General features: G+C 34.8%; 9 protein-coding genes and 1 non-coding gene across 18 annotated transcripts; 7 read left to right on the forward strand and 3 right to left on the reverse strand.

Moving 5' to 3' along the window:
* The first annotated feature begins 11448 nt into the window (after positions 1-11448).
* LOC132627969 (methyltransferase-like protein 2) lies at positions 11449-16921 on the forward strand. 2 transcript variants are annotated; one of them, XM_060343615.1, is made up of 11 exons: positions 11449-12011; positions 12765-12993; positions 13316-13455; positions 13716-13749; positions 13972-14047; positions 14412-14589; positions 14743-14832; positions 14913-15012; positions 15226-15449; positions 15682-15819; positions 16607-16921. In XM_060343615.1, the coding sequence occupies exons 1-9, from the start codon at positions 11742-11744 to the stop codon at positions 15375-15377; spliced, it is 1269 nt and encodes a 422-aa protein (XP_060199598.1). In that variant the 5' UTR covers positions 11449-11741; the 3' UTR covers positions 15378-15449; positions 15682-15819; positions 16607-16921. The 2 variants fall into 2 exon arrangements, with proteins under 2 accessions (XP_060199598.1, XP_060199597.1); XM_060343614.1 differs by lacking the exon at positions 15682-15819.
* Positions 16922-17842: 921 nt separating this feature from the next.
* TRNAD-GUC (transfer RNA aspartic acid (anticodon GUC)) lies at positions 17843-17914 on the forward strand. Its single transcript has one exon. It is a non-coding gene; the product is annotated as a tRNA-Asp (tRNA).
* Positions 17915-20091: 2177 nt separating this feature from the next.
* LOC132627971 (geranylgeranyl pyrophosphate synthase, chloroplastic-like) lies at positions 20092-22354 on the reverse strand. Its single transcript, XM_060343617.1, has 2 exons — positions 21591-22354; positions 20092-20587 (listed from the first exon to the last, which is right to left on the reverse strand). The coding sequence occupies exons 1-2, from the start codon at positions 22267-22269 to the stop codon at positions 20190-20192; spliced, it is 1077 nt and encodes a 358-aa protein (XP_060199600.1). The 5' UTR covers positions 22270-22354; the 3' UTR covers positions 20092-20189.
* A 703-nt stretch (positions 22355-23057) lies between these two features.
* LOC132627973 (B3 domain-containing protein Os07g0563300-like) lies at positions 23058-27972 on the forward strand. Of its 8 annotated transcripts, none has more exons than XM_060343619.1 (7): positions 23058-23211; positions 24597-24692; positions 25811-26024; positions 26197-26270; positions 26467-26580; positions 27119-27344; positions 27516-27972. In XM_060343619.1, the coding sequence occupies exons 2-7, from the start codon at positions 24602-24604 to the stop codon at positions 27670-27672; spliced, it is 876 nt and encodes a 291-aa protein (XP_060199602.1). In that variant the 5' UTR covers positions 23058-23211; positions 24597-24601; the 3' UTR covers positions 27673-27972. The 8 variants fall into 8 exon arrangements, with proteins under 8 accessions (XP_060199602.1, XP_060199608.1, XP_060199610.1 ...); XM_060343626.1 differs by having other exon boundaries at positions 23173-23211; positions 25818-26024; XM_060343621.1 differs by lacking the exon at positions 23058-23211 and adding an exon at positions 23317-23483.
* Positions 27973-33271: 5299 nt separating this feature from the next.
* Positions 33272-37554, forward strand: LOC132627970 (NEDD8-conjugating enzyme Ubc12). The gene is made up of 6 exons (XM_060343616.1): positions 33272-33430; positions 34326-34439; positions 36537-36645; positions 36754-36832; positions 36929-37045; positions 37132-37554. Exons 2-6 carry the CDS (start codon positions 34331-34333, stop codon positions 37267-37269), a joined length of 552 nt encoding a protein of 183 aa, XP_060199599.1. The 5' UTR covers positions 33272-33430; positions 34326-34330; the 3' UTR covers positions 37270-37554.
* A 3650-nt stretch (positions 37555-41204) lies between these two features.
* On the forward strand, positions 41205-43790 carry LOC132627972 (protein BRASSINAZOLE-RESISTANT 1-like). The gene is made up of 2 exons (XM_060343618.1): positions 41205-41884; positions 42691-43790. The coding sequence occupies exons 1-2, from the start codon at positions 41594-41596 to the stop codon at positions 43378-43380; spliced, it is 981 nt and encodes a 326-aa protein (XP_060199601.1). The 5' UTR covers positions 41205-41593; the 3' UTR covers positions 43381-43790.
* A 1963-nt stretch (positions 43791-45753) lies between these two features.
* LOC132627975 (uncharacterized) lies at positions 45754-51650 on the reverse strand. The gene is made up of 4 exons (XM_060343628.1): positions 51186-51650; positions 46900-47041; positions 46670-46811; positions 45754-46322 (listed from the first exon to the last, which is right to left on the reverse strand). The coding sequence occupies exons 1-4, from the start codon at positions 51517-51519 to the stop codon at positions 45963-45965; spliced, it is 978 nt and encodes a 325-aa protein (XP_060199611.1). The 5' UTR covers positions 51520-51650; the 3' UTR covers positions 45754-45962.
* A 3081-nt stretch (positions 51651-54731) lies between these two features.
* LOC132627976 (peroxisomal membrane protein 11A-like) lies at positions 54732-55931 on the forward strand. The gene has a single exon (XM_060343629.1). It carries the CDS (start codon positions 54926-54928, stop codon positions 55694-55696), a length of 771 nt encoding a protein of 256 aa, XP_060199612.1. The 5' UTR covers positions 54732-54925; the 3' UTR covers positions 55697-55931.
* Positions 55829-56475, forward strand: LOC132629133 (peroxisomal membrane protein 11A-like). Its single transcript, XM_060344865.1, has 3 exons — positions 55829-55874; positions 55956-55987; positions 56083-56475. Exons 1-3 carry the CDS (start codon positions 55829-55831, stop codon positions 56473-56475), a joined length of 471 nt encoding a protein of 156 aa, XP_060200848.1.
* Positions 56476-62652: 6177 nt separating this feature from the next.
* LOC132629134 (uncharacterized) lies at positions 62653-63171 on the reverse strand. The gene has a single exon (XM_060344866.1). It carries the CDS (start codon positions 63169-63171, stop codon positions 62653-62655), a length of 519 nt encoding a protein of 172 aa, XP_060200849.1.
* Positions 63172-69534: the final 6363 nt, after the last annotated feature.

Below are 69534 nucleotides of genomic sequence, written 5' to 3' on the forward strand. Positions count from 1 at the left end.
CTGTAACAGTAAATTCACTAAATTATGTGTCAGTTGCCTAAAAGATACAAATAACTAAAAAGTCAAATTATAAATTACCATGTATAAAGCCTAAAAGAAAAAAGGGGGAAATATCTATAACAGGAAAAAACTAACAAACTCATATACATTTTTTAAGCTTACCCTTTTCTAGAAACATTTAAATACTGCTAAAACAATAATTAACGGTGTCAAAGGCTTAGCAATTTTCGAAGTAAAACCAAAAAGGGGTCGGTGGGGTGGTGGGGGAGGAAGACAATAATTACTAAGAACGAAATAGTCACTCATAACAAAAAGACACAACATAAACAATTGAAAGTTCATTGCTTCTTGACATCAATAAACCTAAAAAAGACGATTATGAAAAAGTTGGTGATTGTTAATTTGTTATAAGTAAAAGATCCAATTTTTAAGTATGACAGTTGTTTTGAATTGACCATGTGTTCTTATCGCCTTCCTCAATCACTCAAAAAAAATGATATCAGCTTGTTGGGATGATTGTTACTTGCGTATCATGTTCTATTGCATTGATGAATACAATGCATAATAGATTATATCGTTTTCCATTGTTACATTACCGCACATCAATATAAAGAATAAACTTACAATATCATTTTAAAAAGAATAAACTTACAATATCATTTTAAAAGTAGAGCACAAAGTAGAATTATTAGAAAAAAGGGTAGAGTAAACTAGTAAAGAATAAATAGGATTATAAAATAATAAGCAAAAATAAATTGAGAAGAAAAAGGGCACGTGATCACATCAAATCGATCATTATATAAAATGAGATTTTTCGTCGTTACATAACAATGGACGTAGCGATAAGTAATTTAAGTAACAATCAAAACAGACATAGTATTTAAAGTAACAATACTATAAAATATACCTCTCCATCCTAATTTATGTGGAACCATTTGACTAGACACGAAGTATAAGGAAAAAAAAGACTTTTAAGGGCCCGTCTGGACATAATTTGAAATCAATGATTTGAAGTTGAAGTTTTATTTGAACATGCAATTTGAATTTTTTAAGTTGTATTTTTTCTTATAAACCTGAAAAACCCACAAGTTGTAAAAACTATCAAAACTTCTCCAACTCTTATACAATCTTACCAAATTAGCAAATCATAGTTCTTAACAAAGTTAATACGCAACCAAAAGGTCTTTCTAAATAATACAACATCTATTGATCGAACATTAGTTCAATAAAAAGAACAACTGAACATGATTGTAGTATAACTACTCTTTAATATACTTCTCTCACATGGTACAAACAATTTCTTCACGCCGAGCATGCATTTCCGATCAAATGACCGAGAAGATGAACCGACATTGTTACTTTGAGTCAAGTTTTACGTTTAAAAAATATATTTACCAACTTATGGATCTTTTTTTTTTTTTTACAAAATATAAACTCAAGGCTCAAGTTTTTACATTTAGGGCCTGTTTGGAAAGCCACCCATGTAATTGGGTGTAATCACACAGTTTGACATGTTTGTCAGGCCAAGTAATTACATGGTCAACATGTACAACAACAACCCAGTGAAATCCCACAACGTGGGGTCTGGGGAGGGTAAAGTGTACAGAGACCTTACTCCTACCAAGGTAGGACGGCTGTTTCCGAAAGACCATCGGCTCAATAAAAAACATAAAAAGAGGTTAGATAAGGCTAAGAAATTCAAAGCGATATGGAAATGCAAATTACGAAAGCGACACAGATAAAATAGGATAATTAAAGTACAGGAAATAACAGATAATAGTAGAAATCAGAGCACAAGAAATTATACTGCAATAATGCGACTACTAATAAGGAAGGATAACGAGACTATCTACTAGCCTTCTACTCTAATCTAGGTCCTCCAAACCCTCCTATCTAAGGTCATGTCCTCGGTAAGCTGTAACTGCTCCATGTCCTGTCTAATCACCTCTCCTCAATATTTCTTCGGCCTACCCCTATCCCTTCTGAAACCATCCATGGTCAACCTCTCACACCTCCGCACTGGGGCATCTGTGTCTCTCCTCTTCACATGCCCAAACCATCTCAGTCTCGCTTCCCGCATCTTGTCTTCCACCGAGGCCACTCCCACCTTGTCTCGGATAGCCTCATTCCTAATCCTGTCACTCCTAGTGTACCCACGTATCCGTCTCAACATTCTCATCTCGGAAACTTTCATCTTTTGAATGTGAGAAATCTTAACTGGCAGCCACTCTGCCCCATACAACATGGTCTAACCACCACTTTGTAGAACTTGCCCTTAAGTTGTGGTGGCACCTTCTTGTCACATAGCACTCCGGAAGCGAGCCTCCATTTCATCCACCCTGCCCCAATATGATGTGTGACATCATCGTCAATCTCCCCGCTGCCTTGCATAATAGAATCAAGATACTTGAAACTACTTTTCTTCTGGATGGTCAATGTGTAATTGGATGTGATTGGGAGAGAGTAATTACACTCTCCAATTCTCAAAGGGGTGGGGGGTGGGGAATTGGATGTAATTACACACTGTAATTATAGGTTTACTTTTTAATCTCTTCACTTTTTATTTTTATTTTTTTGCTATTTCTATTATTTAATTTCTTTTTATTTTTTTTTAAATAATTTTTTTATATTACTTATCTTTCATTTTCTTTCTTCTCATTTCCAACCTTTACTTCTTGTGATTTCATGTCATTGCTCACAATTTTTTTTGTAATTTCTCTTCCTTATTTTCTTCATTTAGTGTAACTATGTTATTATTCTAGTTCTTGTAACTACGCTTCATTGTTTGAAAGTTAAGATACTAAAGTTGATTTGCATTTCATAATAGCTTTTATTTCATTGTATTGTTTATACTTGTAAAATTATGTTACATATATTACAAGTTGTAAGTGGCGTATAATGGATTGCTTTATTAGTTTTTTTTTTAGGATCAAGCACACACGCACAATACACACACATATATATTATTTATTAACAGTTTTCTTATTTTTTTATGTAATTTTACCTATTTAAAAATATTTATTGTAATTATATTATTTTATTAAATACCAAAAAATAAATGCCTATGGGGCTTACGCGCCGTGCGTCGGGGCTTACGTCTCGCTGAGGCATATATAAAACGCATCCGCCTTTTAAAACACTGGTATTAAGTTATGCGAAATTTATATACCGACATTTTATGCTAAATAAAATGTGAAATAGGAATATGTGTATTTGTAATACGGGAATTAAACTAATTAAAGATAAAATGTCCTTTTGAAATATATAATTCATTTATACAATTATTTTATTATTAACTACCGCATAAATAATCTCAGCAGTATGACTCCCGCATAACAGGGAACCAAACGACTCCTTTCAAGTTCCATGTCTTGTAATTACGTTTTCTTTTATTGATTTAAGGGAGTCATTTCCATCACAGGATCAAAACAAAAGGTATAAATATTCAGATTACTTTTACATCTATGGTTGAAGAACTCTACTTGGATGCAGGTTTTTGACCATATTTAGTTGAAGTTGAAATTATAAGTATCTATAGTTGAAATTTAAAAAATATAATTTGGAAGATGAAATTGTTAGGATATAAACTTCGGTTGATTTTTTTTTTCTTTTTTGTGAAAATCATTATTTCACTCTAAATATTCCAAATACTAACATTTAAATTAATATTTTAATATTTCACTAATACTTCAAATATTAAAATTCACTAATACTCAAATAATATTTGATGCATAAATGGAAACTAAATAGATGTGTCTTCTACCCTTTTCAAGGAAGTGAGTGTCATGTGATTATGGGTCCACTCTTATTTTCAAGAAATTTAAGAAAATTATAGGAAGTAGATGAAGGAAAAAAGGGAACTAATGCCAAAATCATCTAATTTTGTTTGGTCGCTGATGATGCGTCTATTCAAGTATATAAACTAACCAGATAAAGCCAAAAAAGAAAATGGGAAATATCTATAACAGGCCAAAAAAGACTAGATTCTTTATAGTTACCGAATATTTTGGTAAATCCTGCTTAAGGAATAAATTTTTGACGGTGTCAAAAGGATTAGCATTTTTCAAAGTAAAGAGGGGTAGATGGTGGGGTTTGGGCGGGGGGGTGGGGGGTGGGTAAACTTTAACTTAGTCACACAACTTCTGAACAAAAGAATCGTAATAAAATGAGACAACACAACCAATGAAATCACTCGTGGCCCAAAGTAACTCTTGAATAATCAATGTCATGCATGATTATTGAAAGTTTGTTGCTTCTTGACCACCAATTCACCTAAAAAAGACAACAGATTGAGAAAAAGTTGGTGATTGATTACAAGTAAAAGATCCAATTTTTTAGTGGGTCATTTCGCTTTGAATTGACCATGTCTTCTTACGCTTTTCTCAATCACTCAAATTTTTGCTTTACTATCAGTATCAATTGTCAATTTTAGAATTTGCATTTTATGAATTTTTATAAGGACCTCTAATTAATAAATACTAATACTTGAGAAAATATTTACAAACATATAATATTTTTTTAATACATATATAAAGTTTGAACAAAAAGCTACTCCATTAATTCACGCGAACTTACCTGTTAAATTATGGATCCATCCACGTACCAAAAAATGACCTTTATATTGCTGTATCCGCCTTCTTATTATCCACTTGTCCCCCAAAAATTTTCATTCAACTAAACTAGACTTGGTCCATTATTATTTTACGGATTATTTTATGTACTTTGATGTTGACGTAACGGAGTCCAAATCGTCAAACAACAATATGATTACACTTTGGTATTACTTTACTAACTTCAAAAGACAAAAGCAATAAAGAAGGAAAAAGCTGTCATTCGGTTACGTATCATTTTCTTTCGTATAGCGTTCTTTGACCATTGGAATGAACTCTGAACCTCCAACGAAATAATAACAAAGTTCCAAAACAAATAAAGGCCAAAGAGAGTGTAGAGAAGATTTATCCCAATGTGGATTAAGGAATTGCCATCCTTTTATTTATATATTCTTCTCCTAGGTTTGAAAGTAAGAAATGCATCGATCGAAAAGGAGGTTGATTAGCGAAATCAATTGATAAACGACTAAGAAAGAAGTTGAAAATAATCTCTATCGACCAATAATGAAATTAATTAGCGATCATGAGTTGATAAACGATCAAAGAAGGGGTTGCTTATTGATAATATAGGGTGATGATTGACACAAAAGTAATTGATAATTGACCAAGAAGGAGGTGGAAAATGATTTTCATCGATCGAAAAGAAAGTTGATTAGTGATCATTGAATTGATAAACGACCAAGAATAAGGTTGATTATCGACAATCAGAAAGAAACAAAACAAAACAAAAAAAATCGACAATCTTTCTTTTTTTATTCTTTAATCTAGTTAAATGATTATCCCGCACCAAAAAATAATTTGAGATCATGTACCTAATTAAATACTTAGAATAGGTAATTTATTCAAAGCACCGGAGAGTGTGTCCAGTTGTGCCATTAGCCAAGCCAAATGTCTTTACTGGATGCCTAACAATGTTTAAATGAAAAATAATCCCAGTATATTTATGATATTAAGATAAAAGATTGGGAGTGCTATAATGGATCTAATTTGACGTGTACGGCTATCAAAGGGTGAAATGATTGAATTTCTACATTATTGAGTTCATTTGAAAATTATCTGAATTGTTTAAAGTTTTAAAAAGAGATTGAGATAGTTGATAAGCTATCGAGTCAAGTTTATAGAGAAATACTACTAGTTTACATTAGTTTGAATTAATAAAATGAAAAAAAATCTTTCAATTAAAGAAAATGCAAAAAAATAGTTGATCAATCAAAAAGAAAGATATGTCAGTCACTTCCATTTATTGGAATCAGATCTCGTCTTCCTCCATTTGTTTGTCCAAACATAGCTCATTTATAATAAATAAATAATAACATATTCTGTGAAATTCATAAATTGGGGTCTGAGGAGTGAAATTCACAAATTGGGGTCTAAAGAAGTAGAGTATACACATACTTTAATCCCATCTTAGGAGGTAGAAAAGTTATTTTCGATAGACATCCTTAGCCCTTTATAATTAAAATGCGAGAAATAATCTTATAACGTTGGACTTTGAGTTTTATAACCACATCTAATAGTAGTAGACTCTATCACGCGTTAAATATAATATTTTATGAAAATTGAAATCAAGAAGTACAATTTTTATTTTAATATAAGTATGATTCCGCAAAAGAAGTATTAACTTGAACAGATTATATGTACAAATATGTAATAAAAACCATAACAACATAAATAGGATCAATATGAATAAGAAATAAAATTCAGAAAAAAATATGTCTTTAAGTCCGCTCTTAATCGGCACCAGTGTTTTAAAAAGCAGTTATGGGACTCGCCTCGGGGCTTGTCTCGGGGCGGGGCACTAGCAAAATGCCCCAGGGCTCACGTGCGGGGCTTAATTCCTGCGAGGCTTACGCCCTAAGCGTCCGATTGTACGCCCTAAACACGCCTAACGCCCAACGCTCGGGGCTCGCCTAACAGTTCTTACACAATTATATGTTAAATTCCTTAATTAAAACCGTTGACCCTCATAATTTTTTAACAAATGATTGATACTTAATAATTTTTCATTTACCGAAATAAGAAGATTGGGTATAACTCAAATAACAAGTCGTAGTATTGCATATTTACTATATGAGAACATCGTGAGGGTGAATATCACTTAATATTTCTTTTAAGAATACATAACCGAATTGTGAATTTTCACTTGTCATTGGTCTTTTGTCCTATGTATCAAAATTATCATATTTTATTATTTCTCTATTTGAAAGTAATTTTATTTTTATTCATAAAGGAGTTACGTTTCAATTATAATACTAATAAAGTTGTTTATAGGGAGATACAATGAATAGTATGTTAGTAATATTGTTTTAACAAATTGTGATTTTTTCGTTGTTTGAAAGTTAAGATGTTAGAGTTGATTTGCATTTCATAATAACTTTTATTTCATTGTATTGTTTATACTTGTAAGGTTATATATATATATATATATACTTTTATTTTATTTTTTTTATGTAATTTTACTTATTTAAAAATATTTATTATAATTATATTATTTTATGAAATACAAAAAATTAAATACCCATGGGGCTTACGCCCCGTGCCTCGGGGCTTACGCCTCACCGAGACATATGTAAAATGCCCCGCCTTATGCCCCTGCCTTTTTAAACACTGATCGGCACGAAGTCTCAATCACAAACTCCACATATATCTTTCTTCACCTGCATAAGAATATTAAAGAATCAATCAATGATAACTTATATGGATGTATTCAGATATTGTTTGAAGAAGTTAAGAAGGTCTGACAACTTTACACAACAAACATATTGATGAGGAAAAGGTAGAAAAAGAATCGTATTATTCATGGAACATTAGATATCTAGAAGGATATAACTTTTCTTTCCACTTTGGACTCATGTTTACACGGAACTGAAAGTAGGAGGAGATATTCCTCACAACTCAAAATAGAAAAAAGAGAAAAGGAATTTAGCTCCTAAACTAAAATCTTATAACGGAATAAAAAAAATACTCCTTAACCTAAAGGGAGTTGAAATTAAAGTGCTCGAAAACTTGACCTAAAATATCTAGCACTTTGTGTTTAATTTATAAATATATACTCATAACACCATATTAACTTAAACATTAGTTTCAATTTTTTGATTTTACAAATATGGTATATTACATAGTTTAAATAAGGAAGAATTTAATACACAAAAGAAAAGAGATAAACCTTTAATTTTTCTAACAAATAACAATAGACTACTTCACTATTCGAACAAAAAACACTAAAACCATACCACATCCACAAATAATATAAGAATGCACTGTTGTTACACGTGTTTCAGCTAATTAAAGAGACACATGGACACCAGGCTCCACTTCTAAACATAACAAATATTTCTTATTAGCTAGTTAGTGGTATTGCAATCCACACAAACTCATAGATACTCTTAAAAGTTTTTAACTAAAAGAAATTAAGAAAGACAGAAAGGAAGATGAGGATGAATGCAAGAAGATGACTTGAATCAAAATCAAAATAAGAAGACAAACGAAGAAGTAAAAGAAGCCGCATTGAGAAATCCTAACCAATCTTAGCAATTGCCTTTCTCATGACACTCCGATCCCTTCTCTGTTCTTCCTCTGTCCATGAACTTCCTTCCTTGATTTTTCTTTCATAATTTCCTGAATCTTTTGTAGATATTCCAGTAGTACTTTTCTTCACGCCAAACAATTTGATGCACTTGCCTTTCTCACTCCACGGTCTGTGATTATGCCCTTTGCGACCACACAACGTGTGGTTCCTACCTTGCTAATTTTCTCTTAAGTTGCCACAATAATATCAAGAAGAATAACACAGCTGATTTGGCACTCTATGAAATCAAGAAGAAAAACAGAAGATTGTAGAATATGGTGAATCGTATTCTCAGACTAGAGTGATGATAAAGTTTTTTTTCACAGATGTAATAATAGGTCTTGCGAGTTATCACTCTAGAATTCCTTAATTAGAGGCAAAGTGACAGTACTATAATTTGTAGTCTTTCAGAAAATTTAAAATCATCAACAAGAATTATGATAAGCTCCATACCATTAAAAGTGTCTTTTTTCACCATCCAAGTGCACATGTAATATCCGCTCAAAATTTTCTGCAAAAACCAAAGGCACAAACAAAAAGAAAAGCAAGCACAAAACTTACATCTCCTTACATAAAGAGCAACGCCTTTCTTATATTGATTGGTTTGCATGTTAATATTCAACAAATAATTGTTTCTCCTAAAATTATGCACGTAAAAAATACATTAAGCAATATATTACATACATATTTATGTCCATATCACTTGATATACCCAAATCCACATTCAACAGAGAAAGGACACAAGAGTCTTGCTAACATATAGTAGTGAATATATAGTCACATAGGTTTAAATTCACATACCCCCCAATAGATATTTAGCCTAATATCATAACAAGTAAATAGATAAGGCCATGGCATTAATTGAATACCACTTCTAGACTAAATAGGATTTATACCCCCAACATACGTGCAGCAAATTGGGAGCTTGGGACCTCTTTGAATACCGACGGCTTAGAAGTCATAATTGGAAAGGAAAATATATATTATTAGTGTTGTACTACTACAAGGTTTTATGTCAAAGCCAAAAAGGACTTTTATGGTAGTTATTATTTTGCCAAAAATAACGATAAGTTTTTTATTTTTTCCAAAAAAATAAAAAATTGCCAAAATGCAAAAGGACTCCAAAAATAACTGTGTTTTTTTTTTTTTTTTTTACTTTTCTACGAAATAAAATAGGTGAAATATTATGAAGATAAGTAAATAATAATTTGAGAAAAATAGTAAATCACAATTTTGTCTATTGTAGAGTCTTTTAATGAAGGGCAAAAAGTTTAATCAACATTTTTAAGGCCCTTCGTGGCTTTAATATAAACTAGTCTCTATGAACGTGGAGTTGCACGTTATTACCGGTCTATCTTAACCGTAGTAAAAATATTATATAATATTATTTTTAGTTATATACATTTAATTTATGAGTTAATGAAATATTACTATAGTATAAGACTGTATCTACTTAATTATTAGTTAAATTTGATATTCTCGATAATACTCAAACCGGAGATTTATGTCTCTTGGTCATAGTTATGACTATAAACGATCTATTATCAACTAGGAGGGGAGTTTACAAATTAAAAGTCTTCACAAATTAACCAAAGATTTACCTCTAGAAACTGATTTTCGTGTGCAAGTACTGTGGCAATGGCTGCTAAAGCCGTTTATTAAAGAATTTCATGCACTGCTAAAAAATTTCTATTTTCCCACTGAAAAATGTTCAGTGGCTATTTCCCACTGAATGTCGGTGAGAAAAATCTAAATAGTAGTGTTTTCAACTGAAAAGTTAAGAAGTTTCCCAACATTTCAATGAGAACCTATTTCTCACCATGCATTTTCCGAGTAAGCTAATTCGGTGGGAAAATCACGTTTTATAGCATAAATTTCTTACTGAATATCGATGAGAAAAACATTTGTTTCTAGTAGTGATGAGGCAACAAAACCCTTATTTTTTTGTAAGAAGTGGTTTAATGCTTTTATCAATCATGAATTCATACGCTTTAAAACTTCAAGAATGTGCAGGACATTATATCAAAATAGTTGGAAATTGATTACATTCAGATGAGGATTGAACTTTACAATTTTGTCCAATTGATAATATTGTTGAAGGAATAATAGCTTTTGAAAAATATAAAAGTCATATTTTAATCTCACACCATTTCTTTTTTCTCTTCTTCTTCGTAAGAGATTTTTAATTATTATAGCATCCCAGCATCTTTCCCTTCTTTTAACCAAAGCAGTATTTATTTGCGTATGAAGTGACCTTGAGTGAGTTGGACTCATTTATTTATACTGAAAGGATAATTTTAAAGATTTGGTTCCAACAAAGCAAAGAAGACCAAATCGAGAGTTAGTTTCTATTTAAAATAGCCTGTCGATTTATGTAAATGGATTAATATAAATATCGTTAAATATTTCAAAAATGTTTTGATCAACCAATATTTACATTCGTGTTTTTATTTAACCCAAGAGGAAAATAGATTAAACAGTTATGAAGTCTACCAACAAAAATCAACAAAATTAGGTTTTGCCTTTAGTTAAGTATCCCAAAGTCAATTAGAAACAATATAAAATAATTTCTTTTCTGTTTGAGGATTGCTACGTTTCCTAGAGAAAACACATTATTATACAAACCCATACAAGCAAAGGACGAATTAGAAGTATACTCAAACTCTTCATCCACGAATATTAATAGTAGCATGACATTAAATAAGTAGTACAATTTTGTCCTTTTGATTAAAAAACTAATCTAGTTTTAAAGGGCATAAAGTCGTTTAATATTAAAAGGATATTTTGGCCAATCAACATTTATATTCATGCTTTTAAAATAATATAGATATAGATAGATTATTTTGAATTAATAAAATGAAAAAAATCTTTCATTTAAAGAAAATGCAAAAAAATATTTGATCAATGAAAAAGAAAAAGATATGCCAGTCAGTTCCATTTATTGGAATCAGATCTCGTCTTCCTCCATTTGTTTGTCTAAACATAGCCCATTTATAATTAATAATAACATATTTGGTGAAATTCACAAATTGAAGTCTGAGGAGTGAAATTCACAAATTGAGGTGTGAAGAGGTAGAGTGTACACAGACTTTACTCTCATCTTAGGAGATATAAAAGAAATTTTCACTAGACCCTCTTAGCCCTTTATAATTAAAATACAAAAAAATAATCTTATAAAAAAGTTTGTGTTATTTTCATGTGTAAAAATAAAAGTATTTTGTGATTTGATTTCATATTCATAAATATTCAATTCAGAATTTTGTAATGATCACTAATGAAAGTGAAAAAAGTAAAAGTGGGGCCGGGAGGTGAAAAGAAAACATTCGAGGACTTCAACGGAAATTCAAGCAAAAGCGGGGACCACAAGACAAACAAACTTTCCCGTTTCCCGCCGGCATTTGTCCGATCAACAAGCCAGCATAGTTAGTACTTCCGAAACCGAAAATCAGAACAATTAGAACCTGTTTGGATGGACTTAAACTTTTGTTATCTTTACCCGAATTCAAAGTATTAAAAGCACCTAAAATAAGCCAATCCAAACAGGGTCTTACAAAATTTTGAAGATGGAAGACAATCAATTGCGATTGTTCATGGAATCAGGAATTTATAAGCTTAACTCAAACGCCTTATTCATCGACCCGGTTCGAATACTGAACCGTTCTTACACCCGGGTTAGGGTTTCGCCTGCTACATATTACTCTCGGTTCTTCGATTCCTCGAATTCAACACAATCTCCAAAAGCTATCGAAGATTCTAGAAAACGAAAACGTAAACAGAAGAAAAAGCCTCAGTCTCTCAATGAACGCGAACAAATCGCCGATCAACGTCATCAGGTACCGTTAAATTTAACTTTTTCTTCCAATTTAAGTTAATTGTGAGGAATACTACTGAAAACACTGCTCGCACTACTTCCTCGTGACAGAATAAAAGTTTTAATTTCAAAAAAGTTTACCTATTACTGTATAATCAATTTAGAGCTGCTTATTTTCTATGCGTTTAGCTTCCGTTTGGTCACAGATTTTGAAGTAGAAATTTGAAACTTGAAAATTTGAGTTTTTGAAGTTGTGCCGTGGCCAAGCAGATAATTTGAAGATAAATTTTCAAAATCTGATCCAAAATCTATGGCCAAACGCTAGCTAAGCCTATGATGCGGAGTACACGTGAGCACACTATATTCAAAATAATTTATCGGCTATGTTCAATATACATCTGCTTATCGTCTGTGTATTAAGTAGGCATTTGGTTATAGATTCCAAATATTTTTCACTTTATTTGGAATTTATGGAGTTGGAATTGAAGATTGAGTTGTGTTTGGTTATAGTTTTTGCAAAGAAAGAATATTTGGAATGATGTTCATGTTTAAATGTACTAACTTCGAAACTAAAAGTGAGTTGGAAAACAAGTTAGAAGCTGTTTTCCAAATTTGAAAGACAAGTTCAAGTTGGATTTGAAATATTCATGGCCAAGTGCTGATTTCCAAATAAAGTGAAAAATTATTCTGGAAAAAGGTGAATAATTTTTATGGCCAAACGGGTTGAGTGTGACATTTGAGTAGTAACTCTTTGTTTCACTGCTTTGTGTTGAAGGAGGTGAAGCCGTTTTTGTTGAAAGCGCATGAAGCTCTGCTTGAAGCTACTGATCTTTTGAAAGATTTGAGAAATTTGAGGAATGATGGATGTGCTGCGGGGGGATGTAAGGAGTTGTCGCAGGAAAGTAGTGAGCTATCCTTTCTGGAGCTCGGAAGTGTTTGGCAAGCTCCGTTGTATGAGATTGTTCTCAATTGCCATCAAGATGATAAAACTTCCCAAGATGGAGGTATGCTTAACTTACAATAGTTTTCTATGATGCATTCCTGTGTAAATGGGCTTAATGGTTCCCCTCGTGTACAAAATGCTCCCTGACTAGTGTGTGGGGATAGCGAGAGTGGGTGGATACTTTATGTGGTATTCCTTGCGTTTCTGCAAAAGAGGCTGTTACCGTGCTTTGCTCCCGTGACCTGTTGGTCATCAACGGTGCAACTCTACTATTTCCAAGTCACCCTTTATACATTTCAATACAAATTTAAGTAAATTATTAGCACATTTCTTTCGGTGCTGGCACGCTTATGTATTCTAGTTGTTTTCTGCATGGTTTCCAGGTTCAACACTTGTTCGGAGTATTGAGCAAAGAGTCACTCCTGCATTTAATAATCTAATTGCCAATGAGGAAAGCTGTGATATAGAGGCTGAGCTTTTCAATCACAAGTATATAATTCCCAAAAGGAGCTGTTTCTATATGGTATGATATGAAGCAGGTGCTTCTTTAGTTGTTTCATTAATTAGTCTATGTTGTAGGTTCATGCAAATGGAATTAAATATTTGCCTTTCTGAGAAATGCTCTTTTCTTTTCTCTCTCGAAAATCTCAAATCCAGAATCATTTGGATTTACTGATGGCTTTCATTTTTTTTTTACTTTGTGGTTTTGGTATCTTTGAATCTAATTTGTGTGCATGGGATTAGATCTGACTTTTTGGTTTTATTGTTCTTGGTGGCTTGAAGTCTGATTTGAGGCAGATTGACAATTTAATCCCAGGTAATGACCCAAGATCCTTTCTTCTTTCTGTTTGAGCGGGACCTACTGTCCAGTGCAAATGCGTATTAATTCCATTTGCATGGACCTGCAATGTATTGGGAAGTATACAGTTTACAGGCAGAAATCCTCATTTCTTGCCAAATATTAGTTTTCATGGTTAATGCATATGCTAAAATGCAGGAGCCGTCTGTTTAAACTTTGAGTGGTGTTTTCTTCTTTCAGCTGATTCTGATTGTGGCTTCAATCTCATAGTTCTAGACCCCCCTTGGGAAAATGGCAGCGCTCATCAGAAACTGAGGTGCGTGTTAATCCTTCCCGAGATTTGTCTCTCTTGCTTCTAGATTATTAGCTAGCTTTGCCTAGTATTTGTTTTCCAAGGGTTCCACTCTCTGCGAAGTTTTTTTTACCGAAGAATGTCAGAGAAGAACAGTTTATATCCTGTGCACCCTATAGGGGACGTCTTTAAATTTTGCGGTGGGGTGGGGGTGGGCAGACATAGGAAGGCAGTTGAACGAAACAGATATTGTACGTTTTGATTTCCTGTAAGTGACTAGAACGGGTCAATATTTGTCTGCTCTGTATATTAGAAGCTCAAACTATTAGAGATGAAGGTCTGTGTTGTAGATTGCTTCTATTCAATGTGTCGTTACATGTGGTTGCAGGTACCCAACTTTGCCTAATCGATACTTCTTATCTCTCCCTGTCAAGCAACTTTGTCATACCTCCGGAGCACTTGTTGCATTGTGGGTTACCAACAGGGAGAAATTGCGAGGTTTTGTGCAGAATCAGTTATTTCCCAAATGGGGAGTAAAATATGCAGCTAGCTTTTACTGGTTGAAGGTATCATTCTTCCCAGAACTGTGAGGCTATCTTTAAGCTGCCTTTTACCCTGAGAGAGAATGAGAAGGAGACAGATGAGGAATTTATAAAAACACTGATGAACAGTGATATTGACTTAAAAGTATGTGTTTTCTATTTTGATTTTTGTTATAGGTTAAGGCTAATGGGATGATGACTGGTGAATTGGACCTCTTTCATCACCGACCATATGAATGTCTTCTCCTAGGTTACTGTGATGGAAAGGTAAGCTTGTTCCATGCCTTGCAGTCGCCTTTGTTAAAGGCTTAAAGCTACTCTTTAATCACTTTTCCATGTCTTTGCAGGATACGCATTCTGGTAATTTAACAAAATTGAATCCCATACCGGATAATCAAGTGTTCATTAGTGTTCCCGGCGATTATTCAAGGAAACCGCCCATTGGAGGTAACCTGTCAAAGCTGCTACACCTTCTGGTCCTCATTTGATTCTTTTTCCTCTTTTCGATAGTGTCATTTTCCGTTTTTTCCCTTTTCAATTGGTCTTTACCTTTTTGGGTTGGGAAAGCGGGCTGGACTAGTGAAGTAATCTTGTTGATCTTTTCTACTATTTATCATCAGAATTACTGTCTGATAATTTCCTCTTACCTCATGTTACTAGAGCTGCTGCTAGATTATTTGCCGGGGTCTAGGCCTGCTCGCTGCATTGAACTGTTCGCTAGAGAAATGATAACTGGCTGGACTTCTTGGGGGAATGAACCTCTTCATTTTCAGGATTTGAGATATTTTGTTAGTAAGACAACTGAAAAATAACGGATCCTGGTAGAAACACCTCTTACTGAGAAGTTTCAGTCCAACGACATGGCACCCTGACGATTTCTCTTTGTATGTGGTTTTCTCCTTCCTTTTTAATCATCAGTGGAAGAATATTGTTATACTTGTATCATTTCGTCACATCAATTGTGGTTCCCGAATGTCTAATTTGTCTTTAGTAGTGCAGTTTAGGCATGGTGAAAGAAGTAGAGATAGCTTTTGTCTGCTATAATTTCATTTGAACTTTCTTCTCTAGAAGAAAGTCTTGCCCTGAGTATAATTGTTCGATACCCAAAAATTGCAGAGGTCTGGTTGCAACAACTATGATAAAACACTAGGAAAGGGGGATGACATGCATTATGTGTTCATAACGAATGGTTGTCTGCCATAAAAGTCCAACTCATGCTCTCTATGGAGTACATATATTCAAGTCGACAACTTTGTGAGTCCTTGGTAGCCTAGAAATCTCTATTTTTGTTTCAATTTCTACTGTAAAAAGTAGTTTTCAAGATTGAGGACTAAGATCTGGTTCATGGTTGAGCCTTTGTAATAGTAGCTAGAGTTGCTAAGTTCCTCTCATTTTTTAAAGTTGAAACCTAAATCTTTTAAAAAAAAAATATATTTAAAAATAATCTTTGACCAACTGAAGTCATTGGAAGTTTTTCATGCTCTAGCTCACAGAGTGCAGTTCTGGGTTTTGGAAGGCCATTTAAGTGCACGCAGTTGAAATTATGTGGATCAAGTGTAGAGGATATGTGTATCTTCTCTCTTTCTAAGTTGTTCAGATTAGTCTTCAACAAAAAAAAAAAGTTGTTCAGATTAGTTGTGCTTTAAACTCAAATTGCATCTTTGGACCTCAGAAGATTGTAACCCAATCTTGTGTAAGTAAGTCACACCCATTTGGGCTGAAATTGCCATAGTTTCTGCATATCTCATTATTGAGCAAGGCACACATTTTGGTTGGTAGTGTGTCAATCAAAGCTTTGAGCGTTGGCCTTAAGTTGGGAGAGCATGCTAGAACCTTCATTGCTATTATATCTTGGGATTTGGCCATTATGTGCACGAAATGGAACATGTATGACTTTGCGTTATCTATCTTTGCAACTTACTTGATCCGTTGATTATTTCTGCAGAATTGTGCTCAATTATGTAATATGCTATTTTGTTGATTGGTTGATTGATTAATGTATTATGCGTCTTTCTGACTTCCTTTTCCTATTTCTGTTCAGGGGGCCTTACGACAAAGTTTATATATCATATTCAATTCAATGTGATTGTTAATGACTTGAACCATCTGCTGGGAAGGCTTTGTCTCACTATTTCTTAGCCAGCCAACAACATTCACCACAGTATTTTGCACTAGCAACTCAAATTCTCTGTGAAAGCAATATTTTGAAGCTTTGCATTTTACAGATACCTCTGTTCAGTGCTGAACTAATTTCCTCGAACGCTTTCTTTTGAAACTAAACGTCAGTTGTGTATAAACATTTATCCTTCATTGGAGGTTGCCAGGGCAATGAACAGGACAAAGATACTTATTTCCAGTGGCCTTGTTTACGTTCTCTGTCATTTCGATGAATTAATCGTTTTCAGACAAGCAGTTGATATTTATGGGAAGTGGGCAATCTTTCCTTTGCTTTATGCTTGGGGCCTTAAGTTTTTCTAATTGAAAAAAAAAAAAAAAAAAAAAAAACTCCAAACGTATTACTACCATTTTCCCACCATTTTTTTTTTCTTCTGTTTTGGTTTTAAAAAATGAACACTCCTGTTACAATTTGTATACACCACAAAATTAATAAGTATACGAATGAAAATTTTAAGGTACCTTGGTGGACAACGGACATAGTTACCTAGTACATGTGCTAGTGGGAGATAGCATGTATTACGTGGAATTAGTTGAGCGCGCAAGTTGGTCCGGACACTATGTTTATTTAAAAAAGAAATTGAATGGAAAATTCAAGGTAAGTACTAAGTAGTACGTGTTTACACAGGCAAGTTTAAACACCTGAAGATGATATCGCATTCAATTATCCAAAAGTAGAAGCCGGTATATTTCATTAGTTTGCATTTCTGTACTTCACTGCAGCCACCACTTGCAAGGATAAATGATACTCCGGGAGTCCGGGGTAAAAGGATATCTCCATTGGATGGGAAAAGTCTTTTCTTATCCATTATGTCATTTGGTCTTTAGATAAGATACATACAAATAAAAATCGGTTGTAGTATTTAATCAGAACTGATAATGTTACTGCAGTTCAATTGGAGGTATAATTAATACCGAATTAAATATGGTACTGTATTAGTTATAATGTTATATGGAGTTCTACATGCAATTGTAGCAAAAGCATAGTCTAATCGGACGGAATATAGTTTGTCAATATAGCAAATGCATTCATTCGTTTGGTTAAAGAAACATTTTGCAGGACAATCAATAGAAAGATGTCCTGAAGGACCTTGTCAACAAGGTCGTTGTAGTATAGTGGTAAGTATTCCCGCCTGTCACGCGGGTGACCCGGGTTCGATCCCCGGCAACGGCGTTTTACACTTTTATAAAAGCTTATTTTATTCATTTTGTGTTTTAGTATTGTTTGTCCGATCAGTTAAGCACTTCAAGACTAATCAAGGTATTCATGCCAGCATGATGATAATCTCAGGATTATGTTTCTTTTAGCATTGGATAATCTAAGGTTAACTTTTACTTAACTCCTTTAAGATTTCGGTTTAGTATCTAAAATCATTTCCATTTTCCTCATTTTTACTTCTTTGAACATACAGCCAAGGTTGGCAAACTGTAGTTTCGCTTTCTCGAGGAACCAACTTGAAAAAATGTGGCCCAAATCACCCCATCATGTGGTCCATCAGAGTACACATACACTTCGGCATTTCCAAATTCCAACAACTGATGAATACCAATCGCTGCTGAATCACTCCAAAAGTTTGAAATAAACAAAAAAAAATCAACATTTCCGAATATAATCCTTACCTGATTCTAAACACACAAAAAAAAACTTGATTCATGATGCTGTATCCACAAATGCATTTCTATGCTTCCTCTGTTTCATAATAAGTGGTGTTTTTAGCTTATGTCCCCTTAAGAAATTGCTCACTCTCAGAAAATTAAGAGTGTTTTTACTAACTTACCCCTAATTAAATTTAGGCTTAATGCATATGCGGCCCCCTAAATTTATCTTTTTTTCATTTTGGCATCTCAACTAAATGTTGTTTCTATTGAACTCCTGAACTTGTCCTCAAGTGTGTCTATCAAACACGATCCGACTTACATAGTATTCCATCTTCAATGTAGCAACACGCTAATATATATTCTAATTTAATTATGTCATCTTTTAGCTACGATTAGCAGCAATTGAGAGGGGAAAAAAAGAGTAGTTCTTAATTATGCTGGCAGTGGAATGGCAGAATTAGGAGAAAGCGACACATCCATGACCTAAAGAATAGCTTACCACATGTCTAAAATATTACTCCACCTTCATTTCCCCAATTTAATTCTGCTTCTAATAAAAATCAGCTTTAGGGAGTTTGATAGACACACTTGAAGACGAGTTCAGAGGTTCAATAGGAACAACACTTAGTTGAGGTGCCAAAATGGAAAAAAGAGATAAGTTTAGGGGGTCTCATATGCATTAAGCCTTAAATTTACCTCTTTCTAAATCACATCTTTTCTAGAAAAGCTACTTAATTTTTGACTATGTAAATAAGGGTAAGTTTTGAAGAATAACATCAATTTCTTCTTGAAATTCTAAAGCACTACTTATTTTGAAACAAAATGAAAAACCTAAAACATCATTTATTTAGAAGCGGATGGAATATAAAATTATACAAACGTAGTCTGCTCGTCACACAAAATATTTCGCATTCACGCAAGATTCAGAGAAGGATCACATTATGTAAGTAGATACTCTAACATAAACATTAATGATTGATTCTACTACTTGAATTCGTAACCTAAAGCCATAAGGGGACTTCCAATTTCTTACAATAGGAATTGGTTTAATAAGGGCCATACTCAAGGAGTGTAATGTAGGCGAAGTCCTTTACATATGATTGAATTCACGACTTAACCAGTAAAGTATAGCTGAATATTAACATCCAATTTCTAACAATAGGAATTGGTTAAGTAACAAATCACCTTTCATTTTCAATTGTTAAATCAAGATTCAAATCACAAGCCTGAAAAATAAAGTATTACAACTGTTCTTTAGCTTCCCTGTTAAGCTCGGCCGTAAATTCCTTAAAAAATTGCTCACTCCCAGAAAATTAGAAGTATTTTTACTAATTTACCCCTAATTAAATAAGGGTAATTTTGAAAGAATAAGATCAATTTATTCTTGAAATCCTAGAGCACACTTTTTGAAACAAAATGAAAAACCTAAAACACCATTTATTTAACAACGGAAGGAGTATAAAATTATACAGACATAAGTCTGCTCGTCACACAAAATATTTCGTATTCACGCAAAATTCAGGGAAGGATCACACTAATGTAGGCAGATACTCTAACATAAACATTAATGATTGATTCGACTACTTGAATTCGTAACCTAAAGCCACATTGGGACTTCCAATTTCTAACAATTGGAATTTGTTTTAGGGAAAGGCCCCACGGATGGAGCATAATGTAGACAAGTCCTTTGACATAAGCGTTAGTGGCTGAAACTATAGGTGAATATGAACATCCAATTTCTAACAACAGGAATTGGTTAAGTGATAAATCACCTTTCATTTTCACTTGTTAAATCAAGATTCAAATCAAAGGATGAAAAATGAAATATTACAGACAATTTTTTTTTCTTCCTAATTTTCACGATAAGCAATATAATCAGCCAAAGCAATCAAAGGAGCAGCTTTACGTGGATCAAATTCAACCAACTGTTCTTTAGCTTCCCTGTTAAGATCTGCCGCAAATTCCTTAGCCTTTTCTAATCCCATAAGTTTCGGATACGTCGTTTTATCCACTGCCAAATCTTTTCCAGCAGTTTTTCCGAGCTCTTCAGATGACTTTGTAACGTCAAGTATATCATCAACTACTTGAAATAATAGTCCAATACATCTAGCAAAGCTCCTTAACTTGTCCACGTCATCTTCGTTCCCGCCACCTAGGATTGCTCCTAGTACTACTGAAGCTTCTAGTAATGCTGCTGTTTTGTGTATGTGGATGAATTCAAGCGTGTCTAATCCCACATTAGGGTTACCTGTTGGAAAAAAAAATAATCAAAATTGTAGGAAATTAATATTATTATTTTAATTCATATCTAGTAAAGATTTATATTCAAATTTATATAAGTATAGCTTCTTCTATTTTGAATTAAAGTTGATTTCATACTATTATAAATAGGACGGCTACTAGGTATTTTCGTATGACTGAGAGTGTGTAGAATTGTAGAGAAGTCCGTTTGGTCAAGCTTCTAAAATTAGAGCCGTTTGTGTTTGACCAATTTATGTAAAAAGTACTCGTACTTTTGTGCAATAGTCGAGGATCAATCGAAAACAATCTATTTACCCCACAAAGGTCGGGGTAAGGTCTGCCTAATTCCTACACTTTCCAGACCCTATTTTGTGGGACTACATTAGGTATGTTGTTGTTGTTGTACTTTTGAGCAGCAATTAATGTTTGATCAATCCCGTGGCGGATTCAGAATTTTCATTCAGGAGTTCAAAAAAAATAATAAAAGCTAAATATAATAAATAATGTTATCAATGGGAATCAAACTTAGGACGCTAGAGATAATTTTGAATATCTGGACCGCTTGAGCTAACTTTTTGCATTTGTTCAGAATAATCAACAGTTAATATACATACATAAAGACAAAAAAATTACTCTATATTACACTGTAATTTTTTTACCGAGGCACCCTCTAAATCCGCCCCTGAACCAACCTTTTAGAAAGTGATTCAACGTGTAATTTCTCGAAAAACGCTTCCCACAAAAGTGTTTTTAGCATACTTCTTTTAGTTTATGAAAAAGAGTTTCTAGTACTTCAGAAACACTTATTTTCTCTAAAAGATTGTCAAACAACTCACTTTTTAAAATAAACATCTTTATAAAAAAATAAGCATTTTTGCCTCCCAAAAACTTGGGAAACAAGCTAAGTTATGTTTAGTTTTTGTTTTTGCAAAAAAAATATTTAATTGTTTTTAAAATTCTAAATACAACTTCGCCAAATGCTGATTTTAGTGAAACACTTCTATGATTACCTGTAGAAGCTATATCCGCCACTTGTCCAGCTACTAACCCTTCAATTCCAATAGATTTCGCCAATTCAGCAACGGCAGCAACTATCCTCGCCGGCGAAACTCCCGTCGTCGCCGTAGCAATATACTCAAACGCAAACGCAAGTAACGAATCTCCAGCAAGCACCGCCACATCCTCACCGTACACTTTATGGTTCGTCGGTTTTCCACGGCGGAGATCATCATTATCCATACAAGGCAAATCATCATGAATTAACGACATCGTATGTATCATCTCGACGGCGCAAGCTGCCGGCACGGCCGCGCTTTGGTCGCCGCCGACGAGTTCGGCGGCGGCGAGGCAAAGCATTGGCCGGACACGTTTACCGCCGGCCAGAAGGGAGTAACGCATTGATTCGTGGATAACAGGTGGGTCTTTTATTATAATAGCCTCATCTAATGCTTTGTTTACAAGAATAGCCTTTTCTGCTACGTAGAGTTTGAAATTGAACTGCTCGGTAACAACTTTTTCATCTTCTTTGGTAGCTATAGCTGAAATGCTTATGGGTCTTGTTTGGGGTTTGATTTTGGGATTTTTGAGAGGGATTTTCATGAATCCATTATTGAAGGATTTATAAGGTAAGGTTTGATTCAAAACTAAACAAGCTTGAGCCCATGAATCAACGAGATTCATAGATCTCATTTTTTTTTCTGCGAGATTTGCGGTACTACTGCCTTGCAGAAAGTAAGCTAAAAATAGTGTTATGCAAGATGCAATTAAATAAATAAAATGGACCCTTAAATAGGATGGAGAAGTTGGACCGCTACTGTGTTTGTTCATTTTTTTGTGCGGATTGTCCTTCCTTTAGGATGGTCTTTAATTTTTGTCCTTCAAATTAGTGGTATTTGTGTTTTGCCCTTCGCCTCACCCTTCGCCAAATACTATACTTGAGGTTGTGGTTTTAAACTTCAGCTCAAATTCTGCCAATTTACAAATCTATCCACGCAAATTCTGCCTTAAGGCATAATTTTGCAAATTCTATCCATACAAATTCTACCTTACAGTTACATGGGTAGAATTTGCAAAGCCTTGCGATTTTTTTAAAATTTTTAACTGAGCAGGGATTTAAATTTGAAATCAAGATATTCTTAGTTTAAAATTTTTAACGTCACAAAATTTATCTTTTTATTCAAGTAAATTCATGTTCAACCACATAAATTCTTAATCCCTAGCTCTTCTTGAACTTCTTAATTTTTAAGGGAGTTGGCATAATTTGGTGATATTATGATATATACTTTATGTCCCTCTAGGCATAAGTTTGATTTTGAAGGATAAAAATTAAAGACTAGCACAAAATAGGGCTCAAAATGCAAATAAGCAGGCCAGCTTTCTGGATTGGGCCATAAGTCATAGCCAGTCCATTATAGACCCAACAATTTGGACTCCCAATTAGTTCGCACGATCGCTAAACTAAATTATATAGTACTATTATACTAATCCTTTAACCATCTTTATAGTATTAACAATTCTTTTTATACTATAATTCTTCAACCGTTAAAAAACCAAACTAAAGTATTTGCTGGCTCACGTTAACCTGGGATCAGAAAAACAGTTAAAGACCCTTTCTTCTTATCAACTAAGCAGGTTTTTTTTTTCTTGTTTCTTTATGACAGCAGCTATTTTTATTGTACTTGTAGTTGATTGTTTCCCTTTTCGCATAATCGATCACATTACTGTCAGTTGCTTAATCTCTAGAAACCCTTTATTTTGCTGATTATTTCAAGCTTCTTAAACTTGAATTCTGGTGTTTTGCTGATGTGTTTTGATCTGAGTGTTTGCAACAAATTTTTATATGCGGAAACTAAACTGCAACCACAAGCAAATATGAAGAAACAGGAATATTTTATTGATAAATGGTGTGGGTACAATCCTGTTTATTCCCTGGTTCTTTCCTCCTGAACTTTCTCTGTAATTCGAGTGCCGTTAGTAGCGTATTTCTTGAATGTAGGATGACCTCCTTGTGATGTATTTGATCTTTAAGAACGTCGGACAGTTTGATAAAGGCAGTATTTGATGCCTTGATCTCTTCTGAATACCCTTGAGTTTATGGGATATTCGAGATGTCTTTTCAAGGGATTATGTGCCCCTTTTTATATAAGTGTGAGCTAGGGTTTAGGGTAGAGTAGCCTCCAAGAAACCCAACGGACCTTTGAATTGGAAGATGGACTGGACTCGTCTTGTACAGTTCCATAAAATTTCGATGTCTACACTGAGCTGATTGTTTATCCTGTCTGTTCTTCTTGTTTTTTTCTGGGTTTGTTTTAATTTTACTTTCAAGAGACTATTTGTTTATCGATTCCCCTAAAGTTTCAGTCTTTGACTTGGATCATAGTTTGCACCGACTAGGTTTAAATTCTTTAGATGCTCAGTTTTCTTATGGGTCTGTTGTTGTCTTACTACTATTTGTTAAAAAAATTAACTTGATAGGAATGAATTATACTTTGTATTTGACAATTTTTCTCATAGACCAGAGTTGGTTACTTGTCCTTTCTGCCTAGCCTCCCTGTGCGAAGATCAATCGGATAATTTCAACAACAACATACCCAGTGTAATCTCACAAGTGGGGTCTGGGGAGGGTAAGATGTACGCAGACCTTATCTTTACCTTTATGGGGTAGAGAGGATCAATAGGGTAATTCTAAGTGAAAAATTTAGTTAAATGGTTTTACTCATCACCAATGGATAAATAGGTGATGTGGAGAGTTGGAATACAAAAATGACCTTTTTTTTTTTTTTTACCATTAAGGTAAATTCTCGGAAGACCCAATTTCACAATTTAGGACGTGCTCCTGAAATCCTTATAAAATATGGGAAGAAATGATACTCTGGTCTTTTTCGATATAGCTTCAGCAAATTTAATGTATTTGCAAGTTGTTATTTTTGTTAGGAAAGAAAAACGACGCGTAAATAGTTTCATGTACTTCGAATTGTCTTTCGTGCTCCAAATATGTTATATGTTTTCTCTTGTAGGAACCATGAGTAAGTTGTTTAGAGTAGAAGAAGAGCAGAGAGAACAAGCTGAGAATGCAAATGGAAAGCCACCAGTCAAGAAACAAAGTGCAGGAGGTGGTTTCTTTTTGCTAACTCCTTTGAACTTTTTTGCTTAACTAATGCTTTAACCATTTAACATTTACCAGCTAAATGTTGTTTCTACTGAGTGCTTTCTACACAACAAGTTGCTCATTTTAGATCTGATTTATTATATAGCCCTCGATTGGTGAGATATCACGTGTTTTGAACATGTGAGGTTAACTAGTGATTTAACCATATAGCATCTTGCGACAAAATTGTGCTAAGAGTTTCCTACATGACAAATCGATCATTAGATATCCTGAATTAGTCTTAGATAGTCTTGGTAGGCTGAAAAGTGGAAGGCTAGAAGGACGGGAAATTATCGAGAGTTGGAAATCACTCAGATTCTTCTATAGGCTTGGAACGTATTTCTCATGAGTAGTCCCAAAAAATGCTTTATAGAGGTTGGCAGCTTATTACCTATACCACCACACTATGCAAAACCCACCTGCTGTCTGAACACCCTTAGTAGTCCCACCTGGGACCAGCCCCATTTTCTTCTTCTTCTTCTTCCGATTCATAATTCTATATATCACAGAAAAGAAAGATTTTTTTTTAATTTTGAGAGAGCAAATTTTTCTTCAAAATCAAGAAATTTTAGGGGAAAATGATGTGGGAAGCTGGGGGTTCGGTGGCGTCGTCTTCTGCGGCAGCCGACGGTGGTGGTAGTGGTAGTAGTGGGAGGAGGAACCATCTCGGAGGGAAAGAGAGAACAATAGGAGAAGAGAAAGGAGGAGGAGAGGAATGGAAGTTAAGATTTATACAGGGTTAAGAGCACAAGGGAACTATAATCTTCCTAAACATGGTGATAACTGATAACAATGAGGTAAGGCTCTTTGTGCTGAAGCTGGCTGGATCGTTGAGCCTGATGGCACTACTTATCGCAAAGTTACTAACTTTTCTCTCTTTTATTTGCTTTCTCCTTTATGTAAATTGTAGTATTTGTCTTAGTTGTTGCTTACTTAAATTAATGGGGTGATGGGTTGTTGCTTGGATTTTGGTTGGATCTGTAGATTTGGTAAATGGGTTTGCTGAATCTTGGATCAAGATTATCTTTTTTATCTGTTTACAGTGGATTTTTTACTGTTTTATTGGTTTCTGATAAAAAAAAGTTGATAGTGATGTGGCATGTGCGACCCCTATGAAGGATCCTTCAGCTGTGGGTATACAGAGTGCGAAGGAGCTGACATCTGCAGCTGAGCCACCAGTCGGTATCCAAGAAGATTGGGTTGCCTGTGATAAATGTCAGAAGTGGCGTCTTCTTCCATATGGTACAGAAATCAAGCAACTACCTGAGAGGTGGCTTTGCAGTATGTTAAACTGGCTGTAAGTTTTCTGCAGTTTTAGGAACTTTTAATCTATTTTCGTGGTTTATTCAAAGTCTTAGCCTATCGAGTGTATGCATGTTCCAATACTCTGCCTAGTTATCTGTCTTTTGTAAATAGATCCCTGAATTGCTATAATTTGGTGATAACAAACCAAAATTAATTTTTTGTAGTCCTGGAATGAACCATTGTGACATTAGCGAGGAGGAGACGACAAGAGCTCTGCGTCACCTAAATAGCCTTCGAGGTAAATGCTCCTGAAGACCTGAAATCTTTATAAAATATGGAAAGAAATGGTACTCTGGTCTTCATCGATATAGCTGCAGCAAATTTTATGTATTCGAAGGTTGTTATTGTGGTTAGGAAAGAAAGATGGGAAAATAGTTTCATGTACTTCGAATGGTATTTCGTGCTCCAATTATGTTACATGTTTTCTCTTGTAGGGACCATGGATAAGTTGTCTAAAGTAAAAGAAAAGCAGAGAGAACAAGGTGAGAATGCAAATGGAAAGCTACCAGTCAAGAAACAAAGTGCAGGAGAGTTGCGTCTTCGTAAAGGTGGTTTCTTTTTCCAACTCTTTTGAACCTTTTTAGGTTAACAAAGGCTTTAACCATTTAGCATTTAGAAAGTTGTTTTTACTGAGTGCTCTCTGCACAACAAATTGGTCATTTAAATCTGATTTATGATATAGCACTAGTGGTGATATATCATCTGTTTTGGACATCCTAGGTTAACTAGTGATTTAACCATTTAGCATCTTGCAACATAATTTTACTAAGTGCTTTCTTCAAAGCTCTTTCTGCTGAAGCTGGATGGGTCGTTGAGCCTGATGGCACTACTTATCGCAAGGTTACAAAAAAAAAAATTCCCTCTTTTATTGCTTTCTCCTTTATGTAAATTGATGTATGGGTTCTACTATCCGTCTTAGTTGTTGCTTATTTAAATTAATGGGGTGATGGGTCTTTGCTTGTATTTTGGTTAGATGTACAGATTTAGAAAATGGGGTTTGCTGAATTTGGATCAAGATTATCTTTTTAATCTGTTTACTGTTGATTTTTGACTGTTTTAAGTGTTTTCTGATAAAAAAAAAAAAAGTTGATAGTCACGTGGCATGTGAGACCCCTATGAAGGATCCTTCAACCGTGGGCCTACAGATTGCAAGGGAGCTGACATCTGGAGCTAAGCCACCAGTTGCTCCTGTCGGTATAGTCCAAGAAGATTGGATTGCCTGTGATAAATGTCAGAAGTGGCGTCTTCTTCCATATGGTACAAAAATCGAGCAACTGCCCAAGAGGTGGCTGTGCAGTATGTTAAACTGGCTGTAAGTTTTCTGCAGTTTTAGTAACTTTTAATCTCTTTTCGTGGTTTATTCAAAGTCTTAGCTTATCGGGTGTATGCATGCTCCAATACTCTGCCTAGTTATCCGTCTTTTGTAAATAGATTCTGCATTGCTATAGTTTTTTGATAACAAATCAAAATTAATTTTTTGTAGGCCTGGAATGAACAATTGTGACATTAGTGAGGAGGAGACGACAAGAGCTCTGCATGACCTAAATAGCCTTCGAAAAAATGCTGGTACAAGTGGGGCTGGAGTAATTTCAGCTGATATGCATGCCTACCGGAGGAAAGAAGAAACATTAGTTAATTAAGAGAAACACCAACCTAATTTTCACAGTGATGATACTTCTTTGATTTTTCTATTATTTTTTCCGCAGATAAAGGACCAATATTATTTGAAATTGCCAAGAAAAAAAAAGAATCAGGGTGATAATGGGAAACTAGTCTTGGTAAATATATTTGAAATTGCCAAGAAAAAGAAAGTATCAGGGTGATGCTGGAAAACTAGTCTTTCTTGGTAAATATATATGATAACAAACTTCAATATTTTTTACGTGTACAAATGTATGAATATTATTTACCAAAATTAATTAATATATCTTATTCAAGTAGCTTGTGCTTGTTTTCTATTTAACATTTTGAAAAATGTAAATTCAAACTTTTTTTAAAATTTTTAGTCAATTGCTTAAGAATAACTGTTTCTTTATTCAATGGAATATGAATTATTATTTTTTTGCTTTCTAAGTAACGGGTGCGCGTATGGGTGTAGTGAGCAATGAGATTTAGCCAACTGGCTTATTACAAAATCACATGGCAAGTCAAAAAGTGAACAAGTAAAAGTGCATGGAGGAAATAAATATGTATCGGAGAATTAAAATTGAAGTGCTTACGTGTATACATGAGAAGAGAATAAATATTCAGCACTATGACATGTGTTCACGTGGAATTTATTAATTCTTAAAGAATGTGAAAAGTCAAAAGTGAACAAGTAAAACTGCACGGAAGAAATAAATTTGTGTAGGAAAATTAAAATTGAACTGCATACGTCTATATATGAGAAGAGAATAAATATTCAGCAAGAACGTGAAAAGTCAAAAGTGAACAAGTAAAAGTGCACGGAGGAAATAAATGTGCCGGAGAATTAAAATTGAAGTGCATACGTCTATACACGAGAAGGGGATAAATATTAAGTACTGTGACATATGTCCACGTGGGATAAAATGTAGTTGGTTAAAGTGTACAAGTTATATAGCTTTTGGTACAAGCATTCATTGCGTGTACAATTTATAAAGCTTTCGGTACAATAAGGTATTGCGGTGTTGGTCCCTCTTAGCCATCTATAATAGAAATATTAGGGCAATGCAACAACATGAGGTGTAGTTAATTTTAAAGTTGAGTGTATTTATTTCTTATAACCGGGGAGTCTGGGTAATTTTATGATATGTAAACACTAAAATGATTTGCTCATACCCTTAGCCCTTTAAAATACTGGTACTGAATAAATCATGAAATTTACAGGGCAATTTGCAGGAATGTCCTTCGCTGGGGTGGTTTTTAATTTTGTTCTTCGCTTAATATTCCGAGGTCCTGTATTCGAACTCAGCCTCAGTTAAAAAATAAAATAAAAATCGCAAGGCATAAGTTGGACAGAGGTTTGCCTTAAGACAAACTTTTACCCAAATTTAGGTCTTAAGACAAACATTTGACTTAAGGCCTAACTTTTGCCCAAAGTTAGGCCTTAAGGAACAGGTTTGTAAAATTTCAGCAAAGTAATTTTTATTTTTTTTTGTCTTAAGTAGAGTTTGAAACTCTGGCTTAAGGCATAAGTTTCTTGCAAATTCCAACTTATGCCTTGCGAATTTTTTTAAAATTTTTGATTAAGCGGGGGTTCGAACCCGAAATCAAAAGGCTTTTAGCGAAGGACTAAAATTAAAGACCACCAATTTGAGGGACAAAAATTAAAGACCAGTCCTTTTGAAAGACATTTCGCGCAAAAAAAAAAAAAAAGAATTTTATGTCTTGAAGGTTTGATCATAATTAAGATTCTTAAAAGCAGGCCTACTTTCTGGATTGGGCCTCAAGTCGTAGCCAGTCTATTGGGGTCATTTGCATTTTAGTTCCTATTTTGTGTCGGTCTTCAATTTTTGTCCTTTAAATGAGCTGGTCTTTAAAGTTTTTCCTTCAAAATCAAACTTATGCCTACAGGGCCGTAAGTTACGTATCATAATATCCACAAGTTATGATCGCGCCCTGAAGGAATTTATGCCCCGCTAGGCATAAGTTCGATTTCGAAGTGCAAAAATGAAAGGGAAATCAACACCAAATACCCCTCAAATACAAAATAATCATCCGCCCATGTCCCTCCTAAACTAATTCGGTCCTTACCCAACCGGTCAAAACTATTTACCCGACGTACCCCCTCGCCCAAACCCCTTCTTCTATGATATCATCACAGTATATTTATATATCATGATAGTATCATGGAGGACTAAGAGAAGGATTGAAGTAGTCCTCCATGATACCATCTTAGTATATTTATATACCGCGATGGTACCATGGTCCTGAGGAGTGTCTCATTGAAGGACTGAAGCAGTCCTCCGTGATACCATCACAGTATATGTATATAAGATCATGGTATCATCGAGGTTTTTTTCGAGAAAAGTGTGTCTTTTTGAACAAATGAATATGATCATCCATAATATCATCTTAGTATATTTATATACCATGATGGTATTATGGAGGACTGAGAGAAGGATTGAAATAGTCTTCCATGATACCATCTCAGTATATTTATATACAATGTTCATATCATTATTTGGGAGGCATCTCGGATAAATAGTTTTGATTTTTTCTGGGGGTATGGGTGGATAATTATTTTGGTTTGATCGCGTACGCGTTCTTTTCCCAAATATAAAGACCAACCCTTTTGAAGGGAAAAAATTAGGGATAACTACGTGGCATAACTAACTCTAGTACATATTTAGATTTAATAGCTATAGTTTAGATTAATTACATCCTATAGCTAAAAGTAATATGTTAAATACAATTAATAACTACATATATATTTAAAGTAGAATACTCATCATCACATTATTCACTGCCAACCCAACCCTCCCATCTCTCTCTCCCCTCTTCCCCCACTGCTCCGGTGAACCGGAGTAGCCGTCTTCTCCGGTATATTTTTTAAATTATTTTTTGGTTTTTGAATTATACTTTGTTGTTCCAGAAAAAATGGAAGAAGGAAGAGATTTTTGTTAGGTTCTTTTCTTCCACAAATAGTTAGTTTCTTCTCCGGAGAAGAAAAGAAAAGAACTGTGATGTTGAGAAGAAAAGAGAACTGTGATGTTGAAGAAAAGAACTGTGATGTTGATGACAATGACGGTGGCAACGGTCAGATCTGGACGGAAACAGTCAGATCTGACCGGAAACAGTCAGATCTGACCAGAAAATACAAAATACACTTATTTGTTGTATCTATACAGTGTTTTTTGCCTGTATTTCGAAGAAGATCTTTTCGTATACAAATGAATACAGTGCATTGGAAGTGTATACAAATGAATGGAGTGAATTTTATTTCTTGTATTCAGTTTTTGCGTGTATTCGTTAGTTTTTTTAGTGCAAAATTCAGTGTTTTGGGGAAGGTTAATTTTTTGTATACAACCGATTTTAAATATAATAAAGTGAATACAGTGTAAAAGTAGCTACAATGAATACAGTTGAGTTGAATACATTTGAATTGAATACATATTTCAGCAAATTTTACTGACTGTATTCATGAATACAGCGACGCATCATAGTGAATACAATAAGAAACAAGGGCTGAAACAAGCTATATGTTTGCTACGAGATGTAAATAGGTAAAATGTAGCTACGCAGCAAAAATAACCCTTAAAAGATAGTCATTTATGAAATTTTCCCAAAAAATTAAAGACCAGTCCATTTGAAGAACAAACCATGTAGTTTTGTGGTCTATTGTGAACCTTGGTTGGGCCTTACTAGGAACTCCCAAGTTCCAATTTAGTTCACCCGATCTCTAACTTCATTTTCTAGAAAGTCTGCGCATATTTGAATCATTTTTTTTGGCGCGGATTGACCTTTTTTTGGGGTGGTCTTTAATTTTTGTCCCTCAAATTGCTGGTCTTTAATTTTTTCCTTTTGCTTAAAAAGGTGGCCGAAAATACCCGGAGGTTATGAGTTTCAACCCCAGCTCAGTCAAAAAAAGATAAAATCAGAAGGCAAGACTTTTGCAAAAAGTCTGCCTTATGCTGCAGACGTTGCCCTAAGACATAACTAAAAGTCTACCTTATAAGACAAAGTCTGCCGTCTCCAGCATAGGTTCTATGTAACTTTGCCCGAATAGGCATACGTTTTCGACTCTGCTGGGTTTCGAACCCAAAACCTCAGGATATTCTCGGCCACTTTTTTAAGCGAAGGACAAAAATTAAAGACCAGCGAATTGAGGGGAAAAAATTAAAGACCAGTTCGTATGAAGGACAATCGTGCAAATTGCCCTATTTGAATCTCTATCCAAATATCACGGCCCTCTATCTTAAGCAAGTAGTCTAATAGGGAGCCGGGAATTTTAATGTTTTTTTGTTAATTGTTGAGCACTTGAATGCAACGAGATATATGTCTTTCATAGTTTAAAGAGAGATCGATTCTAAATAATGGACATTGAGGAAGATGTTGCACAAGAGTCGTGACATTGTTCTTGTAATTTGTGGGCTCGAAGCAACTCTTACAACATTGATATGCCGACTTTAAAAAAATGGTAATTCAACGCAGCAGATTCAGAATATTAAGTTTATGGGTTCCTATTACAATCTCAAGGTAATATATGGTAGTAATTGGGTTCATAATAAAATATTTATTGATGTTCAGTTATTTTTAATACAAATATAGAGTTTGAGCAAAAACTACTAGATTCACATGAACCCAATGCTTTAAGACCAGATCCGCCACTGATTCGATGTATGGAGTATCCCGTGTTTAGGCAAGATCCAAGGAAGGATCGCATTCCAGAAGGATGTAAGTAGACAGTCTACCATAGTGTAATCATCATTGACCGATTTTAAGCTCCAATTCAGACATCTTGTAACTTAGGGGAGTTAGTTGCAAATTTGTAATTCACACCCTGTTTGGTGCAGTGTATGTACACCGTGGAGAAACCAAAGCCACCTGCATGTGGTATTGTGTTATGAATGCAGTGAGATTCGATTAATCCATATAAGTGACCCTCAAAGAGACAAATCTTGAAGAATAGCAACACAACACAGATAAAAACAAATTAGCAAAAAGGAGGAAATGATACAAAGAATGTATCCAATGGGAAAATTACCTTTCCACCCTCTCGTTACAAAAAAAGCATGACACTTTTAATATTTGAAAGATCATAGTGCAACTTATGTTTTATTCATTCGAAATAATTGAAAGAAAAACTATCTCTTGAATGTTCTATACTTTTGTGCTCCCTCATTGCCCTTGTAAATTATTAGTATAACAAAATCATTAATTAAAGTGAAATTGTTCAAATTCATTTCGGTACTATTCGAAATTGAGGAACTCTGCTTTCCCTTTAACTTTTGATCTAATATTCGAAATAATGAAGCTCTATTTTGAAAGTAATTTTAAATTATAACTAAACGGTCATATGATAAATTTGAATTTTTCAGCGAAAAAGTTCGACACGCAGAATCCACCTATTTCATGTCAAAGTTCCATTAACATGTACGGGTTTGAATGAACTAGAAATGCAACAGAAGGCAAAATAAAACAATTCCGAGTAGTATATGAGCAAATTTAGACATTTCTTTTGTTAAAAAAAATCATATACATACATTTATGAGAAAGAAAAAATTAAATAGAAATTTATGGAAAAAGTTAAAAAAGCATTGACAGAAGAAGCATTTGTGGTTGTAGAGTGAAAACTAGTATATAAAAAAGGTTGGGAGGACTGGCGTCCAGCCTATTTCCTTCATTCTCAGATTCTCTCTCTCATCATTTTCGATAAGAGAGAAAGAAGAATCCTTTTGCGGCTTCACGCTAACCTCACCTTTCCATAAACAGCAGGTATTCTTTTTCTTGATTCTTTATTACATCAACTATTTTTAAGTTTTATACCCTTTTGTAGATTCAGTGATTTTCTTGGTGTTTTGATTGTTACCCCAGATCGCATAATCGATTAGATTACTGTTCAGTTGCTTTAATCTTTGGACACCCTTTGTTTTACTGATTAACTTAAAACATTTTTTAATCAAGAATTCTGGTGTGTTTGATCTGAGCTGGTTGTTTTGATTCTTTGTTTCTTCTCTGGGTTTGTTTTGATTTTACTTTTTGGAGTCTATTTTTGGTGAATGATTGTGCTAAAGTTTGAGTCTTTGACTTAGGTCATAGTTTGCACCGACTAGGTTTACAATCTTTAGATGTCGGTCAGTTTTCTTATGGGTCACCTGTTGTCTTACTACTTATTTGTTAAAGAAATTATGCTTTATGTGCACCCAAAATAGGTGTGTTTGATAGAAATGAAATTTTCTTTTGATTTGTGACATTTTTTTTTTTCATAGACTAGAGTTGGTTACATGTCCCTTCCGCCAAGCCTGCCTGTGCTTAAGATCAATAGGATAATTCTTAGAGAAATGTTTGGTTAAACGATTTTACCTGTTACTGGGGGATAAATAGGTGACCTCGAGAGTTAGAATACGAGAAATGAACCCTTTTTTGTGCTTTTACTTAAAAATAAATTCTTAGAAGACCTACTTTCATAATTCAGAACGTGCTGTTGATGAAATCTTTATAAAATACGGAAAGAAATGATAATCTGGTGGTCTTCATCGTTATAACTTCAGCAAGTTTTATGTATTTGCAGGTTGCTATTGTTGTTAAGAAAGAAAAAGGATGTGAAAGTAGTTTCATGTACTTCGGTTGTCCTTTGTGCTCCGCTTATGTTATATTTTTTGTCTTGTAGGGACCATGATCAGGTTGTTTAAAGTAAAAGAAAAGCAGAGAGAAGAAGCTGAGAATGCAAATGGAAAGCCACCAGTCAAGAAACAAAGTGCAGGAGAGTTGCGTCTTCATAAAGGTGGTTTGTTTTTCTAACTCTTTTGACCTTTTTAGGTTAACTAGTGTGCAAGTTGTTCTAGAGAGTGCTTTCTGCATGACAATTTGGTCATTTTAAATCTGATTTATTATATAGCACTCTATCGGTGAGATATCACATGTTTTGGACATGTTAGGTTAACTAGTGATTGAACCATTTAGCATCTTCCAAGATAATTTCACTAAGTGCTTCCTGCATGACAAATCGATCAATAGATATCCTGAATTAGTCTTTGATTGTCTTGGTTGAACTGAATAGTGGCAGGCTAGAGAGACGGGAGATTATGTGACATGGGTTAGTATACATTTACTTACAAAAAATGCGTAGGTTACATTTCTTATTTCGGTTGGTTGAGACCCACATAAATTCTTTTTACCAACCTGTAGTTGGACTGAATGGAAGAAGTAATCTAACTCCAAGGTTTTGAGTATGATTTTTACTTTCACATCCACTCGTGACTAGACTGATGGGAAGAAAATAATAATCAATCAGTTTTCTTTCTTCTTTCCAATTCCTCTTGTTGCCAAATGATGTATTGGTTTTTCTGGAGGAACTCAAAACCCTGTGTGCTTATGAGTGATCTTGTATATCTGCACTGTCATGTAAGTATTCCTTCCAGGCCATATTACAGAAACCTTACAGGTCTGCTTTGTACCAACTACCAAGTGATGAGTAAAAATCAAGGTAGGGTGGTCACTTTCTGCTGTGAGAGTTTGGAAATGAGTTCCACGTAATGGAAAAGATCTGATAGGTTAATCTTAGTTTCAGGATAGAATTATACTCACCCAATAATAAAGATTCAGGTTATTAAGACCTATTGGAAAGGTTTATGTTTGTGATGTATATTTTCTAGGAAACTAAATAGTTCTTCTCCCATATAATTGTCTCTAGAATCACCGGAAGTATATGCTCAACGAAGAACTAAGTGAAGAATTTGTTGAATCTAAAGGATTTACTACTGGATTAATACCTTCGGCATTAGTTTCAGGATAGAATTCTTGCTAAGGTTTTGGCATCTAATAAGGAGAAAGTAAGATTTAGGCTCTTGAGACTTATTGAGAAGGTTTATCAGTTTCAAAAAAGAGACACTATTGAGAAGGTTTATGTTTGTCATGTATATTTTCTAGGAAACTAAATGGTTCTTTTCCCATATAACTTGTCTGAATAACCGTGGGAAGTATGTGCGCAATGAAGAACCAAGTGAAGAATTGTGTGTTGGAAGTACTTGAAAAATCTCTCAAGCAGGGAGGGAGTGTAGGGTGGCTATCAATTCATGGTAGTGGCATTGAATTCTTACATATTCAGTTTTATTTTGCTTGATTTTTTTCCCGGGTGGGATTGGGTATGTCGTCCTGCTTTCTCCATTTTTCCTCTTCCCATTACGCCACATGCTGTTCTTCTCCCTCTTGATTCAAAAGTGCGTAAAAGTGCAACAACATTGCAGGTCCATCTTATTCCACTACATACTTGTAGAATCAAATACACTGTGAGTCATACTCTCTTATCACATTCATAAAGTACCTCCTTGACCGAGAAGGCAAAAGGTAGGAAGTAGATGAGGGTTAGTACAAATAGAAGCGCAAGGTAGTAACAAAGCGGAGGGTGGATGCGGAGGTTCCTTCCCCATTTTTCCACATTTTGATTTGAAGTCGGTAAATTTTTTTTGATTGAAATTTTGAATAAAGTATAATAATTTCAAAAGTTGAAACAAGTCTACAGAGATATCTTTTTTCTTTTAATTATAAGTTTTTCTTTTAGAAATTGTCAAGTGTATAGACATAGCTTCTTCTTCCTTCTCACTCTCTGAGCTAAACTTAGTGCAAAGTTTTAAGATTCTATCTTAACACTATACAGATCAGATCAATCATGGATGTGAGACTGTAGCATGATGATTTGTTAGCTTCTATTTCCTTTATCTCTTGCTAGCAGCTGTCTGAAAAGGATTCTATAACTGCTTGTATCTCTATGTCCTAACGTCTATGCCATGTCTTTTCTCTAGCTCGTCTTTCTGCTATCTTCTGGCCCTTTTTTTTGCATCTAATTAGTGATGATTAAACATTTGCATCTTGTTTCTTGCAGATATAAGTGAGCTAAATCTACCCAAAACATGTAGCATATCATTTCCCAATGGAAAAGATGACCTCATGAACTTTGAAGTCACCATTCGGCCTGACGAAGGATATTATATGTAAGCAATGTTACAACTTTGCTGTCAAAAAAATGTGCAAGTAATTTTGTAGACCGTTCTGTGGTGGTATCATTTATTGATTATTTGCTCTTTCTTGCCTATATATAGGGGTGGCACATTTACGTTCTCTTTCAGTATATCTCCAATATATCCTCATGAGGCCCCAAAGGTTAAGTGCAAGACAAAGGTGGGTTCTGGTTATCTTTATCTTGTTTATTTTCTAGAATGTGTTGAGACTTGGACAGTTATCATTATCGCTGAGATTTTTTTTTTCTTTTTTCAGGTTTACCACCCTAATATTGACTTGGAAGGAAATGTGTGTCTCAACATTCTTCGAGAAGACTGGAAACCTGTGCTCAACATTAACACCATTATCTATGGCTTATATCATCTGTTCACGGTATTTTTCTTAATTTTGATAATATAAAGATACTTCACTTGTCACTCATTCAAAGTATTTAGCAATCAGAACTTGTGATTCTGCAGGAGCCGAATCATGAGGATCCCCTCAATCACGAAGCAGCTGCTGTGTTGAGAGACAACCCGAAGTTGTTCGAGTCCAATGTCAGAAGGGCAATGCATGGAGGCTATGTCGGGCAAACATTCTTTACCCGTTGCATGTGATGTCTTCAAGGCTGAAACAAAACTCGGGGTGTCTGTAAAGTTTGGATGCAAAATCAATTCAGGTGGTCTTTCTGCAACAGGTTGGGTTCAAATGTCTTTAAATTTACGTCGGACCAGAAAAAATATTCTGTATGCTAAGTGTAACTCTGCAATTTGTTTTTTGGATAAGTTCATGTATAAGACCAATGGCGGAGACCTATGTTTTGAGGACCTTGTGTACAATTTGAATTCATGTTCACACATCCTATGGGAGATTCAAACATGATAAGGTGTCTTTTCAGTTCAGCTGCTGCTTTTTTCCAGGGTGGATATGATGAGTCAGAAAGGGAAAAAAAATCTGATAAAGATTTGTTGAGATTTCGCCAAGGCAGTGTGCTTTGTAGGTGGTCTTGTTTCTTTCATGAGTTTGATGTCAAAATGGGAAATTGGGGCAATTGCACAGATAGCTGTTTGGAGGAATGCTATTTAAAGCATAGCCAGAGATTACAAAACTTCAATGTTTAGCCATTTTAGAATCAATTTCATATGGGATTGAAATTGAAAATCCAGGTCTGATGTTAGGTTTAGCATTTTAAACTGTACAAATACGAGTCTGAAGTTGGGGATAGTCAAATTTGACATATTGCTTGTGCAGTTTGAATTTAAGATATTTAGGTTTAAAGTTAGGATTGCCATTCCTCAATTTCAAGCCAGTACATTTGAAATTTGAATTACCAAGCTTAATTTTAAACCCAAAATGTCTGAAGTAAGGATAAGTTCAAAGGAAGCATACCAATGCAAGTCCATAATCTGCCAAGCTTATGTGCTTTTCTATCCTTAATCTGCCAAGCTTATGTGCTTTTCTAAAACCTTTGTCATAACCCTTTACTTGGTCCAATGCCTGAAGAAGTTGGTGGTTCTCTAGAAAGTTTAGTCATAATTAATCTGTCTATTCAAATCCCAAACTCAATTCATAATTGTGAAAGTTTAGAGCAATTGTTACTTGCCAACAACATGATTTTAGGTCAAATGCCAAGTACTTTGGGATTACTAAAAGGTTTAGAAACTCTTCCGACCGAACCGCACTCCTTTGTGTACATCACCAGGCTCAGGATAGTCTTTTTTAGCTTTTAATGTTTACTATTTCTTAGTTCAAGAACCTCTTCTAAAACCAACTATCAGGTCCAATAAAAAAATCTTTGAGAAGTTTATATTTCAAGAAATTTTTTCGGGAGCTTACTTGGATTTTGGATGGCGAAATAAGATGGTAAGAAGTATAATATTGTTTTAAAGGATCGAAATGGCCAGTTATTAATGAATTTTCTTGTTGGGTTTTTGTTAAATACTCGTTTGGCCGACAACTTTGAAATTACATATACTTAGTAAGCTAAATATATCGATTGAGCAATGGTTTAAACATTACTCGTACCATTTATCGTGTTAATTTTTCTTAAGAAAAGGGCAAAGAAAAAAAAAAAGAAATTTGTGTCCGATGCAACGATAGACTGATCTGATCTGCCAATAATTGAGCTGAGCGGGGTGAGGGGGTGGGGGAGTGGGGACCACGGTTACTGATGTGGCAGGTATCCATTGGCTGTTTGACTGCTTCAATAACCGAGGAGATATCTCTGTTACAAAATTTCTTTTTTACCGGCAATAAAGTTATATAAAAGTGTAAAAAGAAAAATAATTGTCCCCCACATTCACAAGGATTAGTACTACGTATATACATACGTCTTGTATGCTGTATTCTTTTTTCCGATTTATTTCAATTTATGTATTGCAGTTTGATTTAGTACAAAATATTAAAAAAATTAATCATCTTAAATATCACTGGTATGGCAGAGTTTGCACTAAAATCAGACAGTCAATTCTTGTTGATTCTCTCTCTCTCTCTAATCACCTGATCTGATCCCCACGCTGTCACTCCAAGTCTCTTTCCTCGTCACCTCCATTCCATTCCATTTCAGACCACAATGAGCAACGCTGCCTTTAACCTTTTTATCATAAAACAGCTTAAACTAAAATTAAAAATTACTAATTATACATTTAAAATTACACATTGGACTACCTAAATAAGTACATGTTCATTATTTTTAATGCGGATAGAATAATACTGCTCCAAATAATTAAACTAATATTACTCTACTTGTTTAATATACGTGGAAGTCTGTAATATAAAGGTCTATTTCTCATATTTCTATTGTTTTTTTTTTTTTTCATTTTCAGAGTGAGCTATTCTTCAAAAATACATTTGTAACCAATAAAAAGAAGATGCACTTTTATCTTTACTCCCAATTATATTTGACTGTCCAATTTATGTGTAAAAAATAAATTAAATGTAAAAGTTAAAATGATTATTTAATACCAAAATAGAGCAACTACTACGTCTTATGAATCCCCACTTCTTAATCTTATCTCATATCATCATCAAAAGGTTAACACAACAATCGAACCCGCACACTCAACCCTCATTCTAAAATACTCTTGGCCATTAGGTCGTCTCTATTAGCTATGAATTCATCATGAGTTGACATTTATGCTAGTCTGTCTATTACAATGCTTCTTCTCCACCAGAGTTTAAAATTTATAAAATGAGCAAGCTCACTCTTGACGAATTTATTGTTTAACACTAAAATCATTTTAGATAAAACTTATAATAATAGATCATTTAGGATCCTACTTCATTAGATAGTTATAAATTTATTTCAACAATATTACCATCTCTAGTTAACAAATTTAACTCTTATCTTAATAACGGTTAAAAAATATAGTCTAATCAATTAATTACTAAAATCTAAAAGAGCAGTCAAAGTTTTTAGGAGTATAGAGTGTAAACCCATGAGAGTCTTAAAACAATTTAACTACTAGTACTATTTTAAAAAAAAATTGGGGTAATAATATTTCTCCAAATAATTAAACTTTGATTAATTAACTTGTCTACTATTACGTGGAACATTTTGCGTCTCTCATATTACGGTCTATTTCTTATATTTCTATTGTTTTTTTTCATTTGCACCGCGTGCTCTTCTTGTTGCTCTCACAATATTTCCTTTTCTGTTATTTTTTGCATTTACTAATATTTGATTGTCCATTTAAGTGTTAAAATAAATAAATGCAACCCACCCTTGTAGAATTTGTAAAATCCACAATTACATATGTCATTGACACTAGATCAATCTTCAATCTAAATTACTACTTATTTAGATCAATCTTCAATCTAAAATACTTATTTATCTCAATATGTACTTGCGGCGTAAAATATGTATATACAACAACAATAAATCCAGCATAATCTCATTAGTGAGGTCTAAAGAGGATATATACATAAGTTAAAATAATTATTTAATACCAAAATACAACAATTACGATTACACTTTATTCTCCAATAAATTGAGGTCGATCGTATGAATTTGTACTTCTCATTTAAATTCATTTCATATCATCGTCAAAATGTTAACACGGACAATCGAACCCGTGCACTAAACCTCATTTTAAAACACCCTTGGTCGGTGGGTCCTCTCTTAGCTGTGATATACTTATTGTTTGTCTATCACAATCCTATTTCTTTTCTAGAGTTGAAGATCGGTAATATGCGCAAGTTTATGTTGACGAATTTATTACATATTTAATACTAAAATCATTATATATAAAACTTATAAATAACATAGCAATTATTATCCTACTACATTAGATGGTTAAAAAATTATTTCAACAATATCACCATCTCTGGTTTACAATTATAATTCCAATCTTAATAACGGTTAAAACATATAGTCTAATCACTTAATTAACAAAATCTAAAAGAGCAGTCAAAGTTTCTTTGGAGTATCGAGTGTAAACACATTAAGAGTCTTGTCAAGCCTGTAACAAACTTTATCTCATCAATTATGACAATCTCTGCTAAAAAACACAAACCCCATTCTCATCATCATTATATATAGACATAATAAAGCACTACGTATACACACACACACACAAAAACAGAGAGAGAAAGTAGAAAATGAGTGAGATTCTCGTATAAGCACACTTTGGGAGCGTATTTCTCGTGAGTAGTAGTCCCAAAAAATGCTTTATAGAGTGGCAGCCTATTACCCTATACACCACACTGTACTAAACCCACCTGCTGTCTGAACACCCACCTGGGACCAACCCCATACTTTCTTCTAATCAATCTATATATCTCACACAAAAGAAACAGAAAAACAAAACTCCATTTTCTTGATTTTGAAAAGAAACAGAAAAAATCCCATTTTCTTGATTTTCAGTTAGCAAAATTTTCAAGAAACAGGAAAAAAAAAAAACCCCATTTTCTTGATTTTCAGTTTGCAAAAATTTCAAGAAAATGATGTGGGAGTCGCCGGAAAGTTCTTCTGCGGCGGCGGGCGGTGGTGGAAGTGGTGGAGGAGCGGTGGCAAGTGGTGGTGCTGGTAGGAGGAAACCATCATGGAGAGAAAGAGAGAATAATAGGAGAAGAGAAAGGAGAAGAAGGGCAATTGCAGCTAAGATTTATAGTGGCTTAAGAGCACAAGGGAATTATGATCTTCCTAAACATTGTGATAATAATGAAGTTCTTAAAGCTCTTTGTGCTGAAGCTGGATGGATTGTTGAACCTGATGGCACTACTTATCGCAAGGTTACTACTTTTTCTCTTTTATTTGCTCTATGTAAATTGATGTTGTGTTAGTGTTAGTTGTTGCTTGCTTGAATTAATGGGTTGATGGGTTTTTGCTTGGGTTTTGGTTAGATCTATAGATTTGGGAAATGGGGTTGTTCAATTTGGATCAAGATTGTCATTTTTATCTGTTTTCAGTGGAATTTAAACTGTTTAAGTGTTTCTGATCTGGGATTTTGTGTTTGTCTTTTGAACTTTTCATGCATCTTAATTCTTAGCTAATTAGCTGGATTTGCTCAATTCATTTTAAAAAAAATAAATACTTCTAATGTGTTCATGTTCTCATTTCTGGAAGATTGGTATGAACCTATAAAGTTAATTTGTCAGAGAATGGAAGTTGTTTTCTGAAACACAAGAAGAGGGCAAAAAGGAAGAATTTACCTTGAGAATTGACTGCTCTTAATATAGAAATGGGCGTCTAATGTGGGGTTTGGTGCATTTAGTTGATGTTTTTTTCTTATTTATGAAATACTTTTCAAGATTCCAAGTTGAAATATGTTAAAAGTTTTAATCTCAAATTACTGAGCAAAATTGTCTTTGAATTCAAAATTCATAGAACTTCTCTCCTAATGCCTTTTGGTTTATCTTAATTGTGTGACTCTTGTTCTTAAACTTAAACAAATAAGACAATGATTTAGGTGAATACAATTTTGTCTGAGAAATTAGCATGGCCTTCTTCATGACAGCATTATAGTACTTTCTTCGCTAGCCTTTAATCATTTATGTTCACTAGTTTGGTAAAAAAATCTTCTTTTACTATGTTTCAGGGATGCAGGCCAACTCCAATGGAGATTGGAGGCACGTCAGCCAACATTACTCCAAGTTCTTCACGACATCCAAGTCCCCCATCTTCATACTTTGCTAGCCCAATTCCCTCTTACCAACCCAGTCCAACATCCTCGTCTTTCCCTAGTCCATCACGTGGCGATGCCAACTTGCCACCTCACCCGTTTGCATTTCTCCATAATTCCATTCCTTCGTCGCTACCACCTTTACGAATATCGAACAGTGCCCCTGTAACGCCACCTCTTTCATCACCAACTAGACACCCTAAGCAAACATTTAATCTTGAGACTCTGGCCAGAGAATCGATGTCTGCTTTGAATATCCCTTTCTTTGCTGCTTCAGCCCCAACTAGTCCAACTCGAGGTCAGCGATTCACTCCTGCCACTATACCAGAATGCGATGAATCTGATACGTCCACTATTGATTCTGGCCAGTGGATGAGCTTTCAAAAGTATGGAGCCAATGGGGTCCCAATGTCTCCGACTTTTAATCTTATTAAACCTCCAGCTCAGAGAATTCCTTCAAATGATATGATCATCGACAAGGGTAAGAGTATAGAGTTTGACTTTGAGAATGTATCAGTGAAGGCTGCATGGGAAGGAGAAAAGATTCACGAGGTTGGTTTAGATGATTTGGAGCTCACACTCGGACATGGGAGTGGTCGGATGTGATTTTCATGATCAAAAGAACAAGACAAGGATGTTCGTGTATCATCTACAATTTCTGTTTGCAGAGATGAAGTTGGCCAAATGTAGATCTTGCATGTAATGCATCTTAGGATGGATTTGATGTTCTCTGTTGCTGTTGCTGTTGCTGTTTACCTTATATAGAAACATTTTTTTACCTTTTGTTCTTAATCTGTGGAAGTCCCTTAAGTTTATTTGGGTCTTGTCACAAGCATTTAGGTGTAGATAGATGGTGGTTTCTGTCTCCTTGTGGTTGAGAATTGTTTTAAGTCATTGTAGCCTAGCAAGAGTTCTCCACAAACCTGAACTATCCACAATTTTTTTCTTGATTATAGTAGATCTCTTTGTTGCTGTGCAACTGGGTTCTTGTTTAATGATCTAGCTTCAATTCGAAATCGATGGATGTATTATTATTTAGTCTCTTTGATGCTTTATGTCTAGATCAAAGTATACCAAGTACGTCAAAGTCCATACACAACCTGTTTTCTACACAAAATTGCCAGTTGCCTTTGTTTCTGAGTTCTATATTTTGTCCTCATTTTTTTTTCTTTTCGGTAACCATGTGAATATTACCATTAACAAAGAAAAAACATTACACATATAGAGCACCTACTCCCATAGCCACCTTCTAGGAAGGGTGACATGAGCAATAAGCCTCCAATAGAAGAAACTAATTATAAGCAGTCAGCAGCATTTGTATGTAATCTAACTACCAAGTATTCTATGCCAAAAAATCTCATTTCTGTGTGCCGTTTGTGATGTTCTAAGTAACTCAACTCTTTGTACAATTTCCCTCTTTATCTAGTCAACTATCTCAGCAACCTGTAGTGTGGTTCCTTTAAATAATTTTGTTCTCATTGGAGTAGTACTTTGCTTGTTTTAGTTGGCCTATAGAATAATGGAAGGACTTGCGCAAGACTTTGATGACTCAATGACTCAAGGTTCATATTAAAAAAAAGGAGAGAGAGAGTCCTTTGATTAATACCACTTACTTCATCCAAAAAAAAATAAGGAGAGAGAGAGTGAGGGAAAGAGGGATAGCTCGAGTGAGAAAAAGAGGGGTAATTTCTCCGGCTCAGATCATCTAATTTGCTCTAACAGACACGCATCATTCTGTAATCGAAACAACTTAATCACTTTCGTATGAAAGTATCCTTCCAATGTGTGTCCAATTGTCATGTCTCTATAGGGATGGTCTATTGCAAGAAGGTATCAAGAAGTTGGCAGTCTTTGACAGTCAAATCAAAATTCTTGAATTTTCTTTCTTCCTCTATGGCCCCATTAGTAAACTACTACAATTAATGATCATGGCATGTTCATGCACACGTTTGTTATCACACAAGCACAGACAAACAAGAAAAATATTAAACAAATGGTGTTTAACCGATTTAATGTACAAGACCACGATTTGATGTCTGGTTGTGGGGTTCTGTACTGCTGTATTACACACGTTCCCCTACAGTGGTTTTATCTTTATTTTTTTTTCATACGCGGTTATTGTCACGTCTTGCTTATCCTTTTGCCCCTGAGGCCGAGTCGGAGGTCTAGCTACGAATTCGCCAAAATTCAATAATTTCAGCCAAAACTTTGTGTATGTGTTACGATATCCGGTGAACAAGTATAAAGAAATTATCCAAACTCAGCAAATTGCCTATCATAAATTCAAAATTTTGAATCCGCCTCAACCCTTATATTTGTGTTAAAAGAATCATTTAATATATACAAATAGTCTAATAAAAACTCAGTATGCAAACAGAACTATGATCGAGAACCCATAAACTAAATAACTAGGCTCCGCCTCTGTTTGCCCCTATTTAGCAAAATCAAGATACAAGACCTACAATATTCTCAAACACGTGGTTATGTCAAACAGTTTTCAAACAACACCATATGTATAGCTGATGGATTTTGTTGCAGCCAAACATGTAGACACTGCCAACAGGGTCCAGCATTAGTAAATTGCTGAGCAAAAATGGGAAAGGTTAGTAAAAGAAAAGGTCAAATTTGTCCCTGTACTATTTGAAATTGAGCAACTCTGCCCTCTGTAAAGCTTTCAGCTCTTAAGATTACCTATCTCTAACAGAGCTTCAACCTGATGTTAAAGTTTTAAACCATAGTCAACAGTTGAACGTCAAACTTTTTTTCTTTTTGAAAGATGTGGACACATGAAGTCCATCCATTAGCGCGGAAATCCGTTAATGGAAAGGGCAAGAAAATACCAGAGATTTGGAACAAGGATATAAATGACCAAAAGTGTAATGGCGTGCAAAATTGAGCAATTTCGGATAGTACAAGGGCAAACTGGAACCTTTTCTTCGACAAAAAAATTAAAATTAAAAAACTACCAGTATGATCAAATATTAAAAACTAGCAGACACCAAATTTTATAGATACAAGTACAAACCTTCAATCTCTTCATACATGACAAATACAAAGGTTAGGACGTTACTAAATACACACTTGGCAAAGCTGAAAAGACTATCAATCAAAGTAACACTCTTGTAATTAGAATCCTGTAGGTTAAAAGTGTGTCAAGACTATTAATACAAATCCACGGAAGATATCAGCTATGTCAAACTCAAATGGTCATGACTCATATGTGTGTTCTTCTCAGCAGGGTCCCAGCCTTGTGTATCTGTCTTTACTAACTTCGTTTGTGAATGCTCTTTGACATTATTGTTGTTACATTCATTGTATCTGAAGCATGTAACGAGATGATCATTAAATATCCCTGCCACTTGCATGAATGAATAGACTACTGTTGGTCCCACGCAAACGAAGCCCCTTTTCATCAAGTCCTTGCTCATAAGTTCTGATTTTGGTGTTTTAGCCGGTACTTGACGTGCGTAGCGAAATCCACTTTTTATTGGCTTGTGATTTACAAAACGCCAGCAGTAGTTGCTAAAGGACCCAAACTCCCGCTGAATCTGCACGACCAGTGATTATGCACCAGATGAGCGATAGGTCGTCGAAAAGTTGACACATTCATACAAAATAATTACACTATTTGTTCTAGTGAAAAGGTTTACATTCTAAAGTTACTATTTACTCCTGGTGTGTTTTTGGACAATATAGTAAAAATAGAATTAGTTGTTCCTTCTAAGTCTCAAAAATAATAACTTGATTCAAGATTTGAAGCAAGTAAAAAATCCGTCTATATTTGGAAAGAGCGAAGCAGTTTAGGATCAGTTTTGCAACTTCGGATCTAAAGGTACTTGATAGACCATCAAAAAAAAAAAAAAAAAAAAAGGTACTTGATAGACGTTCTTTTTACCTTCTGGAAATGCTTTGCGTTCTCTACAATTGCACGAATCTTTGGTTCAGAGAGCAATGACTTTCCACTTTCTGTTAATGACCGCAACCTTTTTTCATTAATATTTGCAAGAGATGATGGATCAAAGTTATCAAACAACTTCCTGCAAGATGCAATCATAAGTAATTTTCAAACTTATGGATATAAGTAAGCTACTTCCGAAGCTTGAGAGATGATCTTTGATAGTGGACCTGAATATGTGTCTCTTATTAAGCATTGCAGGCCATGTCATTTCTGCCAATGCTTGTGATAAGGCAAGTAGTTCATATAGTTTTGTGTCGTCATAAATTGGGTTTCCCCATTCTTCGTCATGGAATGATATATACAGGGGTTCTGCAAAAAAGAATAACAGAGATAGGTTAATGAAGGTTGATTAATTATTCCCCTGATGGAGGGCGGAATTTGCTCCAACAAAATTCTCTTAAAGAATTACTGCAATAGTGTCTCAGTGAAACTAGTGGTCATGATACAACAGCTTTTCAGTCTCAACTGTTTTGGACTTCATTTGTTCATTCTCCATTTTACAAAGTTAGACAACTTCAAATATTCACCAATTAGCTCCATTAAGCTTCTAGTGATTGCTGGCAGAAGAAAAATGTGAATCTAACAGCTACAATCATCATTTGAAGCGGAAGGACAGAAGGTCTTATCAAAACCAAAATCTGCAGATACAATCTACCTATAGTATGAAAAACAAATGAGCGAAGATGTTGTTTCCAGTTATCTATATGCATTAATTATTGTCAAAACAACTACAGTATGAAGTGGCTAAAAACTACCAAAAAACCCCATAATGTCTTACTAGATTCCCGAATTCATCAGGTTGAGAGCTGTCAATCCCCAAGCTCGAAAATTGCAATACATAGATAGGCACACTTGTACTAATTTACAATTTCAAGTTTTCAACCCATATACATTAAGCGAAAAGGATAACAAGGCCCTGGCCCTTCTTTGATGGTTTGGCTTGGCCCATGGCTTGCCATAGAGCAAAGTATATCCTCTGGTCTCCTTTTAAGACTAAACAACAAGAAAATTTGGAAAAAGATCTCAAGACAGATGATTGCCAGAAGAAAACAATCCTTCAATTTCTATTATAATCAAGAAAATAGGAAATTCTGATGTAATAACATAAAAAACTGACATGCATAACCTAAACATTCAAAGTCAAACTGTGATTCAGAACTTATGAACAGATATGAGAAAATATCCATTTCCAAATAAATTCTTCTAGCAACATGATATTATTGCCAAATCGGAAAAGTTGCCTATATGGATAATACATATGTCAATCAATAGTGCCTATTAAAGGTGAAGCACATTAACCTCTAATAAGGGAAATAACATTAAACCTTCTGAGACATAGCCATGTAAAACACAAACTTCCTTGATCCTGTCCCCCCCAAGCCAGGAGTCAATAGCACCTTTTTTACACTTTCCTTTCTTGGTGATTCAAACCTAACCTCAATGTTGCAGGGAAGAAGCATACAATATAGCGGTCCTACCAAATCTCAACTTAGCAATATCAGGATGGCCTGTGGAATTACATTTGCAAATAGGTCCCATGCTCTCTTTCCTTTTCAGCTTTTATATTGTTCTTCATCACTATCAGTGAGCAAGCGTGCACCAAGTGGTTAATGCCTCTTACAGCAGAAAGTTAGCGGGAGAAATTTGCAAATATAATAAACAAGAGGGTCGTCATTGTTGATAACCTAGGAATTGCTGATGCTTGACTCCAAATAATACCAGCCAAGACTAGAAGATGAAATTGAAATCATGAACAAGCCTCAAGAACGTAGTAATACTACTATAACCTATCTACCAAACACTAAAGACACAAGAAAAAAGCAGAACGCGGATTTTGTCAACTCTATGTGTGTCTCTCAAAGAGTCAGAATAAGGCAGCACTATTTTTCTTCCAGAAGGAAAAGGAAAATACATTTTCCAAAAGATTGTGCTCCCTATGTTACAATATGAAAGTTCAAACTAATTATTTTAGCTCAATTCACAATACTTTTATAGAAAAATGGACCTTGAGCTTAATTTAACTACAAAAGGTAGGTTAATTGGTGAGGATTTCCCAAGGTCATGTACATAACCAATGTGAGATTCTAACACCTCCTTGCATGCACAAGTCCAGATATTTAGAGCATTAAGTGACATAACATAGGTGGTCAAACATTAGGGATGGGCCTGCCTCTAATATCACATAAGGGAAATGGAACACGGGTATAAATCAATTCCAAAAACGATTTAGCAAACCCATAGACTTGACCAATGTGAGATCCTAACAACTTCAAAGCAGAAGCATTTTCTTCGAATTACACTCTCTTTGATTTTATTTTTTACTAAACGGGTAGCAATTAATCCATCTTAAAGCATAACAACACGCATCCCTATATCAAAGAGTTAAGGGTTGACCATTTGAGTCATTTGATAACCCAGGAGAGGAGGGATGGATGCAGGGTGTTTTCCTTCCTCCTCCAACGTCTGCAGTCACCATGCATCAACTCATGCACAATAGCCTCAAGGGAGGAAAATTACTAACAAAAGCTTAAGGTCAACTGTCCTTAAACCTGATAACCCTTTTATACAATAAAAGTTTGGACCATTGACCCAAATGATATTGCATCTTTACTTCATTATAAAGATCAAAACTTGCTTCCCAATTTAGATCAGTCACTATTACCTCTATAGATATAATCCTCCCTATTAGAGTTGATGTTCTGTATTTAACTTCCTTATCATTTATAAAACATAACTTTCTTTGTCCTAACCAAGTTCTTTAATCATCAGTTTGGATCTGGGTGAACAGAATATATTGCGTAAATTAGTGTCTTTTCTATGAAATCACCAACTAAATTGACACTTTTCCCCAACCTTAACACTAATATCTCACGGTCTGCACTGCCGACTTGGTATATTAGCAAACTTTGAAACCACTGCCGACTTGGTATATTAGCAAACTTTGAAACCCCTGCTCAATGGAGGAACAAGTTGTATCATGGCTAGTCCAATGAATAAAGATGAGGATGTAAGAAGAGTAGTTAGAGGAAAAGGGTCATTTATTTATACTTAAATAAAATCAATCTTAATTGTCTAAGCACTTGATGAAAGAGGGATTGCAGGAATCAGAAGATGGAAATTCTAGAACTTGCTAACATAAAGAGGAAAGTCACTCTTTTGCCCCTTGCATCGACTCTTTATTAACAGAACTTGACCGAAGTGGTCCCGGTGCATTGAGAACAGGAATTTATGGGCTTGAGTAAAGCTAAATTCGAAGGGTGAGCTAAACTTATAAAAAACTCTAAGAGTCCTCGTCATTATCCAGGATAAACCTTTTTCTCAGGAAGGTAAACATGCAGGATAAACTTGTACATGTTGCATCTATTTTTGTAGATGAAGAAAGTATTAGACTAAAAGATCCTTCATTCCAAACCCCTAGGACTTAACAAGTAAAACAGTAAAGATCAAATAATTCCAACTCAAATGGAATACACTAATTATGAAAATTTGTATATAAATTTGTAATTTGCCAATGAAGGAGTGACCTATATTCTGCTCATTGAATGTTAGGTAACATACGAGTTGCATTTTATACATTAAGAAAACCAGAGATCAGATCATCAAGTTCCTTTTGTTCACTATGGAACTGCTGGAAGTTAGTCCCCGACCCCCACAGACCTTTCAAAGAATATCAATCTACCAGGCCCCAATCCCAAATCCATTAAGAGTCCACTATACAGATATTTCAGAACACTTTGCTATATTCCAGTCCATTTTGTTAGATACTAAATAATACGCCTTATTCTAAATCTCCCACTTATCCCTACGCGTCCCAATATCTTGCATTCACGCACTAAGATTAAATACGAACCAACAAACCATCCTCGTTAAACTTCGAGCTATCCTGTTATGTAATTATCATTATAAACTCTGGGTTGGAGCTACAATCATGTCTATGGATTCGGCATAACCCAATCAATAGCTGGCCCAGACTCTGTATTTGTGTTTAAAACTTCACTTAATAACAACAACAACATACCCAGCCTAAAAATTCACTTAATGTGTATTAATAATTTATTCAGAACCAAGTAAGTTGTCCTTTCTAGAACTCATAAACTTAAAATTTCTAATTCCGCCTCTAAATAATAAGCTTGTAATTTAGTTTCGCACTCTGCAATCAGTGGCAGAGCCACATGCATATACCACTTCGCTGGGAAAATTACACTGTGTAGATACGTAAAAATATATATATATTATATGTTGAATCCCCTTTATTTCTTCGTATATTTTCTTTTTCATATTTTGACACCGCTTTGTAAAAATTATAGTCGCCACTGGCTGCAACTGAACATAATTCATTAAACTCAAACTCGAGAACACGTAAACTGTCCATCTTTGCAATTTTCTCTCACACCACACATAACAAAATGAGAAACACAACATCACAAAATGAGGTTAAAAATTAAAAAATTACCCGAGTTAGTTGTTATCCAATCACAGCGTTTAACAGGAACTGAAACCACTGAAGACAAAGACAAAGTTTCAACTACTTCAACTCCATGATGAGGAACAACTTTAGCAGGTTTCTTCGTCCTTTCAACAACTCTTCTCTTTGAATTCACAACTTTCTTAATTGACGTGTCCGATGAAGAGCTATCAACTGATCCATTACTCTGCAAGGGCAAACTTGTCTTTGGCATTCTAACAGGTTTCTTCATTCCTTCCTTGTTTCTTTTCTGTTCTTCTGCATCTCTGACCCGGTTCCCACCCGGCCCGAGTATTTTTCGGAGCTCCGGTGAAGATGACATTGTGGAAATAGTTAGAGACTCGAAGGTTGAGATTGGATGTGGAAAAAATGGTGGTAGTGGAGTGTGAAGAGAGACAAGTAGAGAACAAAAACGACTGAATAACGGACCAATGTTTTTGGAGGTTTTATAAAAAACGGAAACTGTTTGGAATTTAACGTTCGGTGATAGTACTACTTTTGACGTGTCGGATGTTCTTTCCTTTTGGGGGCTTTAGACGGAAATGTTAAATTTTACTGATGTCCCCATTTTGCCATTCTTTGAAAAAAAAAAAAAAAACTTATTATTATTAAGTAGTCATTTGCTAAACTAATTAGACTGCTAATAACCAATTTGATTTTTTTAAAGTCTATTAATAATACAATAAGAACTTGATTAATATTTCTTAAGAATAATGCAAAATGCAAATTGAACAAGTAAAAGGTAATGAAGAAAATAATATATTTCAAATTCTACTTTTTAAAAAATTGAAAAGAAAGAACAAAAAAGGATATTTGAATTACATTCACACTTATTATGTGAAATACTGATACAATAAATTGTAAGTTGTTGTGATATATTTGTCTTTAGTTTTTGCACTTTATGTTTTCTTTCTCTTTTTGTTTTCATTTTCATATTTGAGGAGGAAGAAAATTAATCAAGTAATAAACGGCATATTATTATTAGACTTGAACTCATAATATTGCACGATATGTAAAATCAAGCTCGAATTTGCTCTTGGGCCATCCTTCAATTAACCAGGGTGGAATATAGTTGTAAATTGTCTTGCATTCAATTTTGTGATTTAAACAAAAAAGACCAACTCAAATATTATTCTACACATATCAGTTTCTGAAATCAGTTATATTCTTGATTCATTAAATTATATGATGTTGAGAGTTTTTTAGAAACCGTCTCTCTACCTACACGAGGTAGGGATAAAGTATGCGTACATCGTATTCTTCTCATAGTACACTGGTGAAATTATAATGGGTATGTTATTATTTGTTGTTTGTATTAAACAATATAACATTATGGGGAGGGCAAAATAAGAATAGCAAACGAAGCTTGGAAGGAACAAATTAGGCTGAAAGAAGCAGTTGAAGACTCATGTCTTATTCAGGCAAAGAGTCACATTCAGTTGGTTTCAAAAGTGGTGTTGGTTAAAAGACGATTCCCTTACCGTTACGGAAAGAATACAAAGCCCACCACGAAAAAATGGGGGACCAATTTTCAGGCGCAACGGCTATGTAGTCCTTGTTTACCCAGTCAATTTTGGACTGTAAAGTAGAATGGGCCTAATGGGCCTTCAGTCAATCAGTCTACTGGTAAGTTGGCTGGTTTTAGCCCTTTAATCCACTTCCCTTTTCCTATATCAAGTTTTATGGTTTGAGTAGAAAAAGGAAATGTTTTGATTTTAAGAAAATATATTAAACGATGGATTAATTGTAGTGATCATGAGATTACTAAACTTGCACTCTTTAGACTATGATTAACAAATTTAACTTCTTTGGCCTGTGAATTATTACCTTGACGATGCACATACCATCTAGTTTGAATAATAAAATAGATTTCTCAACTTATTTAACAATTCATTATAAATCTCTCTCTTATCATTAAACTATTAAACAGATGCTTTAAACGTGACATGTCAACAAATTATGCCGACGTAACTTCACAAATACTCTAAAACAGGTGAATCTTCTTTCCCTATTGTCTCGGTGATGTTTTTTTGTTCAATTAGTTGGTATTCAAAATTTACTGATCCGATTAATTTAAATTCGAGTCATGTAAGACCTAATAAAAGTAATGCTCCTTGATAAGAATTTCTTCATTCTCGAAATATCTAGTAGAAGGTCATTGATAGAATTTTGTTGGTATGATCAAACTCATGGTGCATCAGGCAAATATCAAAATCGAGCAAGTAAATATATCAATACAATTAACCTAAATTAATCTTCCATGTGAGTCTTAAACAAATGTGTAAAGAAAAAGAAAAAAAAAACTCCCTCTGTCCCAATTTATGTGATACAGTTTAAATTTTGAGAGTCAAATAAGAATTTTTTTTACTCTGATTTATTCATATGCCCCTTGGATATTTTTGAAATTATTAATTATTGTGACATATAATACTTCCTCCGTTTCAAAAAGATTATCTTACTTTTTTTATTAGTTTGTCCCAAAAAGATTGATATATTTTTATATTTAGAAATAATTTAACTTTATGAGATGATTTATAGCCACACAAATATCTAAGGCTTTTTTTTGAAACACGCATTCAAAAGTCTTTCTTTATTTCTTAAATTATGTGTCAAGTCAAACTAAGATAATCTTTTTGAGACGGAAGGAGTACTTTTTATGTAACTTCTAAATATGTAAGTATTTTTAAAAAGCTTAAAGATTGTATATTCAAATTTACAGTTAAAATAAAAAAGATTGACTCTCAAAATTTGAACGATATAGTATAAATTGGGAGAGAGGATTAAATCAAGGCCAAAGTCATAGATAGACCCCTGAACTTGTTCTGATTTTTCATTTAGATCCCTTAACTGAAACGTTGGCCATCTGGATCCTCGAACATAAGATAAACTGTGTCATTTGAACACCTCGTGCCAGCTGGGCACACGCGTTCAGTACACTGCTTTAAACAGAGCGTGAGAGACCAAAATTTTTCTTTTTTAAAATTTTTAATCATTAAAAATTAATTTTAACAAAAACTCTATTTTAAAATCTATTTAAATAATTAAAAAAAATTGAAAAACCCAACCCATCCTTTCCGATAGCCCACTTCGCCACCGCCGCTGCCTCCGCCGCTACTGCCGCCGCTGCTCCACTTCATAATCTATTTAAACAAATCTCCGACGAAAAACGACACCATTTTTTTAATTATTTAAATAGATTTTGAAGCGGCGGCGGAGGCAGTAGTGGTGGCGGTGAAGTGGGTTATTGGAGAGGATGGGTTGGATTTTTCAGATTTTTTTAAAAATTATTTAAATAGATTTTAAAATTAATTTTTCTTAATTTTTTTTTTTTTTTTGTTAACATGACTTATTTTTATTGGTCTATTTTTTCATGTCACAGCAAATGTACTGCATGCATATGCCAAGCTGACACGAGGTGTTCAAATGACACAATTTATCTTATGTTCGAGGGTTCAGATGTTCAACATTTTAATTAGGGAATCTAAATAAAAAATAGGATAAATTCAGGATCCATCCGTGACTTGGCCTTGAATCAATTACACTATCATCGTCAGGTACTGATAATTGGCACATTTCTCAATATAGATAGAAAAAAGAGTCAGCAATCAGCACTGACGTCATAATGGAGATAAATATGAATATGGGCCACTGGGCTAGACCCGTTTAACACTTTCCCGGCAAACTTTTTCCCCAATTCATCAGCAAACAGTTACTGAATTCCGATCTCCATGGAACCCAAAACTTCCCCCATCTCGTCTTCACAACCCAAACACCAAAACCCTAACCCTAAAAACAAAGATTTCCTAATCCATCTCGAAGCTTACCTCTCCAAACGTGACGGCGTTGACAAATTACTCAAAATCAGCCGTTACGCAACCAAAATAATCCTCTCATCTTCCGTTATCCCTGACTCCGTTCCGTTATCTCACCGTTTAAAATCCTTCGAATCAAACGTTGGTGTTAGCCGTAAAGCATTTCGTTTAGGGAAATTCGTGCAAGACGTTAATGCACTCCGTTTAGCTTCCGTTAGTTCAAAAGAAGAGTTAATATTAACGTTTTTAGCTTATGGTGGTGAGGGGTTGTATTATTTTGTTGAGCAATTTGTTTGGTTGGGTAAAGCTGGGTTAATTGATAAGAAGAATTTGAGTAATTTACAAAAGATTAGTGCTTGGTGTGAGTTTATTGGGTATATTGGAAGTGTGAGTTTGAAAGTTAGGGAGTTGAGAAATATTAAAGAAGATGAAGAGTGTTTGCTTTCGACGATTGAGGTTTCGATTATTAGGGGAATTGGGTATGCTGAGGAAGAGGAGAAATTGAGGAAATTGAGGTTTAAAAAGTTGATGAAGAGATTATCAGTAATTCAAGATTTTGCTGATGGGTTAATGTGTTTGGCTGATATTAGGGATGGTAAAGGTTTGCTTTCTGCACCGTTGTTGTTGTCGTCGGCGGGGTTGTTATCAGCTCTTATTAGCACACATAAGAATTGGATTTCTTGCTGATCTTACATAGTTGTATTGGAGTTATGATTTGTGCTTAATCAAGTGGTTTAGTTAGTGATAAAGATTCGTTTTTTAAAAGAAATGTAATTTGTTTTCACCCCAAAATAACAAGGGAATAGGGAGCTATACAAGATGTTATGTTATCCCATTGCAGATAGAAATTTCTATCTGAAAGATAGTTACTTTGTTACTCATAATAATTTTCTTTGGTAATGAAAGTTTCTGGCTTTTGATAGTTCTTTAAGTTTTTCTATTTCAGCTAGTAGCTATTTCTTGTACTTGGTTTCGCAAGTTTGCTTATAGCTGTTGTTTACTTAGCAAAATCTCAATTTTTCAGATGAATTGTGCTATTTTTTTATACTTGGTTTTGGCAAGTTTTCTTATAGCTGTTGTTTACATATTTTGAAGCTGGGTTAATTGATAAGAAGAATTTGAATGGTTTAGCGAAGATTAGTGTGCGGTGTGAGTTTATTGGATATATTGGTAGTGTGAGTTTGAAAGTTAAGGAATTAAGAAATATTAATGAAGATGAGGAGTGTTTGCTTTCGACTATTGGGGTTTCGATTATTAGGGGAATTGGGTATGCTGAGGAAGAAGCGAAATTGAGGTTTAAAAAGTTGATGAAGAGATTATCAGTAATTCAAGATTTTGCTGATGGGCTAATGGCTTTAGCTGATATTAGGGATGGTAAAGGTTTGCTTTCTGCACCGTTGTTGTTGCCATTGGCGGGTTTGTTGTCAGCTCTTATTAGCACGCGTAAGAATTGGATTTCTTGCTGATCCATTGCTGGATTTGGAGGTATGATTTGTGCTGGAAGTTTATGTCGTTTTAGGATTAGTTAGTCATGAAGATTCGTTCTTTTAAAGGCGATGTAATTTGTTTTTCTCCCCAAAATAAGAAGGGAATTGGAGGTATAAAATAGATGTGATGTTATCTGATTGCAGATAAAAGATTTCTATCTGAAAGATAGTTACTTTGTTACTCATAATAATTTTTTTTTTTTTGATAATGAAAGTTTCTGGCTTTTGATAGTTCTTTAAGATTATCTATTTCAGCAGTAGCTATTTCTTGTACCTGGTTTGGCAAGTTTGCTTATAGCTGTTGTTTACTATAGCAGAACCTCGATTTTGCAGATGAATTATGCCCTTCTTCTTCTTCTTCTTCTTTTTTTTTTCTTTTTTTTTTTTTCTGTTTTTCTTGCTTGTAGGGGAATTGAAGCTGTCGATGCAGTTAAAATTTCACCCTCTTCCTTTTAGAATATTTGCGGGCATTAGTGAGAGAATTTGCCACTACTTGAGCTGTTCGTGCTCTGGTGATGCATGAAGCTTTCTATTTGATGCTAGATATACTTTTTTCTCCATTCAGATTAGTTATTCTCTGATATTGGTTCTGAACCTGTTTTCTGGACTGCGAAATTTAGCTGTATCCTTACTTCATTTTAAAAAAAATCAGTTGTATCCTAAAAGCAAGCTTAGCCCAAGAAATCAAAAACAAAAAACTAACACTAAAACAAAAGGAGCTAAAAGAAAGAAGAGAAGAAGAACAATTGGCTGGTACCTATAAAATATGTCCTAAAAGATAAATTATCAAGTAGTGGAATAGAACGGGCATGATGGAGCGGAATGGCTATAGAGGAGTCATATACCATCAATTAGTAAACTCATATCCTGAAAGCATCTTGAAATTCTCTCTTGTATTTTATTGATTAAAAGAAAAGAATTTATCTTGTTATTCCAATTGCATCCACCATCAAATTTGAGATGCTTCTTGTTTCTTACTTTTTTGGGCTCTGCAAGCATGTGACTGTTATCAAGAATATAATCTTTCAATCCAACAATAGTTGTTTCGGATATTTGATTTGATGAGTCTTAGAGAAGCCTGATTAGCCTCACATCGCTGGGTTCTGGTCAAATCTGAAATTGCCTTTTGTTTAGCTAAATATAGAGAATCAACTAATGCAGTAAATTTAACTGAATAAGAATGTCAAAGGGGATTTACAGCTTGCAACAGTTGGCAGTCAGTGAAAGAGCAAATTGAGGCTTGATTTCCCATCTGAAACATACTGATTATGTATTATACTGTTTTTCCTCTGTTGCATGGCTAACAAAATAATCGTGTCTCAAATAAAACTTACTTCGGACACCTTTTCAACCCCTAAAATGACTAGCCGAACGTCTACGTATCCTTGATGTATTGGGCCTACATTATTATACGCAGAAAAAAATATCAGGTTCTATATAAAATATTGACGTTTCGGAGTCTTGACACACGACTAATCATTGGTCAAAGTATGGAAAAAACACTAAGTTTTTTCAAACAAAACTTACTTCGGGCACCTTTTCAACCCCTAAAATGACGATCCGAACGTCTACGTATCCTTGACGTATTAAGCCTACATTATTACGCAGAAAAAAAATATCAGATTCTGTATAAAATATTGATGTTTCGGAATCTTGATACATGACTAATCATTGGTCAAAGTATGAAAAAACACTAAGTTTTTTCAAACAAAACTTACTTCGGGCACCTTTTCAACCCCTAAAAGGACGATCCGAACGTCTACGTATCCTTGATGTATTGAGCCTACATTATTGTACGCAGAAAAAAATATCAGGTTCTATATAAAATATTGACGTTTCAGAGTCTTGACATACGACTAATCATTAGTCAAAGTATGAAAAAATAAGTGTTGCAAAAAAAAAAAGTTTACCAAAATTTTTTCTTTTAGTGCTCGCTATAGCGCAGTATTTTACTGCGCTATGGAAAAAAAAATCTTTAGCGCAGTAAAATACTGCGCTAAAGCAGTTAACGGCTCCGTCTCTGTGAACTACTTTAGCGCAGTATTTTACTACGCTAAAAATAGTTTTATAACTTTTTTTTTATTGGGATATTTTGGTTCACTTGATTTTTTGTTGAGTCATTTTGGTTCAGGAGTCCCTCTTACTTCTATTTTTAGGGCCTATTCTCAAAGATTTTAGTCTGATTTGATTTTCGCTGTAAAGTAGGAATATCCTTTTTGGTTTGTGTTGCTTGGTAACAAGTTTGCAGAAGGATTTTTTTTTTTTTTTGAAGGTTTCCAACTAGGTGTCCACTACCTGTATTGTTGCCCCACTAAATGTGGATTCGCGATGGGAAATCCCACGTTGGGAGTAAAGCACTCCCTAACAAAGGTGACTTCATACCAAAGACTCGAACTAGAGACCTTTTAGGTTCTTTTTAAGCAAATGGTTACCAAGTTACGTCTACGTATCCTTGATGTATTGAGCCTACATTATTGTACGCAGAAAAAAATATCAGGTTCTATATAAAATATTGACGTTTCAGAGTCTTGACACACGACTAATCATTAGTCAAAGTATGAAAAAATAAGTGTTGCAAAAAAAAAAAGTTTACCAAAATTTTTTCTTTTAGTGCTCGCTATAGCGCAGACCCCACGTTGTGGAATTTCACTGGGTTGTTGTTGTTGTTGTTGTTGCTCGCTATAGCGCTGTATTTTACTGCGCTATGGAAAAAAAAAATCTTTAGCGCAGTAAAATACTGCGCTAAAGCAGTTAACGGCTCCGTCTCTGTGAACTACTTTAGCGCAGTATTTTACTACGCTAAAAATAGTTTTATAACTTTTTTTTTATTGGGATATTTTGATTCACTTGATTTTTTGTTGAGTCATTTTGGTTCAGGAGTCCCTCTTACTTCTATTTTTAGGGCCTATTCTCAAAGATTTTAGTCTGATTTGATTTTCGCTGTAAAGTAGGAATATCCTTTTTGGTTTGTGTTGCTTGGTAACAAGTTTGCAGAAGGATTTTTTTTTTTTTTTGAAGGTTTCCAACTAGGTGTCCACTACCTGTATTGTTGCCCCACTAAATGTGGATTCGCGATGGGAAATCCCACGTTGGGAGTAAAGCACTCCCTAACAAAGGTGACTTCATACTAAGGACTCGAACTAGAGACCTTTTAGGTTCTTTTTAAGCAAATGGTTACCAAGTTACAGCTCCCAATTGCAGAAATGTATTCAGTACAACAACTATTGTAGATCCAGAATTTTCACTGAGCGAGTTCGAAAAATAAAAATGTAGTGCCTAAGATTTGAACTTGAAACCTCAAGGTGAATTTTGAACCCTAAGTTACTGAACCAACTTCTTCTCTTGTGTTTAGAGTATTCAAAATCTATATATGTACATAAAAAATAAAAAAGGAAATACTTTATATATATGATGTAATTTTATGCCCTCCTCGAGCCCTAGATCTGCCTCGACTCCAACTCCTTCAAGTTGGTTGTTCTAAATCTGCAAGAAGAAGTTGCTCTTCAATCATTTTTTTGCGGATTGCCCTTCAAATGCAGTGGTCTTTAATTTTTGTCCCTCAAATTGGTGGTCTTTAATTTTTGTCCTTCGCCTAATACCATAAGGTTTGAGGTTCGAATTCCAACTCAGTTTTAAAAAAAAATTGGCAGAGTTTCGTCGCAAAATTAGGCCTTAAGGCAGAGTTTTGTAAAATTTCAACTAAGTAAAAACGAAAAAAAATTGCCTTTAGGTAGAGTTTGGCTTATGCCTGAAGGTAAAATTCTGCTTTAAGGAAGAGTTTGACTGCAAAATCTACTTAAGGTGCAAAACTCAATCTTGTGAATCTAAACTCTACCTTACGAATTTTTTTAATTTTTAACTGAGCGAAAGCTCAAATCCGAAACCAAACGATTTTAGTGAAGAACGAAAATTAAAGATCACCAGGGTAAAAAATTAAAGACCACCCCGAGTAAGGACAATCGCGCAAATTGCCCTCAATCATTAGGCCGTATGGTTACTCTTCCCAAAACCGGGCATGAATGCACAGGTGGGAATCTGTGCATATCTGTTGGCCTTGACTGAAGAGAATATTTAGAAGAATTTTAATTTCATAAATACGAATGATAACATAGTTTATGAATAGTGGCCTTCACTGAAGAGAATATTTCAGTGAATTTTCTAATGTTATGATTAGAGCATAGCGTCTACGTACAGGTCCACTTTCCCCACCAGTAGTGGTAAAAAGAATAAGATATAACTATAAGATATGTAGAACAGGTACAAAATAAAATGAAATAAAATAACGAGTACAAAATATCAAGTAGGTATAAGTTTAGTACTAAGTATTTCCTTTACTATGCTTATTAGTACGGCTTAATTATGATTTATAGGGTTTATTCCCAGCAATCAATAGTATTAGAAGACAAAAAATAAAATAAAAGAAAAGACTAGGATTGATTGATGACATTGGAAAGAATAAAGTCATATTCGAAAAGAAAAGAATGAAGTTATAAGTTGAGATCAATAAATCAATTGGAAAGAATAAGTTATCAGTGGATCCATCTATTAAATATCTCTTTACTCAAAACCAATAATATGAATGCACTATATTCCATACCAAACTATATAGCACATCTACATTTATGCATTCGAGTTAATTTCATTTTAATACTAAATAACTAAAATCAGGAGTTTCTTAAAGCTTCTTTAACTCTCATACTTGGTATACTATACAAGTTTCTAATCAGATATAAAAAACTCTTGACAACTATTAGACTTGACGAGTGTAACAACAATAATTAAGATATTTGTCTTTTACGCCTTAATTTACTTTTTCCCCTTGCATTTGTTCTTAACTAGACATTGAATCCTCAAGATATGTGTCTTTTAGGGCAACTATTTTAGTGTGATTTTTAGTTTACTTCATACCCTTTTACCTTCAAATTAAATGAGCTTGAAGAATTAGTTTTTGACTTTTTTCATTCCTTTGTCATATCCATAGTTGCGTAGCAAATTAGAGATTGGTGACCGTTTGTTGATTATGAGTAAATAGTTTGTTACAACTGCTGCACTGTCTTAAACTTGACAAACCACACCTAATATATATATATATATATATATATATATTTGATTTAAGTCCTATATATAACATGCATATTGCTTAACATTGATTATAGGTCATTAATTAATGCTATTATGTAGAATTCTCTGCAATTAAATCATATTCTAAGTGTTCTAATTGTGAATTAATTTCTTACACTATCAATATATATTACTTAAACTGTAAATACTTGAGAAAACATTAAGTCCCACAGCAAGAGGCCAAGAGCCACAACTGAACGGTACGTGTAATTTTTTCATATTTGATTTCCAACATAAAGATAATAATGTAGTGTTATTCTTTTTAATGGAGCTCATTTCTCCAACTTTTAGCAGATTTAATTTCTTGAAGCTGATATCCTATAATCTTTCATGAAGTTTCGACAATTTTTTTTAAAAGATAACCATACGTTTCGTAACTGTAAATGTGGTCGTATAAATTTCCTGGTCTCCAAAGGCCTTTCCTTTGCCCGGAAAGGAGAGCATCAACTTCAAATTTCAATGTAGTTGTACGTAAGTTTTCTTGTTTGCCTTTTCCATCGGTAATAATAGGTGCATCATGTAGAGTCCGGAGCCTAAACGACATAAAAATACACGGTATAAATCAAAAGGGGATGGCCAAAAATTTATATACCAAAACGGGTATAACGTGGACTGATCCACGTTATACCCCCAATTTTTTTTTTCATCTGTCAGAGATTCACCGAAAAATTAAAAAAAAAAATTAAAATGTATAACGTGGATCAATCCACGTTATACATTATATATTTGTAAAGTGGACTGTCTGGATTGTGCCTTACAGAAAAGGATTTCGGGCTATTTTTCTAAAAATTCTATTATAAAAATACTCCACGAAGTGAAACCTCATCTAATACAATTGTATCACTATTATGATTATGTTTTCTGAAGTAGATTTTTTTTTTTATGTTGATTTTTAGTTTTTCTTTTTGGTAACTAAACTAAATGTATTATTTACCAAGTGAACAGTTCAGTACAAACTCCCAGACAAATTGAACTACTAGTCTCAAATCTGTCTCATTCAACCAGTACACTCTATCCTCCTATACATAGATACTTTCAAGGATAGTAATTCATTTGGGCTAACTTGGCAGCAATCTTCCTATTCATGGATGCACGAACAAAAACTTCCTGGATAATCTGTTTGACCAAAGCCTTGTCTTCCTTTTGTCCTTGTGAGAACACTCGAGCATTTCTTTCGAGCCATATATGATAAACAGCCCCAGCTAGACACATCCTATAGATATCTGCCTGCACACTTCGACCAGATGCGTTGCTAGTTGCCCACGATTTCTCTTCTTGCCATCGTCTTACAGTCCTAGTTATGCTTTGCCATTTCAGGAGTTTAGTCCATACTCTCATCGAATAGGAGCACTCAAAAAATAAATGATTATGGCTCTCATCCATGTTATCACATAGAGGGCAGGTAGCTGAATCTATTATTCCCCATTTCAATAGTCGGTCCTTTGTGGCCAGCCTTTCCATTAACGCCAATTGCAGAATGAAAGTCCATTTTGGGCAGCTGTGATTGTTGCACGTGAGTCTCCTCCAGTCAACTTTAGGGAACTGACCCCCCATCAAAGTGTACACTTTTTTTTTATAGAAAACTTGGACTGTCGCATCAAAAATTCTTCATCCCATGAGATAGCATCCAAGTATTTTTTTGCATTGATGATCTTATTCATCATCCAGGATGCTTGTTTGCTTTGAGTATCCCACACTGATCCCTACTTTATGTAGTAAGTATGCACCCAAAGGACCCACAGTTTGTCCTTTTTGGTGCATAAATTCCACAATAGTTTGCAGAGTGCAGCCTTGTTCCACCTGTGGATGTCTAATATATTCATGCCACCAGCCACTCTAGGATGACATAATTGTTCCCAGGCTACTAATGTTTTTTTTTGGATGGATTTATGCTTCCAGTCCACAAATACCTTCTACATACACTTTCTATCATTTTGATGAGTTTCTTTGGCAGCAAGAATATCTGGGACCAATAATTCTGGATAGCCAACAGGACACTCCTGATAAGCTGAATTCTACCAGAATAAGCAAGAAATTTGGAAGTCCAAGAATTTATTCGTCCCATCATTTTCTCCAATAGAGGCTGGCATTGACTGATAGTGAGCTTTTTGGTACTCAGCGGTACCCCGAGGTACTTGAAGGGTAAATCTCCCTTTAAGAATCCTAGTTGATTGAGAATGATCTCTTGTTCCAAGTCGGGAACCCCTCCAAAATATATAGCACTTTTCTCAGCATTGGCTTGTAGTCCCGAGGCTTTTGAGAATTCAGCAAAGCACTCCACCAGTAGCTTACCAGCCCAAATGTCGCCTCTACAGAATAGTAACAGATCATCTGCAAAACTTAATTGGATAATATTAAGTTTTTCACACTTAGGATGAAAATTAAAATTTGGTATCCTTCTCAACCTCTTCAAAATTCGTGTAAAGTATTCCATTACTAAGACAAATAGGTAGGGTGATAATGGATCACCCTGTCTAAGTCCTTTTTTTGCAGGAAAAGGCTTAACAGGATTTCCATTAACCAGCACAGAATAGGAGACAGTAGTAACACACTGCATGATCCATCTCACATAAATCTCAGGAAAATTCAGACCTTGAAGAACCTATTCCAAGAAAGCCCATTCAACAGAGTCATATGCCTTTCTCATATCAACTTTAAGCATACATCTTGGAGATATGTTCTTCCTTCCATAATGTTTAACCAGTTCATGACTTAGCACAATATTATCCACTATGCCTCTGCCAGAGACAAAAGCTGACTGGTTCTTGTCAATAATCCCATCCATCACACTTTGCATCCTCTTGGTTAACACCTTTGAAATGATTTTATATAGCGTAGTACAGCAAGCGATAGGTCTAAACTCGGTTACTTTTGAAGGATTTCTAACTTTGGGGATCAAGGTAATATTAGTGCAATTTATAGCTTGGTACATAGTACTTGTAGCAAAGAAGTCTACCACAACATCACTAACATCTTGCCCCACAAGTTTCCACACCTTTTTAAAAAAACAAGCATTCATTCCATCACAACCTGGTGCCTTTGTATCTCCTATGGCAGCAAGGGCCGCTGAAATTTCAGCCTGAGTGACCGGTTGAATAAGCATTTCCTGTTGTTCCTTATGCAGTACTGGCCCATCTCTCACTGTTGCGGGATTAATAGCAGGTAGTACAGCAGCAACAGACCCTAGAAACCCTTTGTAATACACAGAAATTTCCTCTTCAATTTCCTCCTGTTTCTGAATAATATCCCCGGAGTTGGAAATTAGCTTCTGAATACTATTTTGCGCCACCCTATTCTTCATACTCGCAAAGAAATAAGCATTATTAGAGTCGCCTAATTTTAGCCAATTCACCCTAGATTTTTGTTGTAGTATACTCTCTTCCACACAACTCCATTTTTCAAGTTCTTGCCTTGCAAATCTTTCCTGAACAAAATGGTCTGCATGATGATCAGTCCTCATATGTTCCTGCAATTCCTCCAATTTAGCTCTTGCAAGTTTTATTTTGTTATCTACATTCCTGAATTCCTTTGTATTTAGCCCTTTAAGTCCCTGTTTGACAGCCTTCAGTTTCATCCATACTCCTTGCATACCATTCTTTTGTGTTGGTTGCTTCCATGCTTCTTCCACCACTGGTAGGAACTCTTTATGATCAGCCAAACAATTAAGGAATTTGAAGGGTTTAGTCATTCTTCCTCTATGCATTTGAAACTCAATGCTTAAAGGAGAATGATCAGAGAAAACCGGGTCCATAGCCATTACCTCTAGCTGAGTCATGTGTGTCATCCATGCTGCATTAACCAGTGCCCTATCAATGATGCTAAATACATGGGAATTGGTCCACGTAAATTGCCTACCAATTTGTTTCAGCTCAACCGTGCCAGTATCAAGCAAGTAATTTCTAAAATCAGCGATTTCATTATCGTGGAGAGGATTGCCCACTATTCTATCTCCCACACTTGCCACTGCATTGTAGTCACCCATAGCCAGCCAAAGTCCTTGGCAAGTACCATGAATTTTCCTCAGTTCAGTCCACAAGGTTTTCTTGTCAGTAACTGTGTGCAGTCCATAAATAGCACTAAATTCAAATTTAATATCGATGTTGTTGATCTCAATTAGACCATGGATCAGTTGATCAGTCATGTACTGAACTGCAAAGCTTATTCTATTAGGATTCCAGTATATTAGTATCCTGCCTCGATCACTGTAGGCAGAGTTAGCACACCAATCCCATCTACTATCTAATTTCTTCATGATCTTGGGGATCTTATTCTCCTTTAATCTATGCTCTATAATAACTAAGAGAACAATATCTTGCTCTCTAATATAGTTCTTTAATTCTTTTTGTTTATAGACTTTATTAAAGCCTCTTACATTCCAAGAGGTAATCTTCATAGAGAAACATTAGGTGGTCCGACTCCTGTCCCCTTCATACCCTTTTTATGCCTTTTACCAACAGCCTGGTCCTGATGTTCATCCCCAGTCAGAGGACTAAAGCTCCCCAAGGTAACAGCATGAGCATTCTTATCAGCCATCTGAATATATTTTTTTTTGATTAAGCACCGGGTGTCCGGGTCTCTTTGAGCCCCGACTAATCCCGGGGGTGCACAGGCCCTCGGCAAGGAGTTTCCCGCAAGTGTACCACGGGTAATTCAGGGTTTTACCCCAGTCCGATGGCCCTCAGAAATTGTTTGCACGCAGTGGGTTTCGAACTTGAGACCTTGAAAGGGAGCAAACCCCAAGGCTCAAGCCAATTACCACCAGGCCAACCCCTGAGGGTTTCAGCCATCTGAATATTTTTAGTCCCAGACTTGTGCTTAACTACTTGCCATGGAACCTCATCAGCCGGAACAGTATTAGCGGACTTCTCCTGTTGCTCATTAGTTTCTACTCGAACAGGTGGATTTATCTTTAGAGCAACCACCTCTGTAGATCTATTAGCCTCTTTCGGGACCAACATAGCGCCACTATCTCCAGGTTCATCCGTTGTATCCTTATTCTGCCATTTCTGCTTCATTTTGGCAGCCTTATGTTTAGTTGGTTTAGGCTGAGCAGCCTCATTATTTGGACACTTATGCCCCACCATTAAGCATTTAGAACAATATAAGGGTTCCCAATCATATTCCACCCCTGTGAAAATGTACGACCCTTAGGGTCCAATACTGTTATCTTCTTAGGAAGCTCTCTAGTAATATCAATCTCCACAAGTACTCGAGCAAACGAAATCCTCTCCACCTTGCTGGTGCATTCAGCCGCAAACAATGGGTTTCCCAACACATTACTAATTCAGCTCAATGATTTAGGGTTCCAACAACTTAAGGGTAATTTTGGATATCTGACCCATAAAGGAATTGTTTGTAAAATTTCTTTATCAAACTCAAATTCTGGTGACCACACCTTCAAAATCATAGGCTTGTTTCTGAGCATGTAAGGTCCTGCTGTAAGGACATTATCCCTTTCCTCAATACTATTAAATTTTATCAGAAAGTACCCATCATTATGGTAGTAGGCTTTGGGTTTGGACACAAAATTCCATTGAGTAGCCATAAAACGGTCCAAGGTTGCAAATGTCGGGGAATCCCCCACAATATACAGAATAAGAGCAGTCTTCCACTTTGCTATCTCTGAATCAATCGAAGCTTGGCTTAGAGCTGCAAATTTCTCGCCATTCTGAATATTAGGAGGGATAAACCCTAACGCCACTCCTCGAGCTGCTAAATTATTACCTGAGAAGAAATTCTCCCATTTCTTTGGTTGTTCAGTAGGTGGGTTAAGCTCCAATTTCCTCGCTGTCGTTTGGTGTTGAATCTTTGGACTCCCCTGCACTAAGGCTTCCATAGCAGCTCCACCTTGCATAGGGCCAGGATCTGTTGAATCGCATCTCACCGGAGTTGGCCTCGGCGCAATTTGAGTAACCGGAGTCCTACGTGGCTCTTTATTCGCAGAGGGCATCTGCCCGATCTGGCCTTCCTGATTCAGTTCTCCCACTGGTGCGATCCCAAGGGATTTACAGATGGCCTCCACCGTCCCCCGCGCATCGGCGTGTGGTTGTTGATCCTTTTTCGGTCTCCCTCGTGCCATTTTCCTGCACGGTGCACGTTAACACTACCTTACGCCGAGAGAAGATTACAAGTATTTTTATGATTGAGATATATATTGCGTAGTTGATCTAAATTTTTTGGTGCACCCATCCATGAAAAAAAAATATTTACTTATCCGTAAGTTTGAACGTCCTTAGTTATATTCCTGACTCCGCCATTGGTACTGACACTTCCAATAGTGCTAGCTAGCTTATTATTCCAACAGAGCTAGTGGATACATCGTAGTAATATATATTCAATTTTGGTCATTCCCATTTCCCATTTCCCATTGAAGTTGCTTTTCCAGTGGGTGCAGAGAAGAAAGAAAAGTTCAACAGCACAACTTTTAAAGAGATAATAATTAAAACAAATATTTTGCAAGCTAGAGAGTATACTCCTTTCGTTCATAGGCTATTTAGCTCATTTGACGCCTACTAAAAATAAAAATAAATAGGAGTATACGATAAAATAGTTTACTAAGTTATTTCTTTTTATTAATTAGATATTTTTTTAAAATTGAACACTATTAAGAAAAAGTAATTTTTTAATATAAGAGTATAGTTGGAAATAGTTACTATTCTGCCCCATAAAATGTCATTGCAATTATATTACTATGACGTATCCACTAGCTCTGTTGGAATAACAAGCTAGCTAGCACTATTGGAAGTGTCAGTACCAGTGACGGAGTCAGGAATATAGCTAAGGGCGTTCAAACTTGCAAATAAGTAAATATTTTTTTTCCGATAGATGGATGCACCGAAAAATTTAGATCAACTACGCAATATATATCTACATAAAAATACTTGTAATAAAACTAACAAATGTATAAATCAAAACTAAAAATCAACATAAAAAAAATCTACTTCAGAAAACATAATCATAATAGTGATACAATTGTATTAGATGAGGTTTCACTTCTTGGAGTATTTTTATAATAGAATTTTTAGAAAAATAGCCCGAAATCCTTTTCTAAGGCACAATCCAGACAGTCCACTTTACAAATATATAATGTATAACGTGGACTGATCCACGTTATACAATATATTTTGTATAACGTGGATCAGTCCACGTTATACATTTAAAAAAAAAAATCGGTGAATCTCTGACAGATGAATTTTGTTTTTTGGGGGTATAACGTGGATCAGTTCACGTTATACCCGTTTTGGTATATAAATTTTTGGCTATCCCCTTTTGATTTATATAGTATATTTTTATACCCTTTAGGCTCCGAAATCGCATCATGCATGACAAAGACGAAACTAGAATTTTGAATTTAAGATTTTAAATTTTAAAAAGCATATTTTTTTGAGTTTATAATAATTTATTTATACATATTAAGTGAATTTTTAAAATTAAATATAGAATATAAGTTGAAGTTACTAAATTTTGCCGAATCATTGTTCCTTGCTGTATAGTTTTCATTGATAGTAGCAGGTGCATAGTTTGACCTGCAAAAGGGACAGATGTAATGGTATTTATAGATAATTTCTTTATATGGCGGCCTAGCATTAATAAAGTCAAGTATAAACTACTACTTTTCAAAACACTTCTTCCAAAAAACATAGTAAAAGGTATTTCTCAAGATAAGCTAATTTCGACGGCTGGGCAAACATGCTATAACTATCAAAGACTCTAATATTTTGATCATCAAAATTCTAAGAAGTAAGAACCATTAGTGCGGAGAAACCTTATCCGTTCTCATCATTTTAACTTTGTGCTCATCCCAATCCAAAATCTCCATGTCCTGCACCACCACTACATGATAAAATTGACGCACCACCACTACATGATAAAATTGACAACTCCATCTTTAGCCTCTTCTTAACTATCAAAACACGA

The sequence above is a fragment of the Lycium barbarum genome, chromosome 2, assembly GCF_019175385.1.
Source record: "Lycium barbarum isolate Lr01 chromosome 2, ASM1917538v2, whole genome shotgun sequence".
In the NCBI taxonomy this organism is placed as follows: domain Eukaryota; kingdom Viridiplantae; phylum Streptophyta; class Magnoliopsida; order Solanales; family Solanaceae; genus Lycium; species Lycium barbarum.

Bases quoted from the DNA above. Each gene is read 5' to 3' on its own strand.
- LOC132629133 (XM_060344865.1), top strand. From the start codon at position 55,829: ATGTTATGTTATCCCATTGCAGATAGAAATTTCTATCTGAAAGATA. The intron at 55,875-55,955 runs GTTACTTTGTTA...TTTCTATTTCAG, and splicing joins AAATTTCTATCTGAAAGATA to CTAGTAGCTATTTCTTGTAC. The intron at 55,988-56,082 runs GTTTGCTTATAG...GTTTTCTTATAG, and splicing joins TCTTGTACTTGGTTTCGCAA to CTGTTGTTTACATATTTTGA.
- LOC132627971 (XM_060343617.1), bottom strand. From the start codon at position 22,269: ATGAGATCTATGAATCTCGTTGATTCATGGGCTCAAGCTTGTTTAGTT. The intron at 20,588-21,590 runs GTAATCATAGAA...TTTTTCCAACAG, and splicing joins GGCGGATATAGCTTCTACAG to GTAACCCTAATGTGGGATTA.
- LOC132629134 (XM_060344866.1), bottom strand. From the start codon at position 63,171: ATGGGGGGTCAGTTCCCTAAAGTTGACTGGAGGAGACTCACGTGCAAC.
- LOC132627972 (XM_060343618.1), top strand. From the start codon at position 41,594: ATGATGTGGGAGTCGCCGGAAAGTTCTTCTGCGGCGGCGGGCGGTGGT. The intron at 41,885-42,690 runs GTTACTACTTTT...ACTATGTTTCAG, and splicing joins ATGGCACTACTTATCGCAAG to GGATGCAGGCCAACTCCAAT.
- LOC132627970 (XM_060343616.1), top strand. From the start codon at position 34,331: ATGATCAGGTTGTTTAAAGTAAAAGAAAAGCAGAGAGAAGAAGCTGAG. The intron at 34,440-36,536 runs GTGGTTTGTTTT...TGTTTCTTGCAG, and splicing joins AGAGTTGCGTCTTCATAAAG to ATATAAGTGAGCTAAATCTA. The intron at 37,046-37,131 runs GTATTTTTCTTA...GTGATTCTGCAG, and splicing joins GCTTATATCATCTGTTCACG to GAGCCGAATCATGAGGATCC.
- LOC132627975 (XM_060343628.1), bottom strand. From the start codon at position 51,519: ATGTCATCTTCACCGGAGCTCCGAAAAATACTCGGGCCGGGTGGGAAC. The intron at 47,042-51,185 runs GTAATTTTTTAA...TCTTTTTTGCAG, and splicing joins TTGGATAACAACTAACTCGG to AACCCCTGTATATATCATTC. The intron at 46,323-46,669 runs GTAAAAAGAACG...CTGGTCGTGCAG, and splicing joins ACGCAAAGCATTTCCAGAAG to ATTCAGCGGGAGTTTGGGTC.
- LOC132627973 (XM_060343619.1), top strand. From the start codon at position 24,602: ATGAGTAAGTTGTTTAGAGTAGAAGAAGAGCAGAGAGAACAAGCTGAG. The intron at 24,693-25,810 runs GTGGTTTCTTTT...GATAAAAAAAAG, and splicing joins CAAGAAACAAAGTGCAGGAG to TTGATAGTGATGTGGCATGT. The intron at 26,581-27,118 runs GTGGTTTCTTTT...AAAAAAAAAAAG, and splicing joins AGAGTTGCGTCTTCGTAAAG to TTGATAGTCACGTGGCATGT.
- LOC132627976 (XM_060343629.1), top strand. From the start codon at position 54,926: ATGGAACCCAAAACTTCCCCCATCTCGTCTTCACAACCCAAACACCAA.
- LOC132627969 (XM_060343615.1), top strand. From the start codon at position 11,742: ATGGAAGACAATCAATTGCGATTGTTCATGGAATCAGGAATTTATAAG. The intron at 13,750-13,971 runs GTAATGACCCAA...TTCTTCTTTCAG, and splicing joins GATTGACAATTTAATCCCAG to CTGATTCTGATTGTGGCTTC. The intron at 14,048-14,411 runs GTGCGTGTTAAT...ATGTGGTTGCAG, and splicing joins AGCGCTCATCAGAAACTGAG to GTACCCAACTTTGCCTAATC.